This window comes from Aegilops tauschii, chromosome 1 (assembly GCF_002575655.3).
Source record: "Aegilops tauschii subsp. strangulata cultivar AL8/78 chromosome 1, Aet v6.0, whole genome shotgun sequence".
Lineage (NCBI taxonomy): Eukaryota > Viridiplantae > Streptophyta > Magnoliopsida > Poales > Poaceae > Aegilops > Aegilops tauschii.
The window spans coordinates 388,459,569-388,530,546 of record NC_053035.3 but is presented as its reverse complement, the minus strand read 5'-3'; the positions used below and the strand labels follow the sequence as shown (position 1 = coordinate 388,530,546).

Here is a 70,978-nt window from a genome sequence, read left to right as displayed (position 1 = left end):
TTGATTTTGTTGTGCATGATCTTTTTGGGCAGTTGGGTTTGCTAAGCTTATGCATGGTAGTGTTAAGGAAATAGCTATTGTGCTCACTCACGAAGCAATGATCATATAACATCTATGTTGCTCTGCATATTTGCTACCCACCAGTTTGTCTCGTTAATGCTAGCTAAGATATTTCTGTGCCATGCCTGTTTTAGAAAACAAAAAGTTGACCATATAGCTTCGTATGGAAATAGACCATGCTCTTGATACCGCAGGTAATATCCTACATATGCATCAGCGCAAAAAAAATCCTACATATGCATGGCTGATATATTCTATAAGTCGGTTCCCATCGAGGATATTTTTTTCATGGTCGAATTAATTACGTTTTAGACAGATGCATATAAATTGTTCCCTTTTCTATTGTGTTTTTTTATAACTCGTTCCCTTTTCTATTGTATATAATATAGAGAACCATGGATATACTTTGTGTGTCTTGAGTAGTTGTTTCTACATTTAATGCTCTCAGAAAAGATAATGCACTATTATGACACTTCCGTGTCTTTTTATGTGGGTGAAAACGTATCCAAGCACCCTCTTACTCTTTAAGAGAAGCATCTTATTTCCTTCCTAAATCAAGAAAGGCTTTTGCATCAATACGAGCTAAATTACTATGTTCTTGACAGGCAGAACACCTTTGTTTTTTGCAATAGTTTGTTATCATGCGGGTACTGCCAAATATCTTCTTCATCATGGTGCCAATCCAAACATATTCAACATCAATGGGCTCTCCCCTTTACACAAAGCCGCAGTATCAGGTCTATTTCTATGAATACATATGCCTCTGTTTTGCATTTGTGCGCTGCAATTTTTCTTCATGGCTTTTCAATTTCTAAGGTGTACTATGGTGTGGCTTAGTGTTGTACTATGCTATGATCTATTTTTGTTTATTTCATATGGTAATAAATATAAACATCTAGCCACAGAATGTATTGCATTTGATTGTCCACTGAACAAATCGTTACTTTTCAGAAGAAAGATCTCGTCCCAAGAAATACCTATTCTCTGCTGTAATAAATTCATGAGTTCATTTTCTTTCAGAATGCGAATATGGCAGAAATACCTATTCTCTTATCCAGCAAGTTTGTGCATCTTTTTTCAGGAACTTGTGAATCTGTTAAACAACTGATTGCTAAAGGAGCCTATATCGACCCGGTAGCTTACATCGACCAGGTAGATTTTTGTGGGACACCACTTCATTGCGCTGCTACTAAAGGGCATGATGACATTATGAAGATTTTATTGGACCATAATGCAGATGTAAGTTTATAAGTGCATACGTTTCTGCCTTAAGTTTCACATTGGACAGGTGAATGTACATGGTAAACTTTAATTTTTCTTGTGTTCTGCTAAAGAAAAGTCATTAGCTGTTTTTCTCATCCTCTATTAACATACTCCCTCCATCCCATAATATAAGATCATTTTTCAACCTTCTATCAATGAAATGATACGCAAGCCTTTTACGGTGGGACGGAGGGAGTATGTTTCTACTTGTTAAGCTCAAATGTGTGGCATTTTGTACTCTTTTTTGTGAATACGCAAAAGGCTTGCGTATCATTTCATTGATAGAAGGAGTTTAGGAGAAGTACATGGGGAGTGAGCATCGCGGACCGCGTACACACAAGGGCACGTCCACCGATGCTCGAGCAGAAGATGCTGGGGTGTTCAGCCCAGAAGCTCAAAATGCTAACTCTCTGGAATAACTATGTTGATCCCTTTGGCGCCGGCCTTGGCCCATAGGCGTGTTTCGTCCTTAATGTCATGCACTAAGCGGGACATGGAGGGTTGCAACGAGTCTAAGACGCAACCATTCTGGTGTTTCCAAATCCACCAGGTCGTACAGTGTCGAGGGGAGGCCGCTCACCAATCCGTGAAAGGTGACGCAGGGTCGAGCACGGTGGTAGTTGAGCGGCACTAGGAGAGGTCTCATACCAGATTGTGCGCGGGAAGGAGCAGCCAACCATGAGGTGTCATTTTGTATTAGAGAGAACATCAAGATGACGCAAAGAACAAGCAAAGGCTGAAGGGCCAAATCTAGCAAAATGAAAATCTAGCAAAAAAGCTATGGCCTAGCTAACAAAAACACACCAAAGAAGTAAACAACCGTGCCTACCTTGGATCAAAAACCCACCAAAGAAGTAAACAACCGTGCCTACCGTGGATCAAAACTGCGGCAACATTAGGAGAACTTGCGTGCCGCAAGAGGTGTCACACCTTGGCCTTGCCCCTTTCCAAAGGCTAGCCTCATGGAGAATGCAATCCACCAGTTCTTGGCAATTCGGCCTCTATTCTCAAACCCGCTGGCATTGGGAAGCAACCAAATCTTCCACATTGTTAAAATCATGCCATCATAACTCTTGAACAGCTAACTCTTGACATCTTGGTTATATTTTTCTTCTTCTCCTGGTTCAGATCATGCCATCAGCTTCTTTTTAAATAAACACCTTGCCTAACTCTTAAGATCGTGTTGTTGCAGCGGTCAGGAAAACAAATTTACCTTACTATACTGTTAAATATGTTAACTTGCATTAGTAATAGTTCTGTTGTCGATGCATGCAACGTTCTACTAACGTTGTTGTCACCATCGGTCCCTTCAGTGTCGATACATTAAAAATAAACTTTGTTGATCCAATTGCCTTTTTACATATTTGGTACAATATAATTTTGTCTATCTTGTGATGTCCCTCACTTTTAAAGTGCCACCTAAAATATCAAGGTTTAATCAGATGCTAGTAAGCCATGAAATTTCTTGGACCAGTAAGTTGTGCTCATGTATTTTATAGTGCTTGGAAATATGTTTGATTCTAGTGATCTCTATGTATACATTTTGCCATTATCACTTTATTATCATTTCAACTATAGAAGCTGATATCTTTTTTCTTACCAGTGCAACAAATTGGTAAATGGCAAGACACCTCTAATTGCAGCTATAGATGCCACCTCAAGGAACTGTATGGTTCTCCTGATTGAGGTATTGTACCCTCGTCTTAGCCTTGTCAAGTTCTTCAATTTTGATGAGTCCAGTTTCTATGTAATGACAAAAAAATCTCACTAAAGATGAGAACTTTCAACATCCTATGCTGGCCTTTGTTTTGTGCACAATGACAATTTGTTCCACTTGAAGTAGACACCTTATTAACCATTTATTTTTTGAATTTGTGGTCAATGTGGTTACCACAAGTATGATGACAGTGAACTCAACCAGATGAACTAGTTGAAAATTAGTGCTGAACTAGTAACACTATGGTTCCTATTTATACCTGAAAGTGGAGAAATTTGAAATGCTACCCCGTAAATCTTTATTACTGACTTACCCAGGTTATCTTGAGGACATACAATTAACATCTGTTTCTGTGACAGGCTGGTGCTGATCGCATGGGAGCTTTAACCTATGCTATGGAAAATCTCCATTCTGAAAAACTTGTTTCAACTGACTTCGTCAATTACATTATGGAGGATGTTGCTGCCAACCGTTTTGTTCCTGATGATGTAAGATTAACCTCTTTGACACTAAATGTTGGTTGAGTTCTGTTTTTCTAGAGTTCTAGTAAGCCCTGCGACATGGTGTACACACTCAATGCTTTTTAGAACCCTAGCAAGTTGCAATCCTCACATAAACTTTAGGAATTCTAGGGAGAACAGAAACGCTATTCTCTCAACTTTTTTTAGTATAATGGGAGCTTTTATTACCCCTTGCCTCTGCATCATAGATGCATATGCGTATATCTTAACTTATTACAATTTTTATTATAAAGTAGGTAGATATTGGCCTCATCTGAAAGTGGGCGAGACCAACATCATGAAAACCAAAAAGCGGAAAGAGCAAACAATACGTGTTTTTTAAGGGATGTAGTGTTTGTTTAAGGAATTGGTTAGCCCTCCATGTTAGGAATTTGTGGACTATACGGTCTACCCTCTAATTCCCCTGCCTTATCCGTGGTGCCGCTCACAATGCGTATTGAGGCTAGAGGGTAGGGACCTATTTATAGACTCCAATTCCAGGTGTTTTAATATTCCACCAGTTTTCGGAAATATCCGTATGACTCCTGTACCATGTTACCAACCATGATAAAACATGTCAGTTTTCCGAGTCTAAATATACTAGTCCCTAGCACACATGTGTGAGTCATGTGCCATGATTAGATTGTATATGTGAGATCAACTTCCAACCTTAATCATGTGGGTCAACAGCCTGCAGAGCTGATCCTGCCAAACAAATCTAGCTTCTTGGTGCCAACCTCCATTCGCTCCTTGTGTTGTGACCATTGTAGGACAACCAGCCCACCACAAAGCAGGGTTCTAAAACTTGCTGGGGGTGGTCAACCTTGCCACAACAATTTGGCAACAAACTGCATGTGACTAAGCCATCTAGCCTGGCAAATGTGGTGTTAGGCAGAGATGTTGAGCTACTTAGGCACAGCCACACCGCTGTTCCAAGCAACAATTATAGGTCAAAATTCTGAACGAGCAAGTTGTTGGCTAATGATTTGGTATAAACGATTATACGTCAAAATACCTATTCCAGTATTTCTAGAGACAATGGCTTGGGAATGGGTCAATATTAATTACATGGGCTCACGTTAATATTTTGTTCATGCTACCAGACAAGACAGAAAAGAGAAGTTGCCATTTATTATCAAAGTCGCCTTTCCAAGTATTTTCAGAACAATATGTCTCAAATGCAAGACAATTTCATGCTAATTGAATTAAATAACTATTAAGTAATACCAATTCAAGATTTAATCCCTTTTGCGCAAGAATATACAAGGAAATTTTATCTATGTTATGTATAAGTTAGCATATGGTACATAGTATCCTACAATGTGCGCTTGAAGTTTAAATGGTGGAAATCAATACCATCTTGCCAGTTATTACCGATGAAAATGTGACTTTCCTGGTGGGTAAGGGTGGAAACTGGTATGGTTATCTGTATATGTTAGCAAAAAGATTTTTGTATAGTGAGATCCATATTTCCATACCTTTACGTCGCAATTTTAAATATGTTTGTTAAAATCTATCTATTCTTGTGCATCTGAACTCTTCATAAATTTCAATTTCTTGATGATTCAGGATGAGCCTGAGTCTAGAAGTAAAACTAAAGCGGAAGGCTTTAAGAAACTTGCGGACTGTAGTTTCAAGCAGGAGGATTATCTTAGTGCAGCAAAATCCTACACTGTGGTATATTAAAGCAACATATACTTTCCCATATTTCATCTTATATTTGTCCTTTCCCATATTTCATATTGTCCAATATCATAATTGATTGTGTACCTCTTTTTTCAAGCTCTATGGCTTAAAGCAGACATGGTTCCTGGATTTACTTTTGATCATAAATATTCTTTTGGGAAAACTTATCTAACTACCCAAATTTTCACACTGAAGACTGAACTAGGTAGTTGTTTTCAATGATTTTGAATCTAGTGTGGCAAGGTCCAAATCCGCAAGGTCGGCAGCTATTAGACAGTGCTGATTTTGTTACAAATCATAGGGAGAATGAGACAATGTGCTTCCCAAGTCATAAACATGACAAGGGAAGATTATCATAGTGTGCTAATCTAATGATGCTGAATTTGTTTGAGCATATATTCAGTGTTTTGTTTACAACTCAACTGCCATATACTCGTATAAAACTGTTGTTTATGAGTAGAGATAAAAAGCATCATGATAGTCATTTGTAGGAAGACACATGGAATTATAATATAAGTACTTTTTTTATTCATGTTGGGCATGGTGGTAACTGTATGTTGAGTGCCTTGTTTTTCATTGTTGCTCATTCTTGCTTTAGTCAAGTAATCATCTATACTATTTCAGATCTCTTTCCAGCCATGTGCATGCTGATTTGCTACCTCGTTGTTCACAAATTCTAAACAGTTTATTTATTTTATGGTCGCTATTGATTTGAGTTGTTGGCTGTAGGCAATAAGGTTTAATCCCAAAATTGCAACATTGTACTCAAACAGGAGCCTTTGTTGGCTTCGCATGGGCGAGAGCGACAAGGCTCCGTTGGATGCTTACAAATGCAGAAAATTGCGGTCTGACTGGCCAAAAGCCTATTACCGGCAGGGTGCAGCTCTGATGTTGCTCAAGGTTACATAGAAGATACTGTCGGATGTTTTTCCTTCTTTGTCAATTTGTCTGCTAAATATTTTTGACCATTAACTAGTGGTTTACCATCAGGATTACAAGGGTGCACGCGAACATTTCTCGGATGGACTCAAGTTGGACCCGGCCAACACTGAGATGGAGCACGCATTACGGTATCCCATCTTCCTAACTGTTTTTTTCATTTGGGCAGAACCTTCATTGTTTACATTATGCATTTTTAAGATTTCCTTTCGTTATTGGTGGTTAACTTGACGTGTACTGAACTCCATGTTTCAGCCCATCTTATTGTTAGTTACATAGTGTTATTCATTTTTTTACTATGCCATAGATAAAAACCTGTCTTTACCTTCAGAAATTGGGGATGTGTTAATTAAGCTCTGTTCTATTTTCAGTTCCTGTATATGACCTTAGATTATTGCTTTTTTGCTGTTTTTATCAAAAGAAATATGCCTGGCCTTTTCTTGTCCACATTTTTTATTGTGCATTTGCTCCAAAAGTGTTACTAGTTACAGATGCCATTGGGCGTCCATGTCTGATGATTCTCATTGCAATACGCAGGAAAGCTTATGATGCCATGAAAGATGTCTCGGAGCCCCAAGGTTGAGCAACTGTCTGAGTGTTACAGGGAAGATTTCTGGATCTGGTCTCTAGTCGGGTTGTCATTGAGATTTTCACCTTTTGAGCTGCCTGTCATTGAGCGTCTCGCCTTTTGCTTAAAGACTTTCAATTCTTGAACTAAGTAATCTGTTGAATTCCTGAACCAAGTAGTCTGTTGGGATATCAAGTAATCTGATGGGAATCAAGTAATTCTGTCATGCTTGCATGCATAAATATCTAGTTGATGTTTTTTGATTTCTATTGGCTTTCATCTCTCTTATCTGACGGTCTGGGTGTAGTAAGAGCATCTCTTAACCATCCGAAAAAACACTTGACTGCGAAAAAAACGGCATTTAGAGGAATGGAGCTCTCAGCAATCATCCTTTCTCCCCACTAGATGACCTGGTTGCGCCAATGGCGCAAGGAGCGAGTTAGAAGGAATGTTATTAGTACTGAGTAAATAGGAGATGTAGATGGCAAGATGATGCAATGTGGATTGTATTACAAATAGTGGATATTCAGATATAGAGCAATATAAGTGGATTTCTTATCTCACAGAAGCAGAAAGCTTGAGTAGACTCAGTCGGCATAGATATATCACATGGATACAATATAGCATCATGCATTCAAAATTTATATATGACCAGAGAGTAGTGCCAAAGCAAACGGGTTCTTAGGGTGAAGCTATACACACAAAGCTTCATAGGCTATTTAGGTAGCTTAGTAGAGTAAACATGATGACCAGAGAGTAGTGCCAAAAGTAAACATGTTCTTTGGGTGAACCTATACACAAAACTTCACAGACTAATTAGTTAGCACGGTGAGATGCAGGCGGTATCGCTGGTCATTTAAATAAAGTTGTTATAGCCGGTAAGCATCTTCCAAAGGTACATAGGCTATGGAAGTAGACTCTATTTAAAAGGGATAAACCAATGTGTTTCGAATCAGCTGCATAGAGTCATCAGTCAGTCAACTGCATACTGCAGATGAGCAAGTTCATTCTGCACATCAACAGCAGCCTTGTGGGGTCATTGCCGTTTGTAGAACTGGTTGAGTATACACCGTCTTTAGCTATGTGATGAATCCCAGCAAAAGTGTTTTTAACTTGATACATATTGTCTGCAAAGCCTTTGCTAAGCTCTCTGATCTTCCAATTCTGCTCTTTGATCTACTTTTCTTTGTCTATTAACAAACCAATTAGATGCAATTCTCTTTCCTTTGTTTGTTTCAATTTGTTGTAACTATAGTCCTTGAGCACCTTGGCACACACAGCCTCCATGTATCTGATAACTCGAGCCGCTGCAACATCCGTTGCAACTTCTATGGAATTAGATGAATTTCCGGATAGTGCCATTGCTTCAGCATCATGTCGCTGATGCCGCGTGCTGGTACGGAACTTGATTGTTATGCAAAACTCTGTCCAACTTTGCAGTAGTAAAAATAGTGGTTGTGCGAGCTGCGGCTTAATGAAAATGACCTCAAGCATGAACTTGTCTGTGATGTCAACCTCCTCCATGATAGGTTCTGTTCACACATAAAAACAAAATCAAACCAGATACTGGAACCATTATATGTGCAAGCAATAATGACCTAAAGGTAGATACTTACATGGCATATTTATACATAATAAAGCATATGTAGTAGATCTACGAACATGCAAATACGTACTCAGATAGAATCTTCATATACAATGGTTCATATTTCGAGTTCATGCTAGGTTCATGGCTTTATATGAAATAACCTGGAAACAGAGGCAAAAAACGTAGAGAGATAAAAGCCCGCAACTAATCAATATAATCATCTTCAAGGAAAGGCAAGAAAATAGTGTGCAGCAGCAAAGCTTCTTTTTCGAAGAAAGCAAAGCTTTAGTTATTTCTTTAGTAAGAAACCAAATTCAGAAACCACAGTTCAAACAGAGAATAAAAGCTCCCCTATAGAGCATATAGGCAAAGAGGTAAGAACAAGCAGATCTAAAAACCAATGCCAATGTAATACTGGTATCCATAAGCAATAACTTCAGATTGTAAAATTCATCAGCAATGCAGCCACATAATTTTCACTCTTCTGTCTGTTTTTCCTATCATTCAACTCTCTATTTCTAAACCGCACCAAAAGAGGGAAAGCCACGGGCATCTAGGGCGGAGATGAACCCAGACGTATGTACATTGGAAGCACGCATATGAAAGCTAGAAGGGGAAAACACAAATGTAAAGAGTGTGTATAACAACCACACCACACAGACGATAGGTCAACTATGCTTGTAATCACTATAATAGAATTAGCAACTACTATTCATTCATTACTTGAATGGAATCATTAGCCACTTCCATGCATTGCATATACGACGGCTGGCCCTCTCTGCTCTCCTTTGCCTCATCTCATAACCACTTCTACTAATTGTTGACTGGGCGCTGCTGCTGTTTAAACCAAGAGAATTGCATGCAAGCACAGCGTAGTACTCCTAATGCAAGAGCTCTAATTAACAGAAGCAAGCATCTGCTAATTTATTCAAGAAAGAACACCACGTCTGAAACACAGTAGGAGTATCAACTAAATCCAGACACATATATCCGTAGACGAGTTGCAGACAGAGCGAGCGAGAGACGAAGCGAGGGAGTGAAAGGAGGGTGAGGCGGGAAGGACTGATGAGCTTGGCTGGTAAGAGAAGGGGCAGGGAGGAAGAAACAGTAACACATGCGATTGTTTTAGACATAGAGCAAGCGATGAGCCTCCATAGCAACATAGACACGTAGGCACCTAGACCCACAGGCAGCGGCACAAGCCTTTACATTTATCCCTATCTAATATTGCTTTCTATAATGTATTGGGCAAGTTGAAGCCTTGGCAGGGAAAAATAGATTGGAAAATTGATTTGGTAAACATATAGACTGATATCACCTGAAAAGAATCTCATGACTCACACCAAGATAAATGTAATAAGAGTGAAAGAGGGGCATTTACATGAACAAAACATAAATGAGAGGTAGGCCTAGCTCCTGGCTGATGCTGATGCTCTTATGGTTAAAACCAAAAGCGAAGTACCATGGAAGTGCAACTTCGAAGATGTGTAAATCTTATCTTCAGAAACAAATAGTAGTGAATTTTCAAAGACCTAAACACTACAACAAGGACAAAAAAGTAAAAATAATCAAATTTATTGTGAAGTAACAATGATTGTTTAAAAGGCTGGACTAAATTAGAATTGAAAAAAAATGAATTCAGACCTCCTCAAGCTCAACGATCGATCTCATCACCCAGAGTTCAACATCACTTTAAATGCAGAGTAAATTCAAATCTAAAATGGTTTCATTATTCCACTGACTCTAGCTACAAACAATGACCAGCTCAAACGCAAGGAATAAGCCAATGAAGTAAACTGCTCCCTAAGTGAAAGATGTCATAAAGCAAGGGCACACACTCGGGAAAGATAGTGGTAATAGGAGAGCAGAAGGGCAAATGAAAGATAAAATAGGTATCCCTGAATCAAACAACCAACATAGGAAAAAAAATCCTAAGGATTCAAATCCTCCTCCATTCCTATGAAAATCCTTCCAATCAAAGGAGCCCTAAGGAGTACATGTAGGTAGTGGAAGAAAACAACTACTACCTAGGAGATAGCGCACTGGCTATAGCACAAAGGAACACCACTGGCCTAGAAGAAATCGTTTCTCACCAACGACTAGATGGGAACACACCCATCTACAACGGAGACGAAAGGAAAAGCAAGAGCACGATTACTAAGTTGGACAAAAAGGAAGAACAAAACACAAGTCAAGAAAAGAAAGTAGGAGATCATCACCACATATAGGACGCATCCGGTGACGAATTCCCTGCCACCGACAGTGACTTTCATCAGGACCCAAAGGACCTATACAAAATAAGAACAATAAAAATAAAAATAGAAGACCGTAGAGAACTAAAATTAGGAAAATAAGGAAAACTAAAACACGCATACCGTTGTGCTGATGGCCTATCCCTCATTGCACATGGCATGGACATCCTTCACTGAAACTGTGGCTGCCATTGCCTAAATGCCTAACCTCGCACCTCCCCGACACAAGAGATCAAGCCAACCTATAGCTGAACATGTAAAATCTAAAAATAAAACAGGAAGGAGATGCAGTGGCAGCATGCAACTGAGAGGCGGATGCCACCAACAACAACAGGAAGGAGATGCAGTGGTGTTGTGCAACCGGGAGGCAGATGACGCCAGATCCTTGCTCCTGTTGCTCCGGCTGGCGTACGACCTCTACCTTCCACTTCTCGCAAGGCCCCTGCAGCCGACAGCTTCATCCATGAGCCAAAGGGAGGAAACTTGAGGGACAAGCAGGTACAACTTTACTAATCAAAAATCAAAAGAGGGGAGGCAGGAATGAAGGAGGAACCTGCGAGCATGAGGGCTGTACAGAGGCATATTTGCTCCACCTCGGTGTGAAAGGCGACGAGCCGGCGGCGCTCCTTCCGGTGACCCTCACCCATCCGTCGCCGCACCTCCCTTTTCTCTTTCCTCTTCCTTTCTCCCTCCTCTCCTTCCTTCTCTCTCTCCTGCAGATCAAATTGAGCGACATCGCCGTCGCCTTTTGCCTGTAGGTTGTCGCCGCCCCAGGAGAGAAAAGTGAAGGGGAGGAGGAGGCGGTGCAGTGGAGAGCAGGGGAGGAGGAGGCGGTGGAAAGCAGGGGAGAAGGGGAGGAGGAGGCGGCGCAGAGGAGGGAAGGGGAGGAGGCGGCGGCGTAGAGGAGGGCAGGGGAAGAGGGGAGCGGGCGGATTGGCTGTTCAGGGATGCGAGGGATTGGTGACTAGGTTTTCACCGTGCACCCCCACTTCTCTCCTTCTCTTACCCAGGACGCACACGGGACACACACGAGACGCTGGGCCCGGGGACATTTGAGGCCCACCTGTCATGCACGAAAAAGCAAAATAAAGGAGTCAACAAGGACCAACGGCCAGGACTTTGGCAGCACCGTAAAAAATCCTGTCTATGTGAAATCGTTCGATAGAAAACGATCTTGCGACGCAAAGGCCTCCGGTGGGCGGCTAGCCTAGCAGGCTTTATATGTTCAATTACTAGGGGGGTTTTGCATGCTGAAAAAAAAGTCAAAAAAATAGGCTGGGGGATCTTTCCATCTCCAACCGCTACCTAGCGTAGCCGATGCACATCTAGCCTTGTCACGTGAGATTTGCCGCCTAGATGCTCATCCCCATCTCGCACCATTGTTGCAGATGTCCGCTGCCACTACTGGAAAATGATTATATGTGGACCGTTACAAGTCACTGGTAATCTGGCCACTTACTTGACAAGCGCCAGTTTGCGCGGCCACTGGTAACATCGACCCATATTAGCTGTGGGCCAAAATTATCAGTGTGCTCCAGATTACAAAATGATACACGGCGCACAACCCATGTTGCACTAACGGTTTTCTGGGCCGGGTTTTCTGCAGGTTTTTTTTTTGCACAAGTTTTTCTATTTGGTAATGCGTTTTTTCCCTTCCTCTTTCTCTTTTTGTTTTTACTTTTCCGTCTCTTTTTTTTTTGCGTTCATGTTTTAGTTCTATTTTCATTTTAAAATAATGAACTATTTTCATTTTCGCTTTTTTTTAAGTTTGCAAACTTTTCTTCAAATTTGCAAAGATTTTTAAAATCCATGAACTTTTTTTAATCCAAAAAATTTGTGAAATTTTTTTCAAATCCTTGAGTTTTTTCAAATCTATGAAATTTATACGCAAAATTTATGAACTTTTTGAAAATTCATGAATGTTTTTGAAATCTATGAACTCTTTTCAAATTTGTGAACATTTTTTGTGTTCATTCTTTATTTCTATTTTTATTTTATTATTTTAAAATAATGAATGGTTTTCATTTTCGTGAAATTTGTGAACTTTACTTCAAATTTGCATTTTTTTAAATCCATGAACTTTTTTTTGAATCCACAAAATTTGTAAACTATTTTCAAAACAATGAACTTTTTTTGAATCCACGAAATCTGTGAACTGTTTAAAAATTCATGAATATTTTCGAAAGCTACGAACTCTTTTCAAATTTGTGGACATTTTTTAAATCCATGAAACTTTTTCAAATTTACGAACATTTCCCAAATCCATGAACTTTATTTCAAGTCCATAAACATTTTTCAAATTCATGATTTTTTTATTTCATGAACTTATTTTAAATCCTTGTACAGTTTTTCAAATTCATGAACATTTCATAAACCCATGAACTATTTATGATTTTTCTAAGACAGTAGACCACCAGACAGCAAACTTTTTTCTAACCACGAACACTTTAGATGAATGGGCAGCAAGCAAGAGAGCATTCTTTTTTAGGCAAGCGAACGTGCAAGCGATTTATCGGGCTGGCCCACGCGGGCAACGACCTACGCACCGTTGTGTAATCTGGCCTGTTAAGCGCTGACAACGCTCTTCAAACCCGCGCCCGTCACTGATACTTGAGTTACGAGGGGCGTGCTGAAATTTGTGCCTTGGTGTTTTCTGGCCCGTGGTTATTCTAACCTAAAATACCAGTGCCTGGTATGTATAGTTGCCCGCCACTAGTAACTCAAGTACCAATGGGGAGTGTGTGTTTGTGCCCGCCATTGGTAATTTGAGGAGTGAATAAAGTTTGATCACATGCCAAATTTTGATCACATGTAATCGTGTGTGTGTGTGTGTGTGTGTGCGCGTGTGTGTGTGCGTGCGCGTGTGTGCCTGCGTGCGTGCGTGCTTGCGTGCGTGTGTGAATAAAGTTTTAAAGTCAACCGAGGAAGGGGAGGTGGCTTTGCATGCAACAACTTGTTTGAAAAATTCTCAGAATATTACCACACCATACCAAATTTTCTGATTTTTGGCTTCATTTGAATTATTAAGAATTAAAATGATAATAACTACCATGTTGGTGCCTGAGTCTTGGCCTCCTAGTGTCTGATACTCCACTTATTTTCTTGCATAAGGCATATAAACATACACTATAGACAACCAATAGGATTGTCAGCCCATTTCTGGCGATTATGTACATGCAATTCAAATTGGAGTTATATCAATTAAATGGCTAGAATGTATTTAAAGGATTAAATATAGCAAATGGACCACGAAAAATGTCAACATTTGACATGATAAAAAAATGTAGGACCACCAACAAAGCATCGATCGTTCCACATGCAAACCTAGCTCGTTCCTTCTCCGAAAGTTTCTTCGTGGGAGATAGTCCGGTTTGTAAGCAGGCTATGTGACAACTTTTCTAAAATATTCTCCAACTTTTAGCACACATATAGCAGTCATATCATGACACCATATCAAGTTTCCTGATTTTTGGATTTTATTTGAAATTTTCAAAATTAAAATGTCAATAACCACCACGTTTGTCGTGGTTTTGTCACGGCGGATGTCCTCGTGAGAGAACTAAGTCGCCCATCGCTCCTAGGCGATCGCTTGAACGGGGTTGACCGGGAACGAGAGACGCAAGTCCACCTAGGTTCGGTCCTTCACAGTGGAGGTAAAAGCCTACATCATACTTCATTGCTATTGATGATGATGATCTCGATTACAAGGGTGCTCTTTTGCTACCTCTATCTCGAGAGCTATTAATTTGTATGTCTCAAACTTGTCTGTCTTGGGGTGCCTTGCCCCTCCTTATATAAGTTGAAGGGGCCGGCTTATATGTAGAGTCTTAGTAGGACTACAACTAGTCTCTTTTCTATTACAAGCTGGATATTAGTCCGGGTCTTATTCGAACGGTCCAAAGCGGGCCTATTGGGCCACCTCCATGTTAGGCCACGTTCAGGCACCCGTATTCTCTTTCGCACTAATCAACCCAGGCTGGGTCTTTCATCGGCCGGGTCTCATTTCCCTCGCCGGGTCCTTCCAGGCTCCCGGCCTATGGAGAGCCGGCCCGTATGGCGCCTTGGACAACCCGGGCAAGGGCCTTCTAGTATAGTCGGGTCATGTCTTGGACTGCCGCGGGTAATACCCCGGGCAACGTTGGCATCGGTGTCTCAACCACCCGATTCCTCGAACTGCTCTCATTTCCTTACATAAGGCCTAACCATAGAGTAAGGGCCACCAATTAGGTTTTCAATCCATTTTTGGCAATTATTTTATGTACCTGCCGTTCAAATTTGAATTATATTCATTAAATGCCTATATGCATTAATATTTTAAGTACATCAAGCAAACTCGTGAAATTTCAAATTTTGACATGATACATATAACTGCGTGAAAAAATATTAAAGGCCAACCGAAGAAGTAGCAGTCATTTCACATCCAAACCTGACCTTGTTTCGTCTCGAAACCTAATTTCTTCCTCGAAGTTGGTCCGGTTTGTAAGCAGTCCATGTGACAACATTTGTGAAACATTCTCAAAATTTTACCGAAGCCTTTAGTAGACATATCATGATATGTCACGATGCCAAACTCTTAGGATTTTTGTGCTTCATTTGATTTTATGAGAATAAAAGGGCAACTGGTGTATGGGACAAAGCCCTTTTCTTGCCGGCATTTTGCGCAGGGGGTGCGAGGTGAAGAGTCCCAGTAATTTAGTAAATAATAGTGAAAATAATAAAAGAAATAACGGTAGCCGATACTCGCGCCACTTGTACTTGGGTCAATCATGCGTGGTCGAAATATTGTGTTCTGATTGGTTGATCCCAGCATCCCAGATCGCCTTGGTCTACTCCTCTTTATTCTCCCTTCTCGTCTCTTCTCTTCTCCTCCTATTATCTTATCCTCCTTCTCCACCAACAGATGCGTCCCCCACCTCTCCCTATAGCTAATTAGTCTATGTCTGATGTCTACTACACAACTTATTCTAGACTCGTGTTGGGCCTATAAGTGCAGAGTTTTGTAGGACAATAGCAATTTTCCCTCAAGTGGATGACCTAAGATTTATCAATTCGTGGGAGGCGTAGGATGAAGATGGTCTCTTTCAAACAAACCTGCAATAAAATACAAGAAATCTCTTGTGTCCCCAACACACCCAATACAATGGTAAATTGTATAGGTGCACTAGTTCAGCGAAGAGATGGTGATACAAGTGTAGTATTGATAGTAGATATAGGTTTTTGTAATCTGAAAATATAAAATAATAAGGTAGCAAGTGATAAAACGGAGCACAAACGGTATTGCAATGCTTAGAAACAAGGCCTAGGGTTCATACTTTCACTAGTGCAATCTTCCAACAGTGCTAACATAATTGAACCATATAACCATCCCTCAACGTGCGATAAAGAATCACTCCAAAGTTCTTATCTAGTGGAGAACATAAGAATAAATTGTTTGTAGGGTACGAAATCACCTCGAAGTTATCCTTTCCGATCAATCTATCGAGCTATTCCTATACGTATCACAAACAGCCCAAGAGTTCGTACTAAAATAACACCATATGATACGCATCAACCAACTCTAATGTCACCTAGATACTCCAATGTCACCACAAGTATCCGTGAGTCAATTATACAATACACATCAAACAGCTTTAGATTCATAATATTCAATCCAACACAAAGAACTTCAAAGAGTACCCCAAGATTTCTACCGGGGAAAGTGGGATGAAAACATGCATCAACCCCTATGCATAGATTACGCCATTGTCGCCTAGGGAATCCGCGAGTTGAATGCCAAAACATACATCAAGTGAATCAATATAGTACCCCATTGTCACCACGAGTATCCATATGCAAGACATACATCAAGTGTTCTCAAATCCACAAAAGTATTCAATCCGATAATAGTGAAACCTCAAAGGTAAAAACTCAATTCATCACAACAAGATAGAGAGGGGGAAAACACCATATGATCCAACTATATTAACAAAGCTCGCGGTACATCAAGATCGTGCCAAATCAAGAACACGAGAGAGAGAGATTAAACACATAGCTACTAGTACATACCCTAAGCCCTGAGGGTGAACTACTCTCTCCTCATCATGGTGGCCACCGGGATGATGAAGATGGCCTCCGGTGATGATTTCCCCCTCTGGCGGGGTGCCGGAACAGGGCTCCAGATGGTATTTCGAAGGTACAGAGGCGTGCGGCGACAGAGTCCAAGTTCTAGGGTTATTTCTGGTGGTTTCTCTATTTATAGGATTTTTTTGGCGTCGGTCTCATGCTAAGATGGCCCAGAGGGAGCCCACCACCCACCAGCGCACCATTACCCCCCCTAGGAGCGCCCTAATGGGCGGTGGCCACCTCGTGACTCTTCTGGCATTCCCACGAAGCTTCTAGTGTCTTTTTTTCTCCCAAAAAATCGTCAAAATTTTTGCTGCATTTGGAGAACTTTGATTTCTGCACAAAAAGCAACACCATTGTAGTTCTGCTGAAAACAGCGTCAATCCAGGTTAGTCTCATTTAAATCATATAAAATTGCACCCAACCCATATAAAATTGTTGTAAACATGGCATGAATACTTCATAAATTATAGATGCATTGGAGACGTATAAGCATCCCCAAGCTTAATTCCTGCTCGTCCTCGAGTTGGTAAATGGTAAAAGAAATAATTTATGAAGTCTGAATGCTAGTATAGTGCATAAGTTTGATCAATGATAATTTCGATCACTTTTTCTAGCATAATAAAACAGTAGCTCATCTCATAAAACTTCTCATGATCAAGTAGCAAGCTATTCACATGTTAAAGTATAGACCATAGACTTTCTTGAAAACTAACAAACTATGTTCTCAGTCATCAAACAATTGCAATTCATCTTATTTTCAGAAAGGGTCTATGTAAGAGCTTTGATTTAGCAAATTCCACATACTCAAGTATCATATAGTCTTCCATGATTGCTAACACTCAGAGCATATTTTTAGAACAAATAGCATCCATCGAACACAGAGTAAGATAGGGCATAATATTTTGCCTCCCAACTTATTTATCATAGAGATAATTGTCAACAATAATAACTCATGATCACCTATATTCAACTGGATATATGTGTCTGGATCTTTCGCCACCACATGATGCTTGCAAAGAGAAAAAGATAGAAATGGAATAGAGAAGAACACTATTGACTCTTGCATGAAAAGTAAATACATAAAAGTAAAAGATAGGCCCTTCACAGAGGGAAGCAGAGGTTGTCATGCGCTTTTTATTTTTGGATGCGCGAGCTCTTAATGCAAAGGAACGTCACGTTATATTGGCCCTTGTGATGGCAACCTTTATTATGCAGTCTGTCGCTTTTATTTCTTTACCATCACAAGTTCGTACAACACTTATTTTCCCTTACAATAAAAGATCGTAGATATTTAGAAGCAATTTTTATTGCCTTGTGCATCGATGACAACTTACTTGAAGGATCTTATTCGATCCATAGGTAGGTATACTAGACTCTTGTGACATGAAACTGGGTTTAAGGGTTTTTGATGCACAAGTAGAGATAGTGCGGATTTTTGGCTAGCAAAGATATTGGGCAAGCACCACATGTTAGAGGATCCATGACAATATAACTTCTATGTGAATATAAACAAACATAACTCATTATGTTGTCTTCCTTGTCCAACATCAACTACTTGATCAAGTTTGAAAATAATTAATGGGGGCTCACAATCATAGAAGATGTCCAAGATAGTATATTCATTCATGAATTGTTCAAGTGACCAATGTTGTGTTTGTTAGCTTTCAATAAATTTTACCACCTATACTTCTTATATGTGAAGTCATTACTCCCCATGGGACGAGCATATGAAGCACATATAGTTTCAACTTTATGATATTCAATTCATTCAACAATTTACTCTTAGGATATAAGTGAAGCACAAGAGTAAATGACAAACTGCTCGAAAAAGATATAAGTGAAGATCAAGTGAGTAGTTAATAATTAAGTAGCTATGTGAGGACTCTCTCTCATTTAAGAATTTCATATCTCAATATTTTAATCAAACAGCAAGCAAAATAAAATAAAATGACATTCCAAGAATAGCACACATCATGTGAAGAAGGAAAAAACTAAGGCTCAACCGAGACTAACCGATAGTTGTTGATGAAGAAAGGTGGGATGCCTACCAGGGCATCCTCGAGCACCATCTTGCGTTGATTCTTCTTCCAAAAATTCACATATATTCCAAAATAAATCTTCGTAAAGTTTTATCGCGTTTGGACTTCGTTTGATATGGATATTATGCGAAACAAAAAACATGCAACAAATAGAAACTGGCACTGGGCACTGGATCAATATGTTAGTCCAATAAATCATATAAATTGTTGCCAAAAGTATGTGAAAGTTGTATAATATTGGTATGGAACAATAAAAAATTATAGATACAATGGAGACGTATCAGGCACAAGGGTGTGGCCACCGTCAATGGCTGCTGGATCCAGCCGTGGACACCGACAACGACGGTGGGGCTCGTCGGAAGTGAATGGCTACAACGATATTGGGATCGTCAGCGGTGTTTGATAGAACATCAATTAGGATACGACAACTATGACATGGACGTCTTCATTCCCATAAACCTTAGCAGTGGGGAGCACAAAACTACGCTCGTGATTGGCAACCTAAGTACCAGTGGCGTGCCCAAAGTAGTACCGGTGGAGGGTGCTACTTCAGGCCCACGACCGTAAGCTCATCGCCATCATTGCATCCCATAGATCTTTTTCGTCACCTATGTCGCACCACGATCACCCAAGGAACCACCATCGTCGTGCTCATGAGCTCTGCATTGCCTTGTTGGCCCATGATGATTAGTCAAACCGCCTCTCGAGTTGTATGAAGGGATGAAGGGAAAGGATGACATGCCTCAACTACCTGCGCTGCCTTTGTCCTTCACTGTCGTCGGCTACCAATGGAGCCTTTTTCGCCACCACGCTGTTCATCCTCGTGCTCCTTCTCATCGATTCCCGCCTTCCTGCGTCATCTCTCTGCCTTCTGAGCTACACCAAACCCCAATGGTTGCCACCGCAAGCCCTCCGCACCATTGCCCCAAGGGCTACTTTCTTCCTCTGCTAGGCCAACAACAAGCTAGGCGTGTGCAGAATGAATGTGGTGCCCGTGTTCTCCGTCGTAGCCCGTGGAAGCATATAGATGTGCGAGGATTGTTAGCCTTGTGCTCATCCAATTTTTTCAAGTATTACTCGAAATTAACTTTTGTTCATGCTAGAAAAAGAAACGAGGTTGCATCCTAACATGCTAAAAATTCTTACCGCTAAATGGTATTATTTGAAAATATGTTGTTGTGTTATTACTCCATATTTTGTGCAAAATTAATATTAAAATGGGTCAGACCGTGTTATCCAATGGGACATGAGGCCAGTCATCATAGATCATTGGGTCGGCTCCATGTCCCTGGACAAAGCGGAGGGGCCAAACGAGTGTTAGGTCTAGAGAGGGCCGACCCATTCTCATCCTTACTCATGTAAACACCTCCATGTAAAAGTGGTTTTATGGGATGTTTATATAATAGGGGCAGTTGTCTAGTTTCAGGTCCAGAGAGGGCTGACCCATTATCATCCTTACTCATGTAAACACCTCCATGTAGAAGTGGTTTTATGGGTGTTTATATAATAGAGGAAGTTGTCTAGTGACATCTTTTTCCAGTTCCGTAAGCATCTTCTCCAAACATATACTTTTTCTATTTTTCATTAAACAAGTCTAGCTAATGGCCTAGGGTCTTCAAGTCATTGACACGTGCAATGTTGGCCGTCACCATCCCACAAGTGGCACGATGCCACGGGAAGGTGCGGCATGAAACTTCAAACGGTTGTCGCCCGCCTAAATTTTAGGTGAAGAGCCATCTCTTAGTACATGTGCGGGAAGTTCGGGGAAATTGGAGGGCATTTTTTTAGTGCACTCTCTCTAAACAGTAGTTTTTTATGGATAGCAGAGTTGCTGGAGAGCATAAGGCTATGTCTAACCAGCTGTGTGCACAACTTCTATCACATCCATATATGAGCCATGCCATGCACATCCCCATTCTCTCTCTTCTCTCTCCCAAACAAATCCACCCTTTTATTCCACTTTTGCCTATTTAAATCATTTATATCTTTAAAACCAACATTTTGATTTTTCAAATTTTATATATTTGAACCACTGGCGCAAAGGCCTTTAGAATAGTACCAATCTTAGATATTTGAGTAGTTTGACTTTTTTTTGTTTCAATCACTTTTTTTGAAACGAGTGAAATCTATTCTTTAAACAAGTGAAATTGCTTGTTTTATTTGATAGAAATCAACTTTTGGAATGAGTGAAATTTATTTTTTTAAGTCAAATTAATCAGTTTTTGAAAATAATGAAACCAGTGTTTCAAAATGGTGAAATATGTGTTTTAAACAAGCAATATAAGCTTCTAAAATAAATGAAATTGTTTTTTATTTGAGTGAAATTAGTGTGTTTTAAAAAAACAGATTTCACACATTTTAAAAAACTTATTTCGCTCGTTTCAAAATACAGACCGAAACAAAAATCAAACTAGGCAAAATATAATCAAGATTGGTCTTGTTCCTCCTTTTTGCGGGAAGATTGGTCTTGTTTCAAAGGTCTTTCCGCCTGGAGTTCAAATATAAAAAAATAAAGTTGAAATATTGGCTTAAAAGATATAAAATGTTTTAAGTTAACAAAGGATAATAAACGGTAATGTTACCCAGCTGGCGTTCGCTGGGAGGGGGGTGGCAAACTAATGTCATTTGATGGCAGTTTTAATTGTGAAGAAAAATCAAATGACGACAGTTTTCAAGTGAAAAAGTAATTTTTCTGAAGAAATTGCCACTCTAAAGAAACTGTCACCCCCTAAAAACTAAAAATGACACCTAAAATGTTCACATGCGCCATCCTACCTGACAAACGTTCGCTAGTTACGAGAGTCCATAAGGATGGATATGTTTTGGAGAGAGAACAGAGGTCCAGGCATGTATGGGCGGGATATGCGTTGTGCTCGCAATCAGTTAGACCCAAAATCTACTTGGAGATGCTCTCGCAGTACAATTCAATGCTGGGTAGTCGAACAGCCGGTGGCGTCGTGGTTGACAGCCGGCAGACGGTTGCCCATTTTTTATCTCCGCATAGATTCTCCGTTCACGCGGATCGTCTTCATCTCGCTGCCTTCTCTCTCTCTTCTCCCCACCCAAAACCCTACCAACTCCTACTCTCCATCCACGCCATGGCGCCGCCGGGCTCGCCCGCTCCCTTCACCGGTGAGCCCCTCCTTCACGTCTTATCCCCGACCCCGACCCCGACCCCAACGCTAACCCCCAGCCCCAGACGCTAACGCTGCTTCTCGTGCCGCAGTCGGCGGGCCGGTGCTGAACATGATATTCCAAGCGGCGTCCGACGGAGATCTCCCCCTCTTCAAGAGTACGTGGCTGTGGCCCTCGATCTCCTCGTCTCGGATCTTGGTTGGGAGATTTGAGTGCTGATTTTTCGCGTCCAATCCGCTGCAGGGCTGGTGACGATGCTGGACATGGGCAGGGGCCGCCTCAAGGAGACGGTGGAGGCGCTGAGGGTGGAGGATGCCGGGTTGCTACAGGGTCTCGGGGCACTGCACGTCGCCGCTAACCGAGGGAGGCTGGAGGTGTGCAGGTACTTGGTCGAGGAACTGCAGGTTGATGTGAACGCCGTCGACAAGGGAGGTCAGGGTCCCTCCAAAATCCTATGTCGATTTAGGATTTTGTTGTCATTTTATTTTTGTTTGCTCCGTGTTTTTATTGAAGTATATATGAGCTTGCCAGATTTCACAAAGTGCTATCATTTGCAGTGGGGTCAAGCGGGAATGGAACCTCTGTTTCCATTTTCATGTCCTCCAAATAATTATTATTGTTTGTATGAGTTGCTTGATCTGTAGATCGAAATTATGATTTCGCCGTGCTTGATGTTTTGAGCTTGCTAAATTATGATTATCTCACTCATAATTGATCATATAACATCTCTGCTGCCCTGCATATTTGCCACTCTGACTTTATCTCTTTAACGTTAAGATATGTCTGTGACGTGCCTGTTTTTTTCAATAAGTGGTCATATAGCTTCTTATGGAAATAGACCATGCACAGTTAATGATATCTCAGGCCATATCCTACATAAGCATGGCAATGTAAGTAGGCCCCATCGAGGGTAAATTATTATTTCTTCAGGATTGTTTTATTTACTTCTCGGACATATGCATATGCTGCAGGTGTATATATGCAATCATCTGTTGTGGAGACGTCTAAATTATAAAGTTAAATTCGTTCCCATTTGGGCCATATTGTCTTTTAAAATCTTTCATTCTACTTCATACTTTTCTGTGGGGGGTTAAAAGTTATGCGTTTATTTCTTTGCTAAACCCTGAAAGGTTTTGCATCAATAAGCTACATTACTGTGTGCTTGACAGGTAGAACACCTCTGTTTTTTGCGATATCTTGTAAGGGTGTGGGTATTGCCAAATATCTTCTTGATCATGGTGCCAATCCAAACAAAAGCTGCCACGATGGGCTTTCCCCTTTACATGAAGCCACTGCATCAGGTCTATCTCTAGAAACGCAAGCCTCTGTTTTGCATTTGTATGCTGCCTAAGTTTTCTTAAGTTGTCCTTTGAATTTTAAAGTTGTACTATGGTGTGGTTTAGTATTGTTTTATTAATAGGATATGTTTTCCTTTGTTTAATATGGTAATAAATTATCTAGCCACAGAATGTATTGGCTTTAATGAATGCCTTCCTGACCAGACTAAGTCGTTATTTATGGCACATGGTCAAGGCAGAGTGAGGTGCATGAGACTTTTGAAAAGAAAGATGTCCCAAGAAATACATATGCTCTGCTGTAATAAATTCATTGATTCATTTTGTTTCTAAGTCTTTGCAGCTTGTTATTTTATTAATGGAAATCAGGGGGATGGATTGAGAATGTGACAGAAATACATATCCTCTTATCCATTAAGTTTGTGCATTATCTTCAGGAGATTGTGAAACTGTTAAACTATTGCTTGCTAAAGGAGCCTATATTGACCCGGTAGCCTTTTGTGGGACACCACTTCATTGCGCTGCTACTCAAGGGCATGACGGCATTTTGAAGATTTTGCTGGACCACAATGCAGACGTAAGTTTATAAGCTCATGGAGAATGGAATCTTCCGGTTCTTGGCAATTCGAGTCTCATTCTCAAACGTGCAGCCATTGCAAAGCCCCCAAATCTTCCACATTGTTGAGATCGTGCCACTGTAACTCTTGAAATCTTGATTACAGTTTTCTTTCTTCTTTCCCTGGTTCAAATCACACCATCGTAACATGTGTCAACGATTCGACGTACTTCATGCACTTGTATTTAAATTCATAGTAATATACTATCAAATCTAAGATCTATTTCCTTGCTGTAGTAATAGCTCTTCTCCTGCTTACTTTTTTGTATGGAATACAAGATATGTACCACTGCACATGTCGTCACTTCCAGTCCCTTGAATGTTAACAACGATAATTAGAAATAACTTCTTGTATTTTTTGCGTATTTGCCACAATATAGTCTTCTCTATCTTGTGCTGATGCTCACTTTTATGTGCCATCTAAAATTCCAAGGTCTGACCAAATTCTAGTAAGCTATAAAATATGTTGGATCAATAAGTTCAGTATGCTTGTGTATTTTGTAATGCCCTGAAAGCTATTTGACCTTAGTGATATTTATGTATCCATTTTTATCTTTATCCCTTGATTATCATTTTGACCATAGGAGCTGATATCTTAATTGTCTCTCAACAGCGCAATAAAGAGGTAAATGGCAAGACGCCTCTCATTGCAGCTGTAGATGCTGACTCAAGGAACTGTATGCTTCTCCTGATTAGGGTATTGCACCTTCATCTTAGCCTTTTCAAGTCTTTTAATTTTGATGATTCCGTTTGCTATGTAATGACATTTTTTTTTTCTCGGTGAAGTTGAGAGCGCTTGACTTCTATGCTGGCCTTTGTTTTGTGAACTTGGCCGCAGTTTTAGTACTCTGCAATTTGCCCCACTTGCAGTAGATACTTTCTTAACCATTTTATCGGTTACCAATTATGATGACAGTGAAGAGTGAACTCAACCAAATGATCTAGTTGAAATGGTGGCTATTCATTCCTTCAAGTTCAGAAATTTGAAATGCTACCCAGTTTCATCTTGAGGACTGACTGACTTATCCCCATATTTTCTTGATACAGACACTGAACATCTTTTTTTGTGATATAGGCTGGTGCTGACACCAAGGGAGCTTTAACCTATGCTGCGGAGAATCTCCATTCTCAAAAACTTGTTTCAACTGACTTCGTCAATTGCATTAAGGAGGACGCTGCTGCCAACCGTGTTCTTCCAGATGATGTAAGATTTACCTCTTTGACACTATGTCTTTTTGGCGAATCATTCATGTAGAGTTCTAATCAGCATTGCAAACATGGTGGCTAGGCACTGGGTTTTAAAACTCTACATGCATACACTTTGACCCTATCAAGTTGCAACCCCTGCACGCATATTAGGAATTCTAGGGGGAACAAAAGACACTATTCTTTCAGACCTTTAGTTGCCGACAATCCTCCAAGATCTAGGGGGCTGTTTGGATTGGAGCCTAGAGCTGCCAAGCCAAAAAATTGGAGTAAATTGCAAAAAACCACCATAATTGGGGACCCTAATTCAGAAAACCGTCACCATTTGAATTTTTTTCAAAAAACCACCAACATTGTGGTGACAGTTTTCAAAAAACACTGATTGTTCAGATAAACACTTATTGACTCTAAAACTGACAGATAGGTCCCATTGTAAGGGATGACATGGCAACCAAAACTAACGGCATGTGACTGGAGTTTGATTGACCGTTAAAATAGTATGGGCCCGCATGTCAGTGTGAATTTCTCCTCTGATAAAAAACTACCAGTACATGGAAATATCCCGGTCAACCAACGAGTAGATCTTAGTCGCACTCGCAGTCGTCGTCGTTCTCCTGATCCACACGACAGCCCCCGCCGCCCTGATCCGGAAGCAGGGGATCCCGCGCCGGAACGCCAGTAGCCGCCGGCGAGGCAAGCTGTTGCCGCCCCGCCGTTCTTTCTCCGCCGCCGCCGCCGCCCCGCCGTTCTTTGTTGCGCCTCCGCCAATTCCTGGCTCCATGATTCTGGAAGGAGCAGCAGCAACAGCAGGGTTGATAAGGGCGGGAGGGAGCAGCGGGCAGCAGCTGGAGGGAGCTGCATCGCCGGGGTCCAGAGCGCCTCGCCGATGTGCAGCTGCACCGCCGGGTCCACGCCGGCCTAGCCGCGGACAGGAGTGGCCCGGGTCAAAGGAGCCGTCCCATCGCCTGCCTCCTAGCTGCCGGTCCACCTCGCCGTGCTGGAGCGCTCCACCGGATGGGCGGCGGCGATTTAGGGAGGTCTGGGCGTGCAAAAATCCGGCGCGACGGTGGTGCGGATCCTGGGCCGCGGGGAGCTGCGCCTCCCCGTCTCCTCCGACTCTGACGAGACGTCGGAGAGAGCCGAGAGAAATTGAGGGGAGGGCTGGAGGCGGCGGTGCTGGGATGCTCGTCCGCCGGCGGTCGGGCTGCTGGAGCCGGCGGGGCCATGCGTGTAATGGAGGCGTGATGTGCTCCTCTTCTCTGGCGACTGCGTGTAGAGAAAAGGTCAGGGGAGACGGGGTTGACCGGTAGCGCCGTCTCGGCCCCGGGACACTTGGCACCTGACAACGGGCCCGAGGCGCAGGTTTATGAGTTAAACCGCTATAATCCTGCTATCAGCGTTTTCTGAAAACTGTCACCACAATGTTGGTGGTTTTTTGAAAAAAAAATCGAATAATGGCGGTTTTATGAGTTAGGGTCCCAATTATGATGGTTTTTTGCAATTTACTCCAAAAAATTGGTAGTTGACCAAGTGCTGACGCTCCTTTGAATGGCCACCAAATAATTGGCTCGTCCTGGCTATGGGGGGCTTCTCCAGTTCATTTTTTCGCCAAAGTTGGCAGGGTCATGGGCGGCTGAAAGCTACGCCAAAATTTTGGCTTGCCCATGGATTGGCAGGGCGTGGTGGGGCGTCATCCAAACAGTCTCTAGGTATGTATCGGGTACTGCGTAAGGCTCCGGTACTTGCATGGCATATTCGAATAATTCCTGCCAAAAATAGGAAACCAAAATTCCAAGTCGCTTTGATACTGGGATGGCACAGTTGAAATTAAAGCCTGGGCTTGTCGGATTAACCATAGCACACAACTTCCTCCCACGTGAACAGAAGAAGCAAGGCATGCCATGCATTGGCAAAAAGAGGAAGATAATGCAATTTTCTTTTTGGAGAAAAGGGAAGTGTTCATTACCCCCGGGCTTTGCATCAATGATGATGCAGCCTAAATCTTACTACACAGTTTCTTACAAGCCAAAAACAGCGCAGACAAATAAGAAATATAGTGACAGGCGACAATTAAAAAGTTTAAGTACTAAGTAGACAATTTCCTATTGCAATCTTTCTAGAGACAAGGGCTCAGGACTGGATGAATATTATTCACGTGATTATGGCTCACGTTAATATTTCGTTCATGCTACCAGATAACTGACATAGACAGAAGTTACCATGCTTTATGGTTGTAATGGGATTTTGCCAAACATGGGTGTAAGGGCCACTACCTAATCATCACAGTTGTGAAACTTACAGTGTAAAAATCGTGCCATTTGAAATTTATTTGCACGGTTGCCTTCATAAATATTTCAGGGACATTCTGGCTTAACTACAAGGCAAGTTCGGTTAGTTGAAATAAATAAATATTAAATAATACCACTGCAATCGGCAATCCCCGATTCTGTGGAAGTAGTTACAAGGAATTCTAACAAGATTATGTATAAGATAGCAGATGGTACATGGTATCATACAATGTGCGTGGGAAGTTTAAATGGAGGAAATCAGTCCAGTTATTAACAATGAAAATGTGACTTTCACATTGGCAGGTAAGGCCGGTGGAGACTGGCGATGTTGTATGTATGTAGATTTATGTAGCATGCATGTTCATATTTGTAGTTACCATAGCATGATATCACAAATTTGTGTGAATTTAGTTGACAATTTAGGCGATAAATTCTTTGGTACCAACACAGCAGGGATGCTTGGAGGTACTCACAAATATGCAGTCACTAGATATATGAGCAAAAGGATTTTTATGTAATGAGATGCGATTCCAAATATTTACATCATAATTCGAAGTATTTTAGAACTTGTACAGTTTTGTGCATCTGAAGTCTTTCATTAACTTCGATATCGTGATGATCCAGGATGAGCCTGTGTCTAAAAGCAAAACTAGAGCGGCAGGGTTTAAGAAACTTGCGAACAACTCTTTCAAGAAGAAGGATTATTTTTCTGCAGCAGGATCCTACAGTGTGGTAATATTAAAGCATCATATACTTCTTACATTGTCCCTTTCTAACATTTCATTTAGTCCATATGTTATAAATGGATTGTGTATCACCTTTTTTCTTGTCGAACTTTCAACCTGAAGCGGGCAAGGCTTCTTTCTAGAATACGTACAAGCATGTGTATCATTGCATTAGAGAAGAAGTGGCAAAGAAGCCGGGTACAATGACTTTCGGCCATTACAACCAGGATTAGCAGCCACACACCCCACGCGAACTATGAAATATGCATCACCTAGATCAAGCCCAAGACAATGGCAATGAGGCAAATCACAGAGCTACCAAGCCGCGTCACAACCAACGCCAAAGACCTCTACAACACGACCAAGACCCGAGGATGACACAAACCAACATACCCCCACCCATTTGCGCCAAGAAGAAGTCGGTAGGTGGATGGCAGGGCCCGGGTAGACATGGAGAAGGCGTCGTCGAGAGAGTGGCGGCGATGATGTACATTGCGCCTCGGTGACTCACACCAGAGCAATTGCCGATACCGACTCGAGCCACACAGACGGGTCCCCTCGAGCAACAAGCGATGCCTCCAAGAAGGGAAACGACGCCATGGCGCAGCCATCGCTTGGTCCGGAGGCCGGACCAAGGGTTTCCCCCGAGCACGGGGGAGAGATTCGGATCAGGGCCAAGACAACGCCTCCATGGAGGGAACGGCGCCCGCGGGTGTTGCCGTTGTCAGCCTTGGACATCGCGAAGCAAGGATTTCTCCCAACCCTAGACCACGAATCCCCAAGTCCACCGGGGATTTCTCGAAACGAGCTGACTACCGCAGTGGGAGGAGAGCATATCTCGTAGCACCGCATACACACGCAAGAACAGGGCACATCCCTTCCTGGATCAGACCCGCCACAACAGCACCACCTCCACCGCGCGCCCACGGGACGCCACCACCTCCACCGCGATCTCTGACCTTCCCCAACCATGCAGGTGGAGCAAACTACCGTCGTCCGGGCCGCCGGCGGAGTCCGAGCCACCACCACCCGCAGCCAACGGATCTGTGCAGGGAGAACCCCAGATCCGCCGCCACCGGTGTCCACGACCGACCCCCACGCTGCCCTTGCAGCCGTGATGGCGCAACCCCATTGAGATCCCTTGGGGTCGCCACCCCAGCATCCAGACACCACGCACGTGTCGTCCAACCTTCTGCGTGCAAGGGCGCGCCGCCTCTGGCGGAGCAGCGGTAGACTTGGCCCTGAGGACAAGATCCGGCCACCGGCGCACCGTAGGGGCCGCAAGCGCGCATCCCCCACCCAGTATGCAGCAGTTCCGAGTCGAGAATGACGCATGAGCACCACGCGCACACGCCGCCCTGGGTCGGGCTGCGGCAATACGTTGACGCGCCCTTAACCTGCAGCGCCCACCAACACACACACAGCGCCACAACCGGCCGCGCACGCCACGCCAACCGACGCCAGCTCGCCGCGCCGCCCCACACCTCTCCTTGGCCTAGCGGCCCCGCGCCACCCCAGCCTCGTGAGAGGGAAGTAACGAAGCGTCCCGCCGCCGCGCAGACTCTGCCCGGCGGCGCCTGCCAGCCAGTGGCGGCGAGGGGAGAGAGGGTTGGAGAGGGGGTGGTTGGCTCGGCAGCTAGGGTTTCGCCCGGGTCACGGGGGGTGGGGTGGACGTCACGGGCGCAGGGAGATTCAGCGGGCAAGGCTTCTGATTTCATTATGATTTGGTTTTACATTATTCTTTAATACGAATACATTGATCTAAAATATTCTTTTGGTCAAAACTTATTCAAATACCAAAAATTTCACATCGAGCTGGGGGGCTTCTATCAAAGAACGGGGCAGCAAAGGTTCCTACCCACGGTGCCACAGGTCTGCAGCCTATTATTGCCGGAGCTGGTTTTGTTACAAATCATGGGAGAATTAAGACATCTTGAGCTTCCAGCTTGTCATAAACATGAAGAGGGTAGATTAGTAGTGTGTTAATCTGATGATGATGCATTTGTTTGAGAATAAATTAAGTATAACTGTAATATTTTAGCAGTTACTGGCTTCTGGATCTGGTTAGGGCATAGTGGATAATGAATGAAGTGATAAAAAGCGTCATGAAAGCCACTTGTAGGAGGACATAGTGGAAACATAATTTATGCATTGCCACTTTAATTCACGTGTGGTATATCGTCAACATTGTGCTATATTTGTTAACTGTGAGTCGGATTAATTGGCTTTGTTTTCCAGCCTTACTCATTCAGTATTAATCTACTATGTCGAGTCTCTTTTGAGTCATGTGGTAGTTTTTCTATCTCATTGTCAGTGCCCACAAATTCCAAATATTTTCCTCGTTGCTTGTAGGCAATGATGCTTGATCCAGATGATGCGACCATGTACTCAAACAGGAGCCTTTGCTCGCTCCGCATGGGTGACGGAGACAAGGCTTTGATAGATGCTAACGAATGCAGGAAAATGCGGCCTGATTGGCCAACAGCCTGTTACCGGCAAGGCGCGGCTCTGATGTTACTGAAGGTTACATAGAAGATACCGTCTAAAAAAAAGATACCGTCAGATGTTTTTTCCTCTATATGAGTTTGTGTGTGAATTGTTTTTGGCTATTAACTTGTGTTTTATCATCAGGATTACAAGGGTGCTTGCGAACATTTCCTGGATGGACTCAAGTTGGACCCAGCTAACACTGAGATTGAGGATGCATTACGGTATCCCATCTGCCTCTTTTTTGTTGTTTGTGGCAAACCCATCATTGGTTGCATTATGCATTGTGAGGAACCAAACATACTTATATTAGTATTTATTAAGTTCTTGTTGTGCTTTTGCTCCTAAGTGTTACTACAAGTGACTGAAGCAGGTCTCTGATGGTCCTCTTTTGAATATGCAGGAAAGCTTATGATGCCATGCAAGATGTCTCTCAACACCAAGGCTGAGTAACTGTTTGCAGGGGGAAGGAGTTCTTTGTTTTCTTTTAAAAAAGTGGGAAGAAGTTCTGGATCTGCTCTCTAGTCGAGCTGTAGCTGAGCGTTTCACCTTTTGCTTATAGGCTTTGAATTCCTGAACTTGTCTAATGGGAAATCAAGTAAACTACTGGCATAAACATCTGGGGGGTTTTATTTGGTTTCCTATCTTTTTGTATCATTCATTCGGGCTGTAAGATAGATTATTATCTGTCCCCTCATATGCCCTTCAAATCCATATAATCTCATGCAATGTAGAGCAAACAATTTACTTTATAATTCGTATAGAGCATAGCGTGGTCATACAGGAAATAGCATAGGGTAGTTCATCATACATGTCACTTGACTATCAAAATTAGGCATGCTCTACGAGCTATGGAGAAACTTCATCCATTGCCGCCCTTGCACTTGTCCGGTTTATAGAGATTGTAGCGCTTGAAGATGACATAGTGACCAAGGCGGGTCTGTTTTGCGCCTGGAGGTGTCGAATGCAACACCGTTCTTCTCTTCCTCTTTGGGGGGCAGGGCCAGCGAGGGCATGGACAATACGGGTTTGCTCCACCGTGAACGAACGTGCCGCCTGAGCTTATCGCTCGCTAGGTTACAAGCATGGATATCCTTCGTGGCCTTGTCTGAAGTGGCACGGTGCGACTCACGTTCTGCAACACGACGCGCCTTGCCCTCTCACCATGGGCACGTTTGGCCCCAAACTCGAAGCCTAACACCATGGGGAAAGGACCCAACACACGGGTTCCTCGGACACTGCTGGCTCTGGGTCCGAAGCAGACACACACCTCAAGCCATCGACGGGCGCATCACCGCCATTGAATGTAAGCCCCACTGGCGCTAACACGCGAGCGAAGCCATGTGGTTGAGTATCCTCTTGGAACCGACGGAAAGCCAGTCAGATCCAAGTTGACGTACTTAAATTCGCTGCCTGCAATGTCGAAAATGACCGAAGATCACCAAAGAGGAGCTGGGCAAAGTGGATTGGAAGCGGGGTGGAGTGGCAAAAATGGCAAGGGTTCGATCCATGATGCAATGCATATAGAGACAAGATAGGTGGGGTTGGGTTGGATGGCGATTTTGCGACCAATGGCAATAATGAGTTTGTGGGGTCCAGTTCTTTTGTCCGAACCTGGTCCATGCTGGCCCCTCTTCTGTTTAGGGACATGGAGCCGACCCAATGGTCCAATAATGAGTTCATGCCTCATTGGACAACATGGTAATAGTGCACAAAAACGAAGAGTATTTACAACAACATTATTTCAATTTATTTGTTCAAAAAATAGGCAGCTCCATTTCTATTTCTACCATGAATTGTTTGTATCATAAGGTAACATATTTGTAACTTTAAAACAAAAGCAGTCTTGGCTCTTGGGTTGATCTGAGCATCCACCTTAAATTACGGCCGGACCAATTTCCCAATGGGTAACGACGGCCATTTCCATTATGAGGTCCGGTTGTAGATGATTTCTCTTTCTAGCAAACTGACTTATGGTCCGCATAATGTATATGGTACTCCCTCTGGTGCTGGTCCTTTGTCTATGAAGTCAAACCTCATAAAATTGATCAACTTTATTGGAAAAAATATCAACATTAGATGCACCATGAATTTAGTTTTCATATTGCATATATTTAATATTGTAAATGTTAATATTTTTAATATAAAAATATGGTCAAACTTTATGAAGTTTGACCGCCTATATATGCGAAAAGTAAAAAAGGCACGTACGATGAAAACTACTTCTGAACATGAATTAATTTGGTGACACATAAGATTAAAATACTAGTATTCGTATCAAACTTGAATCTCAGAAAAAGTTATGCAGATCGATTCATTTATGAATCTCAAAAAAGTATGCACTTCATTTATGAATTATAAAGTGTATGTGGACCATTTACATAGGATGGGAGGGAGATGTCAGCAACTAGCAGGTTTCTGGAGGAGCGAACTAAACTTAGCTCAAATGGTTAGGTTCGCTATGGTGGAACTAAACCACGAGTTTGGATTTATTTCAGCCCTTTCAGTGATGTGCGTTCAATGAGAGGAGGCGACTCTTGTTCATAAGATAGGATGTGTGCATGCTTTCAAATGTCCAGACGAACTAAGCAGAAAATATAGAAACACCATGTTAAGCCATTCCAATACAGTTCACATACATTCTACGCTGTGCTCTTCAATATATAAGAGGCAAGCATAGTACGCCATGGTTCCAATATATAAGTGATACAACACCAAATTTGTTATTTCTCATGAGAGATCAAATAGATCTCAGTTGTCCAAGTACTATTGCTTGCATGCTTATTTTCTCTCGCATGAGTTTCCCATTTTTTAGCAAAAGATTACATGGATTGTTTCATGTCCCTAAGAACAACTATTCATTGCTTGTTCCTTTACATGTGTCCCTTGTACATTAAATGTCCCTTGCACAAGTACATATCATAGTAGATGACAGTGTTTCTAGGGACAAAGGGAAGTCGTGTGAAGATTACATCGCCAATCTTAGCTGTTCATGGTAATATTCCTCACTCATAGTTTCTTTAGAAATCAGGATATGCTAATGTGAAAAAATCTTACTTTTTTACTTAATTTACAGGGACCAATCACAGATGATGTTTTTACTAGGTTATGGTGATGTACTTCTGTACTTGGAAGTCAAATGCTCTAACTTGAGTGATCCTAAAGAAGCAAACATCTGGATCATTTCCATTATGTAATGTTAAGTGTTTATTTTGGGCCATAGTTCACTTCAGTCAACTTTAGTTGATCTCCTTTGTCTGACTACAATGATTTTTAATTTAGTGTTATGGACCAGTTCGCTTCAGTTAATTTATTTAATCTCTTTTGCCTCCTTTGCCACCTGCACTGTATTACAATGATTTCCAATTGACAGATATGCTCACAAATGGACAGCATCAGTCTCAAATTTTGTTAACAATTTGTTTCCGAAATATTGACAGGAGCTCTGTTGGTAGAAAGGAATACTTAAATACAAGTTCAGAACAGGGGCAAGCTCAGTACACAACTTGACAAGAGTACTGTGCTCAACATTTAATTTACAGGGACCAATCAAAGATGATGTTTTTACTGGGTTATGGTGATGTACTTCTGTACTTGGAAATCAAATGCTCTAACTTGAGTGATCCTAAAGAAGCAATCATCTGGAACATTTCCATGATGTAATGTTAAGTGTTTATTTTGTGCCATAGTTTACTTCAGTCGAGTATAGTTGATCTCTTTTGTCTCCTGCAGTACATCTCTCAAAATTCAGTTTGATAGTTCAATTGATCTCCTTTGCCACCTGCACTATATTACAATGATTTCCAATTGACAACATCAATGATAAGCTCACAAATTTTGTTAACAATTTGTTTCCGAAATATTGACAGGAGCTCTGTTGGTAGAAAGGATAACTTAAATACAAGTTCAGAACAGGGGCAAGCTCAGTACACAACTTGACAAGAGTACTGTACTCACAATTTGACAAGCATAAATGATCAGCTCTTGAATTGAGAATATTCATATACAATCTCAGTTATGGTGAACGGTGATGTACATTCTATATTTGTCTGCATAAAAATCTGAGATAGTACTTCGAAGTCAATACCAGCTCTTACATTGATTGTGAAATAAGAACTTAAGTACTGAAATTTATTATCATCATAGATAACGAATCACTAAACCAGAAATTGCAACAATATCATTACATCATCTCTATTTCACAATGAATGCTTCAAAACAGAGCAATGTCACTCACGGATAAGTACTCTAGCAGTGAGTTTGTAATGATCCTCCAGTTGTACTGTCTCAGGTCGTGATACAGTCCACAAAACTGAACGGTGCTACAGAGTTTCTACCTGAAATGTGGTAGGCATCTAAGCTGAGTTTTAACTGTAAATGAAAAAGCAAGTTTCCATCAAAAATGAAACCAGAAATATAGTTCAATCTCCAAACGCAGATTCTATGGGTGTATTGTCGTTCTCAGGGATTTCCCGTCAGTGAATGTTTTATAATCACTGCACCGAAAAAGGCTCAATTCACCAATCAGCAGTCCCACAAAAGCTATAATTACAGAACATAATGCAACAAAAACAGAAACAGAGATTAAACTTGAATTTGGGGGCGAGCGTAACCCAAGATCCATCTGGACGGATTTGTGCTCCAAGCGCCACCTGAATACATCTCAAGAGCGATGTAAACTCGGATGAAAGAACAGCAGCCAAACATTGAAACAGTGCTCCCCCTATAACAAGATGAGAACATCAAATTAAAGATAACAAAGTATGAGGATATTAATAAGGCTCAGACATCCAAGGAAGGAATTAGCAGCATTAGCTCTCAAGCCTGGCTGGGCGAAAGCTCTTAGGCGGCATCTGCGAATGTTTTGAGAAACAAGCCTTAAATTTATCATCATCACCATATCCCCAAAACTGATCAAATCATATTGACTAGAACTTGTTACAAAACTATATCAACCACAATAACCAGCTCTGGTGAGTGTATACCAACCAGCCACTACAAAAATATATCAACCACAATAACCAGCTCTGGAGAGTGTATACCAACCAAAATACAGACTCAGGTTGCTATCAACACACAAAAAACAGAGCAAACAATATGAAACAATATGAGACCGATTTAAAATCAAGCACACAGATGAACCAAACCAGGTACAAATGGACATCCAGCCCTGACCAAACCACAAAGGTTATAGCCAAAGGAAGACATGTGCAGTGGTGAGTAACAGCTGTTGTTTACAGTGTCATACGGCATTCCTGGTCTAAGAATTTTCACTGGGATAATTTAAGTTGAACAAAATTAACAATATTATTAAATAAATAATATCTTAAGCTCTTGGTTTATGCCTCAGAAAGCCGCAAAAATATCATCATTCGGATCAGACGGTAATTCCAACATAAAGCTAATCATCATGGGCTTTAATTAAATTATACGTCACTAGTGTAAAAGAAAACACAGCTCACCAGCCAATACCACCAAACTAAGATGGTAAGAAAACATAGCGTATCATCAAAATAGGCACTGTGTCAGAAGGTGCCCTAAGATTGATTAGGGTTTCGACACTGAAAAATCAAGAAGACAATAAATAATAAAAAACTGATCTCCGGATTCACTTGCAAAGTTGACATCACACAGGCAGCTCATGTCACCCCTTGGATCAAGTGTTGGATTATGCATCAATACCTCCTCACAATGCAAAAAGAATGTCTTAATTGAAAGGCAAAATTAATGGCCAGTGAAGATGTAGTTGCTCAGTGGTGGCAATGTTTAATTGGTTCGATTCTGCCAGCAATGTCGTCAATGCTTTCAGAAGAGGGAGCTTTTTATCCTCATGGCAACTACACTCTCCAAAGGAAACAAACAATGAACAGCACATTGAACATAAAGGATACAGATGGCTCGGTTCAGCGGGTTAATCGGCATACAAATCAACTCCTGAGAGAAAACCTGTGATTTGGTCTGTTGAGCTTGAATATTTGCATATCGTCACTGCCATCATGAGGAAATTAAGTAAAAGAAAAAACTAACTGTTCAAACTTAGATTTGCCGAGTCAGATTTAGTAATATGTCCATCAGCACAGATCCACCTAAGTGGACCCTAAGACTGGGGCGACAAATTTGAAATCATCATCCTCATAACTACAACAAAGATCTGTTAACTATGTTCCTCTTGTACTCTACAAGATTATTTCAGTCTAAACGAATTTCAACTGATAATATATAAAAAGAGAACTCGGAATATGGTGGCGTCCTGGTGATATAGGAGGATGGTTGGCAAGGCAAATAAATGCCAGTGAAGACAAACGAGAACAAAGATGTGGCACTTCCTACAAATAGAAGCCAGGGGAGAACCCAAATCACACACAAACTGAAGAAATAGACAAGGCATCAGAGAACATATGAATGCACCATTACACACAAAGTGTCTCAGACGACCGTCGTGAGTTGCATATGGTTTCTCATCACATGCATACCACAATATTAGTCAAACTAGTATGACACTGAACTTTCCAACTGAAATGTACCAATGAATATACTAGACAAAGGACCCTAACGAAAACATGCGATATTTTTCAAGTGGATGGATCAGATTTCTGGCTTGGAATCCTCTGATAAAGGATTACATTTGAGCACAGTATAATCATAGTCGATCAGCTGGGGAAAGGATCCTCGCTTCCATCTTAATAACTCAAATCAGAAACTAAAAAAAAAACATGAAACCTAAGAGCAGCAGTCAATAGCAAAGTTCTTGTTTACTCAGGCAATTTGATAGTCAAATTGCTAAAAAAACATTATCACAAAGAGCAAGAACTGAATATCAACGATTTTGTATGCCAACAGGTTGGGTCACAAAGATTGAACTAGATGCTTGCTTGCTTTGATGGGTCTAGGGCCATAATTAATGATTCAATCAATTAAACAGAGTGGAGTGCCAGAATAATTATAATTAGGATATGTATGTAAGAGCCACGGTGCCCTTTGGAGAGGAACATCCCAGGGCACAACAGTATGTAGCTCAGGATACAACAGGTTAATGTTGCTTCAAGGGAACGAGTCCAGTGGAAACCGATCAGAGACTGATCCTCCCAATGACCAGATGACGAAGCACAGAAAATTAAAAGAAACATAAAAAATATAACAAAATAAACAAAAGTAAACAACTACTAGTATATTGCCCAAAGAGAAATAAAAAACGGATTAACTGTCGAATTAATCCTACAAAACAGATCTTTAAGCGTGATTGGATCTCAGTAGGCAATGCTTTCCTCATTACTTGAGAAGTTCGAGAAAGATAACGCAGTAAACAATAACATCATCGACCCACGACTAGAAGCAACGCAGATCCACGGGGGAAAAAGGCAAACAGATCTAAGCAAAAGGAAGAACATGAGAGCATCTCAGACTACATATTCCCCAATGTTTTTCTTCACTGTCGCAACTCAAAGTGCAAGGATGAGTTAAGTGGATGTAACATCACGGATGCTCTCGAGAACAGATCAAATACGGGAGATGCAATCTGAATCTCGCAGCAAGTAAACAAAAGTAGGCAAATAAACGGGCGCATAGCGTGGAGAAGAAGCAGCGGAAGCGTAACTCGCCGGGTTCGGATGCCGCCGACGCCGACGGCGGATCCGGTCCTTACCTGATGCCAACGGATCGGCGGTTCGGCCATGTCGGCGGCAGGGTGGCTCTGAGGTTATATAAAGGAGGCGTCCTAACCCTAAACGTTGGGGAGCCGGGACCATACCTGGCTAAACGGGCCGGCCCGGCACGGCACGGCCCAGCCTGTGCTAATCGTGCCTGGCCCGGCACGGCCCCCCGTGGCACGTTTAATAGCCGGGCCGTGCCGTGCCGGCCCACGGGCGCTGCTCCTTGGCCCAGGCACGACCTGATTAGTAAACGGGCCGGCCCGATGGCCCGTTTAGCACGCTGGGCTGCATATTTTCAGCCTGTTGGGCTGGTTTTAGGCCTATTGGGCTATATTTTACGTATACATTTATAAAAAATTCTGAAATATATAAAAAAAATAAACGGGCCGTGCTGTGCCGGCCCGTGTGCCCAGGCTCCAGGCCTAGGCACGGCCCAAGGCGTGCCGCGTGCCGGGCACGGCCCGTTTAGCCCGTGCCGTGCCTGGCCCATGGCGGGCCATGCCGGCGTGCTCGCGGGTTGGCCTGTTTGGCCCGGCCCATTTGGCCAGCTATAGCCGGGACTATAGGCGGTCACGCGGTGGCGGGACGTGATGGGCCTGGGAGTCTTAGCGGGCTATATACATGCTGGAACTAGAATGGGTTGTTCTTCTCTTGGGCTAACCGGCCAGATTTAGGACTGGAAGATTATAAAATAATTACAAATTTTCCTCTTCTCAGAAACATATAGAGTATTTGTTCCCATAAAAAAGGAAATATATATTTGTGATAAATATATAAATTTCATTTTTTTCTATAGGAGGATTTTGAAATTTTTATATATAATTATTGTAGTACAATAAATTGGTGACTAGCAGCAACTGCATACCATAGTTTATCATCATTTTTTTCTAAGTTTTCAAAAAATTTAAAATCATACTGTTGTTGTATACTCTGTCACGAGCACATCCAAGAATTTATCCAACTTTTGCTTCCGTCTAAAGAGATGATGACGGACAGTTTATAGTTCAAGGAAAAAAGAGGATGTTCAAATTTCAAGGGGTCATATATTTTTTAAAATAAATATAACTAAAATTCCTCTTCTAAAAGTACTGGTAAGTTACATGTGCCACGCGAGAGTGAAGTGCGACCACGTAAATGTACCACATTATAGCAGACAAACATATACATTTCAAGTCATACACAAATGAATTTAATATGTAGGTTTAAATATCATTGCCCATCTCATTCAAAATCAAATTATAACTACCTAATATTTGATGACTGTGCAGAATATACTACACAAAATTAGCTCCAATGAATGAAATGAAATATATAAGAACAATTGATTACTCCATTTGCAAAGAAAATTGGGTTTGGGAAAGATGCTACATTGGCTTTGAACCAAAACAAAACAAGTTCAAGTAAAAAATAGACGTCAATTCTTTCAGAAGAGCAAATCTTGTGAGAGCTAAAGTATAGAAGAGTCTAGAAGAAATGAGAAGTGTATGTGTTATGTGCATATTATACAACGTAAATGATAGAATAAACGTGAATGGTGATTCTTTTAACATAGAAAACCCTTGAAGAATTGAAGTATGGAAGAGTTAGAACAAAGGAGAACTGTCTTTGTTTTCATGTTTGTGCATATAAGCACAGGTGTGGAATATTTTAGATTAGTACACATGGCAAAATCCAATGTGGCGGAGAGAATATCCAATGGCCAATAGCACTCGGATTTGCCACCTCTCAACCGTTGGATCAACTTCATCCAACAGCCAGTACTCAAAGTTATTCATACACTATATAGTGGTATAGATATTCCATCAATGCCTTCTAAGCTCGTGTATCTTGACACAAGTTTGACACTGCACACATGATAAAAATAACAATAATTGTGAAGTTATACATCTATAAATTAACTAGTGAAATACTCCATCATGGAGGTGGTCGCACCCAACCATAATACAACAGTGGCTGGTTTTTAAGAGGCACTCTACATGATATTCCTCAGTCTCATGATATAAGATGTTAGTACATCCAATATACTCATATGATGTAATAAAGTTTTGTATTACCTAAAAAAAAACATCTTATATTGTGGAACGGATGGTCCGGCAATGACGGTCGGTGGCTTTGTCTGAGGTTATAAAGGAAAGGAGGCGTCCTAACCCTAATGCTGCACGTGATGGGCCTTGGAGTCTAGCAGGCTTACGTCGGAACTGAATGGCTTGTTGTTCTTTTGGGCTAACTGATCAGATTTAAGGCTGGAAGTTTAAAATAATTACAAATCGTCCTCTTCTTAGGAAAAATAGATTCATACTAAAAATAGAAGATTTTCATTTTTTGCATGGAGATTTTGGAAAATTTTATGTATATTTATGGTACAGTAAATATGACGACTAGTAGCAATTGTGTATCATAATTTATCATTTTATTTGTATTTTTAGTTTAAAAAAATTACAAAATCATGGTTCTATACTCCGTCATGAGCACATGCAAGAATTTATCCAAATGTTGCTTCCGTCTTTGATGATGACATTCAAGTTTATAGTTTGAGAAAAAAACATTCAAATTTCAAGGGATTATATTTTTTAATTAAATATAACTAAATTTCCTCTTCTAAATGTATATTCCATCAATGGCTTCTAAGCTCGTGTATCTTCAGAAATTCTACACAATAGGAATGGCCATAACCTTTATTCAGAGCAATCACTCCAACGTCCAATAAATGAAACCCACGTTTGACATTGAACACATATGATAAAAAACCCAATAATAACTAATGAAATATACTCTATCATAGAAGTGGTGACACCCAACCATATAATACTATACAGTGTCTGGTTTATGAGAGGCACTCTAAATCATACACATAAGAACTTCTCTGATACTTCTATGAAAATGGAAACATGAGTGTTCCATTTGCTTGATAATAAAAATCCCATCATGCAAAAATTTATCAGGAATAACAAGAAAAAATTACAATGGACAAATGCAAATACATCATGTACATACAAAAGAACAATGAAAGATCACAGTTAGGCACCTACCGTCTAGTGTGTTGCGGACAACCAATAAATTACTAGCTGAGCACAACTGCACATGTCAACAGTGTGCATATAAAAGGCACAGCTATACAACCATCAACAAAAGAGTATTGGAAGAAGGGGTGAAGCACGAGAAAATTTGCATAAAGCCAAATATCTCAATCTTCAAGGAAGCAAATGGAAGAACTGTATAGCATACCACTTCCCACTGTCAGAATGTAACGAACTTCACAAGTATAGTGATTCCATCAAGAAGGATCAATGGAAATCTCATGTATTGAGCCGCGTATATGAGGCCAATCATCTGTCCTTTGAAAGTGTTTGCTCCATGCATGCCTCTAGCGTCAGCGAAGCTCCATCCTCTGGGATTAAGAAAACGGTCTTCATTCAATATTGCCAAAGCATTAGCAATAAGCAGGACACCCTCAAGAAATGACCACAGCCCCATGCCTGCATAATAAGAAGGGATCACAGTCGGACATCAGTCACAAGGAAAGGAGCCCATAACACAGTCCTTTTTAACCCTCTGAATTTTGTTTCCAAATCTTCATTATAGATTGCAATTGTAATGTAGTTCTCGGTCCTTTTTCTAAAGGTGCTTTTGTAGCTTCTTCACTCCAGCACCTTATTCTGTCTGAAACATTTCCTAACCCATAACCTCTTCCACAGAATGAATCCTAGTATGGTGTATCGCGCACGAGAGTTCATCCGGCATAAGCTTATTTTTTAATGACCAGGAGGATTGTCTGAGAGCATTATGATCTTGGCGTGATACATCCTACTGTCGCAGTCCCTCCGTTAAGGCAACCCATCTTTATTGCCTGGGCTTGCAGCAAATTAATCGGACACAAACAGCCCCATTCAAAATAAGTTTAATCACAGCAGTTCTGATTTTCCAATTAAATTTTCCTATAACGGTATAAATCCTGCACTGATTATGAATTATGCTGTTTTATCCCGACATATGTATACATGAACCAAGAAAGAGAAAAGAACTGCACGAGGGAGAACTATGGTGATTCAGTCGGGTACCGAACGGGCGACCCCCCCTACGGGTGGGAGGAGATCGATCGCGCGCTCTGAAGAAAATATATACAAACCTAATAGAACCATGGATTTGATGGTGTATCCTCTCACGGATCAAAAACAGGCAAGCGAGCTAGGGTTCCTTACCGACCAGAGAAGAAATTAAGCCGAGTCCGGACGGGTCTGCGGTCCCAGTTCGCCCGGACGGCGAGTTGACGAGTTCTGATTCCGCCACTGGGAAAACGGCTCCGGTCCCTGTCCTTTTCTGGAGCGGAGAACGGCTCCGGCCGGTTGCCGGAGGGGAGGAGGAGATAGAGACGGACGGTTTTTTTTTTTGACGGGAGAGAGACGGACGGTTAGAACAAGAAGCAGGCTGGCTCCGATTCCTTTTTCTTTCGAAAGCCCATGGTATGAGTTGGGCTGGCATGGAGCGACACGGCCCAGACCTTTTATGGACCGGAGCACACACGGTGGCGGGATATGTCTACCAGTCAAAAAAAAGGTGGGATATGTCTCGCTTGTGAGCCCCTATTTGACGCGTAGGGCGGCGAATAGCCACCAATCGTGAACCCCCTGCGCCACCCCGCGCATTTTGGACCGGCCCATGTGGGGGCTGGGCGCTCCTTTTTTTGCAGATCTTGAAAACAAAATTTGCACAATTCCATTGACAGATTTCCGGGCATGGCAAATTCAAAAGAAAAAAGAGATTTTTCCGTTAGATCAGCATACCGCATGTTGGTTAGTATGAGAAATTGCAGGGACAATTTGTTGGGTCAGAGAGGAGCTATTTCTAATGGCACGGCAAAAGAGTACAGTTGGAAATCTTTATGGAACACCCAGGTTCTCGGTAAGATCATAACCTTCCTTCAGAGGTTGGCAAAACACTTCCGTCGGATGTGTGTCACCATAGAAAGATGTGCGACACGGTTATTTGCCAAATTTTTGGCGGTGCTGGTTCTTGTAGTCATTCTTTGATAGACTGCACTCCTGTGAGGTTTGTTTGGGCGTTGGGCAACGAATAGTTGACTGATCACATTGTTGAGTCACACGAACCAAATGCGAATGCGGACTTAGTGAAGATGAATGTGACCCTTTGGGTAGTGTGGACATCATGAAGAAAAGCAATACACGAGGTCATTTACCAAAGTCCAACGTGTTGGGGAATGCACTATTTCAAACAAATTCCTACGATCACGCAAGATCTATCTAGGAGATGCATAGCAACGAGAGGGGAGAGTGTATCTACGTACCCTCATAGACCCAAAGCGGAAGCGTTTATCAACGCGGTTGATGTAGTCGTACACCTTCACGATCCGTCCCGATCAAGTACCGAACGTACGGCACCTCCGCGTTCAGCACACGTTTAGCTCGATGGCGTCCTCGCCTTCTTGATCCAGCAAGAGGGGCGCAGTAGTAGATGAGTTCCGGCAGCACGACGGCGTGGTGACGGTGTTGGTGAAGAACAATCTCCGCAGGGCTTCGCCTAAGCACCACGAAAACTATGACGGAGGATAAACTAGAGGGGACAGGGTTGCCGGCACACTGCTTGGTGTTTCTTGATGTATCTTGGGTGCTAGCCTTGTCCCTCTATTTATATGTTGAGCCTTGGGGTCGAAACTTCGAGTAAAAGCCTCCACAAAGTCGGTTTCACCCGAAAGGCAAGAGTCCTTCTCGGACTCCGGGGCCAGAAGTCAGGGTTCCCGGCGTCTGGACCCATACGCCAGGGACCCTGGCGTCTGGCCCCTGGACTCCGCAAAACTTCCTTTTGCGCTTTCCAAAAACCTTGTGGGCTTTCCCCTTTGGCCCAGATAAAGTGTTCTCGTGCCCAAACATTTCGGGAAACATCCGGAACCCCTTCCGGTGAATTCCGGAACCCTTCCGGAGATCAAACACTACTATCCACATATCAATCTTTACTTCCGGACCATTCCGGAGTACGTCGTCATGTCTGTGATCCCATCCGGGAATCCGAACAACATTCGGTCACCAACATACATAACTCATATAATACTATATCGTCAACGAACGTTAAGCGTGCGGACCCTATAGGTTCGAGAACTATGTAGACATGACCTAGGCACCTCTCTGGTCAATAACCAATAGCGGAACCTGGATGCCCATATTGGTTCCTACATATTCTACAAAGATCTTTATCGGTCGAACCTTATGACAACATACGTTATTCCCTTTATCATCGGTATGTTACTTGCCCGAGATTCGATCATCGGTATCCTCATACCTAGTTCAATCTCGTTACCAGCAAGTCTCTTTACTCGTTCTGTAATACATCATCATGTAACTAACTCATTACTCACATTGCTTGCAAGGCTTATTATGATGTGCATTACCGAGAGGGCCCAGAGATACCTCTCCGATACTCGGAGTGACAAATCGTAATCTTGATCGATGCCAACCCAACAAACACCTTCGGAGACACCTGTAGAGCATCTTTATAATCACCCAGTTACGTTGTGACGTTTGGTAGCACACAAGGTGTTCCTCCGGTATTCGGGAGTTGCATAATCTCATAGTCAAAGGAATATGTATAAGTCATGAAGAAAGCAATAGCAATAAAACTTAACGATCATTATGCTAAGCTAACGGATGGGTCTTGTCCATCACATCATTCTCTATTGATGTGATCCCGTTCATCAAATGACAACACATGTCTATGGTTAGGAAACATAACCATCTTTGATTAACGAGCTAGTCAAGTAGAGGCATACTAGGGACACTCTGTTTAAATGAACGTAACTGGGTGATTATAAAGATGCTCTACAGGTGTCTCCGAAGGTGTTTGTTGGGTTGGCATAGATCAAGATTAGGATTTGTCACTCCGTGAATCGGAGAGGTATCTCTGGGCCCTTTGGGTAATGCACATCACTATAAGCCTTGCAAGCAATGTGACTAATGAGTTAGTTGCGGGATGATGCACTACGGAACCTATGAGGGCCGGCCGGCCTCCCCCTTGGGCGCGCCCTATGAGGGCCGGCCGGCCTCCCCCTTGCTCCTTTATATAAGGGGGAGGGGCACCCCATAGACACACAAATTGATTGTTTAGCCGTGTGCGGTGCCCCCCTCCACAGATTTCCACCTCGGTCATATCGTTGTAGTGATTAGGAGAAGCCCTGTGTCGGTAACTTCATCATCACTGTCATCACGCCGTCATGCTGATGAAACTCTCCCTCGACCTCAGCTGGATCAAGAGTTCGAGGGACGTCACCGAGCTGAACGTGTGCAGATCGCGGAGGTGCCGTGCGTTTGGTATTTGATCGGTTGGATCGCGAAGACGTTCGACTACATCAACCGCGTTACTTAACGCTTCCGCTTTCGGTCTACGAGGGTACGTGGACACACTCTCCCCGCTCGTTGCTATCACTACAAAAAAGACACATCCGTGACATTTTGGGCCAAACGAAAAAAAATGTCATACTTATGACACTTCTATGACGATAATTGTGACAAAACCCGGTATCATCATAGATGTGGTGGGGTCCTACTTCTATGACAAAAAATCATGACAGAAAATGGGCTTTTCATCCTGGGCGGGCTGGAGACGCAGCTGCATGACATTCTTTGGGCCGTCCATGACGGAAAAAACCATGGTAGAAGCGAGGGCGAGGAAAATATCGGGGAGTTCCCGGTTACGGTGGGTGGTCGGGGGCCGAGCAATGCACGTTTCTCTCGTACGTACGCGCTTGTGTGCGAGGTGTTGGGCTCTAGCTGAACCCGAGCGAGGCGTTGGGCTCTAACTGAACCCGAGCGATTGCACTACAGGCTACGCGTTACTGAACCCGAGCGACCGATCGATCCCTTGCTGTTAACTGAACCCGAGTGATTCCTTCGCTACTGCTGCTAACTGAAGCCGATATATGCTGCCTCTGGATGAACAGTGAGCGTTGTTGGGGGGTTTGGATGAACAGTTCCCGGTGGGGGTTGGATGAACAGGAACCCGTGGTAGTAGAGGCCGTTGCCGCTGGATGAACAGTACCCCGATCGATCGAGCCGGTGGATGAACAGGACCCCGTGGAGGGCTGGATGAACAAGACCCCGTGGAGGGCTGGATGAATAGGACGACCCCGTGGAGGGCTGGTTGAACAGTAGCCGGTGGAGGGCTGGATGAATAGTAGCCCGTGGAGGGGTGGTTGAACAGGACCCCCGTGGAGAGGGCTGGTTGAACAGTAGCTGGTGGAGGAGCGCGCGGTGGAGGCTGGATGAACAGGAGCCCGTGGATGAATAGGAGCCCGTGGATGAACAGTCGCAGGTGGAGGCTGGAGGAGGTCGACGGTGGATGAACAGTAGCCCGTGGAGGCTGGAGGAGGTCGACGGTGGAGATGAACAGTATCCCGTGGAGTCCCGTTTTGCGGTACGCCACACCCCTCCCGATGAACAGGACCCCCGTTTCTACCGTAGTGCTCCAACACAAGTCCGTTTCCTCTGTTTTGCGGTACGCCACACCCCTCCCGATCAATAGGACCCCGTTTCGACCGTAGGAGGTCCGTTTCCTCCGTTTTGCGGTACGCCAGACCCCTCCCGATGAACAGGATCCCGTTTCCACCGTGGCCGGTCGAACACAAGGCCGTTTCCTCCGTTCTGCAGTACGCCAGGCCTCATTTCCATCGCCTGTTCCGTCCAAGCCAGTTGGCTCCCGATGAACAGCACGCGTTCCGTTGCCTCCCGATGAACACGACGCATTCCGTTGCCTTCCCATGAACACGACGACGACGCAGTTTCTCCGTTCCGACCCAGCCACAGCCATGTACACGAGCCCTGGCCGTACGTATGCGCGAGTAGGCATTCGAGACCCCGCCCGTATGTACGTATGTGGCCGTATTTACTTTCTTGCACCCTGGCCACTGTATGTACGTGTACATGCTACGTGCGCGCCTCTACTACGACACATGCCCGCCTCTACTATGACACGTGTGCGCCTCTACTACGACACGTGCGCGCCTCTACATCGACCAATATGTACATACACGTTCGCGACCAGAATGACAACGCTACGTACGCTTCGACCGGGTGGGTCCCGACTGTCAGGCACTTCCTTGCGTGCGAAGATGTAGCTGCTGGGTCCCAGAAGTTAGGGGAAACATTTGTTTCGCGAAATACGATGGCCCGTCTGGTGGGTCCCTGCTGTCAGATGGAGGAATAATTATTTTGCGCGTAATAAGGAGGCACTTCCTTGCTGCGGCCGTGGACCGAGCTGTCAGCGTCTCCACATACAGTACTCTTCCGATGGAAGTCGTTCCTTGACCACGTTGACCACGCCGCGCCGAGAGCACCACGGCGGTGGATGACGGCGAGGCCTAGGAAGGGGATGACGCGGAGCCGGGGAAGACGCGGCAGTGGAAGCCCACGCAGAGAGGAGTACGAGGGTTCACTGGTTCGGTTGCGGTGTGAGGCTGCCGTCGCCGCAGGGCCTGGCCAGCGGTGGGAGTAGTAGGGGGCGGTGAGGCTTCCGCGGCAGCACAGCCAGCCACGGGAGGCAGGAGCAGGCGGTCTCGCCGGCGCTGGTTGGGCGGCTGGTGCAAGAAGAGCAGCGATTGAAGAAGCAGCAGGACCGTTCGATTCAAATCCAACGGTCACTACTGCTAGAATCGTTTGTTGACTAAGTTGACAAGTCCTGCGTACGCGTCAACTTAGTAGGCCCACAGGTTAGCCTCCCAACCGGTGCACCCCAGATGTCAGTGAGAGGAATCATTTTTTTCACGTAATAAGGAGGCAGTTGATTGCGTGCGGCCAGGCCAACGGAGGGAGTAGGGTGGGCCGGTGAAGCCTGCGCGGCATCACAGTGTGCCACAAGAGGTGGGAGCAGGCAGTCCCGCTGGCGCTAGTTTAGGCGGCTGGAGCAGGAAGATAAGAGATTGAAGAAGCACGTCGGCCGTTGGATGGACATCCAACAGTCACTGCTGCTAGAATCGTGTGTTGACTGACAAAGCCTTGCGTAAACAAGTCAGCCTCGAAATCTGTGGCGTGTACAGCCCATTTGCTATTATTTTTATAACTTTTACTCATTTTCTAATTCATATGGAATTTATTGCAACCCATTTTCCATTTTTAGAATTGCTGCCCATTTTCTGGTCAGTACCAGGGTTAAAAAATTGAACTAAATATGCGCGAAATTTTGTAAATTCACAAAAAATTTCTGGGGAACAAAATATTCTTAATCCAAAAATTAGTAGCCATACTAAAACAAATTTAAAAATAAATTAGTACTATGTCATGTTAAATCCAATGAAATATAAAATATCAGTGAAGAACAAAAACAAAAAAGAAACTAATTTCCCATTTGCTATAAATTTTTTTGGAATTTTCAACCCCTTTGATATTACTTTTAACAAACACTGACCATACTCTTTGGCCAGGCCGGAATGCATCCCTCCTCGTCTTGAAAGATTTGCAGCCCAGTAAGTCGGAGAAAACAAATAGGCCTAGCTTGGGTATTCTTCAAAAAGAAATATTGAGCTACCTATTTTCCCAAAGAAAAAACAGCTGGACTGGTCATGTTGTTAGACGGGCCGCAGAGACCGCACAACCCAGTTTATAGCCTGCTCCCCCGAATTACTACTCAAAAAAAAGTTGTGCAATTTTGTCGTTAATTGACTATACGTTGAAAATGATGTGGGTCCCAGATATCAGCAGGGTGGATTAGAGTAAAAAAATGAGGGGTGCATCTGAGTAGTAAAAGAGGTGCTTGCTTGTGTTCGGGAGTGCACCTGGTGGGTCCGTACTGTCATACTCACAACTACAGTCCTCTCCCGATTCACTATGTTGACAGGGCCCGACGGCGGCGCCGCGGCGAGCGCACCAAGGCGGAGGATAAAGTGTTGTCGCCAATGTGCTAGGCTGGGTTGGACATTCTTATTGAAAAATAAAAATGGACCGGAACTATTTACGACATTGACTACGATTTGCATGGGTCCGCTAGTTGCAGGAAGAAAATGGTGGGAGAAAGAAGACTGGTCGCTATCTTTGCCTAAGAATAATATCGACTGAATGTAACGACACTATCATAGGAAATAATATCCTCCTGTTAAATCATGAATTTAAAGAACTGGTGCATGAGCATTTATCTTAATTAATTAATTAATTTATTTACTTATTTATGTTTAGGGGAACATGAGCATGTACCTGGGCCAAATTCATGTGAGAGTCTCCCTTCCAGTTAATTATGGGCTCCTCTATTGGGCCTTCATCAGTGGGTTGCATGTTATCAACAAGTGGAAAATGTGTTCTGTACCAAAAATAGTATGCGCTACGTACGGTACGGGGGCGCTAAAGGATCGGACCATGCAACGACTTCCAAAACATTGTGTTTGTCATTCTAACAACACATTTATTCAACCAACAGACGAAATATACTACTGACTGTACATTGAAAACAGCAGCAGCAGCAACCAGGGCTGGGGGTGCAACAGAAGCAGTAAGCAGGCCAGAAGAGTAAAGACGCAGCTCTCTCTTCCAAACCAAACATCAGCCATCATTACAAAAGGGCTACCAAAAAAGAACAAGTGTATGCATCAAACTAAATAAAGATCCTACTACACCAAGTGTACGCATCTAACTAACTGGCTTAGTTAGACGTTACTATTTATTAAGCTATGGAGATTGGCTCACGGTTTGAACCAGATGGGTGCTTGACGGGGGAAACTCCAGCCAGCAGGTCAAAGTCTGATACTGGCGACCCTCTCTCCTACTTTGGGCTGCAGAGCGTGGCGGCACATATCAGGGTATGGTGCATGCAGAGACGCATGGTACGTTGTGTACACACAGTTTTGCCTGATGAACGAAACCTCGCTGCCATCATGATCCTTGCCGTCGGTTATCTCCTAGTTAATCGGATAATTTAGTTCAAGAAACAGAGAGCGTGTACCAAGGCTACTTATCAACCTCCAGTCAAAAATTCCTGAAGGCCCAGAGAAGCTGGGATCCTGCTCAAAGACCTTGCAGTGACTGTGATTGTATTCCGCGAAACAACACGTCCGGTACGTGCGAACGATTGATCTGATCGAGCCAGGAACCACCTGCAACTACCATGCTGCTTTTCTTTGAAAGGTTCTGGGATTAGGAAGGGTAGGGACACCAGGTGGCCTACAACATCATATCAAGTTGGAGTCAAATAAAAAAGGGCTCTTAATGTAGTCAATCTTAAGAACAGCATGTTATGAGCATGAATATTTTCAGTAAATGTTGACAGTAATATAAGCAAGCCATCATGATATCATAGGAAAGTAACATCCTGCTGTAACAGCCGTTTGTAGCGATGACTGGAGTAGGCCAGCAATACGTCCAGCCATAGAAGGAGTCGACAGCGTAAATGAAGCCCTTGTGTTCAATGGCATCAGAGAACCATGGAGGATGTATGATCCTGCGATGGACGTGCAGATTTATCCACTTACCGCAGTGACCTGTCAGATAGGCGAGACCGTGGTTGAAGAACACAATTAGCCTGAAGTCTTTATAATTTGCAGATCTTGTGGGCACTTGGCAGATTACAACCTTGAGCAAATCAAACTTGGTATCATGGTGGCTACTGTAAGATTCCGAGTATTCTGGGCCGTGGTGCCAAAGCAGTGCAGTGTTAATCGAAGGAAGGGGGATCAATCGTCGGGTGTAGACCTCCACGAGCATCCAGCTGCCGCGACCGTCGACGAGCACCATCCAGGCGTGTTCATGCTGACCCAGTACATACCGTTAATGTAGTTGAGCGTGACGGGGATCGGATCGCAGTCAAGGGGGTTGATGCTCGCCATCCTACGATCGTTATGCTGTGTGACACGCTGTTTTTGAAGATCATGCGGCATCAGCAAGCAAGGAGCTGGCTTAAAAAGCTCCGGCCTGAGGGCTTTGAGTAAACGGTACAGCCTCGACGAGCACGCGGCGAGCGGCATGGTACTGAGATTGTCCACACGTGAAACAATGAGCTTGATTACCTTTGTGGGGAGCGAATTCCAGCCACTCTTTCAGCGGACGCTGCTCGTTTCTGCCATTGTTAGTGCTTGGGTTTCGGACAAGGGGGGGAGGTGCCTTAGCGGGGATGGAAGATTGGACGAGATTATGTGCGGACAAAGATGGAGAAGCGAATATGTGCTGCGGGAAGTGGACAGGTGATGATGACTATAGCACGCCGCTTGACTTACGAGACACATACCAGCAGCGTAGGGTCATATCGATGCCAGACAACTTGCTTGAGTGATCACAGTACTGGTACTCCCTACAGTACCTACTACTATGCCCTAACTTGCTTGAGTAGAGTAGTAGTGGAGTAGGACTAGAGGAGTAGTATATTCTAATCTAAAATAGTTACAAAGTTCAATGCCCGAGCGTGGAACGACTACGAACCGCCATCGCTGCTAACTCCAATCCCCAGCAAACGTTCGCTAGGAGACATGGCAGTTGCAAACGCCCGCGACGCAGTTACAGTACGTGTGTAAGGGTGGCGGTTTTGTCAAATACTATGGCTTAAAAACAGGCCACTGTCGGATGGAAATCTGACGGTTACGTGGGATTTTCCAGGATTGAGCTCGTGGTGAACAATCGCCAGATATCATTACTAAAAAAAGGTTAAAACACCCGGGGCTATAACTTGCACCGGCTGACCACTAACAATGATACCAACATAGTTGTAAAATGGTTAAAGACCGTGTCTACGTGGTGTTTGGAATTATATGCAGAAAAATTAGCAAGATGCCCGTGCATTGCACGGAACATCAAGATGCATTTTTTTACAAAACACCTGTTGTGATTGACCCATGCAGGAGTAATATCATGTGTAAAAACTAATGATATCTTGAGAATTTTATCGGAAAATGGTATGTCGACCATTTCATCGAAATAATGATATCTCAAGAAAGATGATAGATAAGGTGAGGAGGAGTGGGGCATGGTGGTGACTGGTGGTCGGACTGGGCGGAGGCATGGGGATGGACGGCGCTGGCAGCGGCCACCATGCCAGATTATTCTAGAGACTTCCTTTTTTAATTGCTCAGCAATGAGGTTGTGGGAGATAAGGATGAACGAGGCAAGGCCTTATCTGTAAATGTGGAGAGAGGTGTGGGTATCTTTTGTAAAATTGTCATTGTTTGCTTTCTATCCGTCAGATTTAGATCGGACAGTCTATATTATAAGATGGCAGGCACACCATCATCACCAACTCGGTTTTTTCTCTACTCCTACTCCTATAAAAGACTCAGTTGGTGATGATGTTGTGTCTGCCATCCGCCATTTCTGACCATTAGATCTGCATCTAATGGCTGTGATGTAAGTTGTGGCCTTTTGCAAAAATTCCCACTTCTCTGCTCCAGTTTACACAAAACCCCTTAGTATCTTGAAACCAACCACATTCCTCCCTCACTTCATCAAAACAGCCCAAAGAATATATTTGGAGTGAAACATAAGATATTTTTAGTGATATGTATATCAAAACTAAACTGTTTTCTTTCAAATTTGTGATTATGTTTTATTCTACTTTGGATCCGTTGCAATGGACAGGCTCATTGTTATAAAGGTTTATCTCTTGCATTGTCCGCAGCGAACACCTAGTGTACTGGTCCGCGCTGGATGCTCGCAGCGTGGTGACCCGAGTTCGAATTCTGTCCTAAACTTTAGCTTTTTATATATTTTTTAATATATACTTCTTTCACTACTATACTGGCAGTGGAACCCACAGAGTACTTAGAATACAAGATTAAGGATGGATTTGTTTCATTTTAACTTTCGGTACGAATCTGTAGCCAGCCTGCAAGTCATGTACACTGTACTGACAGTGGAACCCACAGAGTACTAATCATACACGCAATTAACTCAAATGGATTGGACGTGACTCTATTATTCTCCAACGGCAACCGGCAAATTTCCTCCCGCGGGCCGGAGTAGGTTTCTCGGTTTGCATGCGGGTTTAACGGAGGGGTTTGATGGAGGTGAGGAGGCGTGTTCAGCCGGGCGTGCAGCGGACGGTGCAGTACTATTCGATTTGACAGCTACAACTAGTATATTATATAAAAACAAAGAAGAGTAGTAAAGATAGAGATAAGACTAGAGACTAGGGAGGAGCACCATCTACTGCTTCGTGGGCTACTCCTGCGCTCCATTCGGCGGCCGCAACATCCCCTATAGCCACTCCCTCCTGCGCTCCATTCGGCGGGCGCTGTTGAAATTTGGGGAGCACACTCTCGTGACTGCTAGCAGCGACGACTTCTTCCCCGACCTCGGCAACCTCTTCCTCAACGACATGGGCGACAAACCTCAACGCCAACGGTGCTGCTCCCGTTGCACCGTATGTGTTTCTATCCTTCCTGTTCGAAATCGTGGTAGAATTCATGTTTCTAGTCTGTGTCCTAGATTCGATCTGTTCATCTACTATGCTAGTCCACATGATTAGTTTAATCTCTGTTATAGCGGCATGATTTATTTTGTGCTTATTCAGACTAAATCTCGTAGTAACTTGCTCATATATTCAACTGGCGGAACGTCCCCTACAGCCACTCCCGTTTCATGGACGGCCTGGTCGATGCCTCCAAGGAGCCCTTCGTCTACTGCTATGAGTGCCCGATGCCGTTTTGGGGCTCGCCGGCAGACATCCTGCATCACCTCACGCAGGCGTGCGGCGATCACTACTGGCCCTTGGCGGAGAACATCAAGTACGAGACGTGCTACCTGTTCACCGTGCCGAAGTCGCTGCAGGATCACTGCCGCCTGCTAGTCTCAGAGGAGGACGACAACATCTTCCTCTTGATCGTGGGCACCGGCGAGGCCCGCACAGACCGCCGCCCCATCTCTGTAGTGTGCGTCAGGGGCGATGCCGCTGACACTGACACTGACATGAGGCCGATGTACGGGTGCATGCTCACTATTACTACCTCTCGGAGGTATGTGGGTGGCGACACTGGCTACGTTAAGCTGACTAGGACTGTGCCGAGCTGGGACCTTCCCGCCGATGTGGACATGGAAGACGCATGGCATGATTTGACCCCCAACAATGTGCACGGGGACTCCAAGGAGGTTCACCTAGACATATGCATTACCAAGTTAAATGTTGATCATTAGTCTTCGCTCAATGTAAGCCGCTGTCTAAGCATGTGGAGACTTCCATGCATGATCTTGCTCTATTGGAGTATCGCGCATGAATAAAAGTGTATCCATTTATGGTTTAGTCTAGAATCTTCCATGTATGAAACTTTTACTACAGTACTGGTGAAAGACTTATGATGAACCATTTCTTACATCTCCTCTGCCCCCTTCCAAGTCATCTTGATTTAATGCCTCCGTCTAGGTGTATAAGGGCATGGTTAATACTTAATAGTATAGCCAACTATTGACTATAATAAAGTGCCATGTCATCTGTAGCCAACATGTATAACAATCGATACTCAAAAACTAATTCTTAAAGATCATTTCTTGCAAAGCACAATAAGTGTTATTTCTTCACAAGTTTTGGATGCAGGTTGAACAGTTGAACGCTTTTGTTTGCAAAAGATACTTTTTTATCTATTTCATCCGGATGTTTGTGAGCTCTAGAGATGAAATAATATCCAAAGAAACTTATCGATACCCGTTACACATGAGATGACCCCCACATCCTTTGTCAAAATAAACAACTCCCCGATCAATTCATTTCACTGTTCCATGCAACGCACGAGCACCTTACTATAGATTGGTATGACCAAAAATTGAACTAATTATATATAGTACGACAAATGCTGATGCATGTCACCTAAAATTATATCATTGAAAACTATGTTCAAATACGAATCCAATGATATAGTTTTTGTTGACATGCACTAACATTTTGTCAGTTAAATCTTCAGTCAAATTCAATGGGGGACTAATAAACCACGACTGATGTAGTACTAGTGTAGAGGGCGGCGCTGCACGCGAGTCTCACCCCGCTCGTGGCACGGCAGTAAAGCCGTCATTTCACAAAACCCAACCACTCCCAGTAATAAGTGGCCTTGTAAAATAAACGGACAAGCAACCATCACATCCCTCCGTCTTTTTTGCATTTCATCTCCGGTTCATCTCGCACACTCGATCCCTAGCTACTACTCCTAGTATCCCTAGCTACTACTCCTAGGGCCAGTTCTTTTGGCGGCTTAAAAAATAAGTCGTCTCTTCCCCGGCTTTTCCCATAAGACTAGTCACAGTGGAGAGTAACATTAAGGCCCTATTTGGTTCATAAGTCCTAGGACTTTTTCTAGTCCCAACTAAAAAGTCCCTAGTCCCTAAAAAGTCCCTCCCTGTTTGTTTCCAGGGACTAAAAAGTCCCTAGTCCCTCCCTGAAGGTTATTAAATGACCATGTTACCCCTAGTATACAGATAAATAACAACCAAACAACACCATGGGCCGGTGGAGCAATGGGTGCAGGGAGGGGCATTGTTGGAAAAGTCTCAAAAAGTCCCAAAAAAGACTCTCCTTGAGAGTCTTCTTCATTTATTCCCCAAAAGCAACTTTTAGTCCCTAGTAGTCCCTCCTGTTTGGTTAAAAGGTCTGTAAGAGGGACTTTTTCTAGTCCCTACACCAAAAAGTCCCTGGAAACAAACACCCCCTAAGGCACCTCACTCATTTATTTGGGTCTCTAAACTACTACTAGTACCTCCGTCCTGGTTTATTCATCACCATTGTGTGCTAAATTTTAACCAAAGATTTAATTGATAAAATGTTAGTGCATGTGACATGCACTAACATTTCATTAGTTAAATTTATGATCAAAATTTGACACAGATTACAATGGGTACCAATAAACCAGGACGGATGTAGTAGTTATGGGATTACTAATCTAGAAGCCTAAAAGAACTGGCCCCTGGTACTCCTACTAGTAGTAGTACTCAAGTTGGAATTCCAATTGCACGGCACAACTTGTTAGGCTAGCCATAGTGGGGGTAACTTAGATAGTAACTTAACACATCCCAAGACAATTTTGCTTATGTGGCAAGTATTTAATGAGGAAAGAGGTGCTTGTGGTAACATAATATGTTACTGTAACATAGCGTTTTCCGAGGCAAAATGAGTCTATGAGCTAATAAATGAAGCAACCTATGACACTACTACTATGTTACTTTGCACTATGGAGATAGTAACTTAGACTAGTGTCATATGTATGACACTAGTATAAGTTACTCCCCACTATGACCAGCCTTAGGCAAAAAATTTGATACAGGGTGTAGGAAGCGGTTTGGGAATTCGCATGTGTTTCCGACCAGTGAGATACTCCGTACAAAGTACGATAGAGAAATAACCACAGAGAAGGAAGCTAAAAGTAAACAATCAAACGAGCATTTTTGCATTTGTTTTGCATTGAATCGTTTCACAAGCTTGACTAGTGTTGTTTTTCTACTTTTACAAAAACCGCATCGTAATGTTAAAACTTGCATTTGCACGTACATAAGTAATAGTAGTACTCCCTCCGCCTAGGTGTATAAGTCTTCCCTCCTTCTTGGTCACGGTGCACAACCAAAGATGACTTATTCACCTGGACGGAGGGAGTAGCACAGTCTGCAAGCATATATATAGAGAGAAGTGTAGTGCGATAGTATATAGGAGTAGTAAAGTTTGTGCTATATGCACGTACTTACAAAATGCATACGGATACACAGGGTTTCCAAACTTTCCCTTTTACATACTTAATTAAGGACGCTAATAATTCCTGAACGTTCGGGATTTATCATTTGCGTCCCAAAACTAATGAGATCGCCTTACGAAACTAAATTATACTCCTACTAAAAGCCACGACGCTCGCAGGAGCGCTTGCGGCGCGCCACGAGTGCCCTGGTGCGCGGCCGTTTCCCAGCGCGCCGACACAACGCCTCTTCCTCAGCCTCGCAACTCGCGAGGTGCTGATTGGCGGCTTGCCGGCGGGCGAGCGCGATCTCACCGGTGTGGTGATCCGGCGCCAACAGGTACTCCTCCTTGCTGGAAGCGTGCACCCGGTCCACGTACGGCCAAGCGTAGATGAGGCACTTGGGCCCGACTGCACTCAGGGATTTGGCACGGGCGTCCTCCCCCACCCTCACGACCCTCGCACGAGCCTTCTGCCAAAGAGCCAATTGCCTGACTCTCTCGGACGTGACATAGGCCTGCCAGGCAGCTTGTCCCGCGGCGCGCTTCTCTTCCTCGGCCTTCTTCTCTGCCTCTATTTTGGCGCGCTCTGCCGGAGGCAAAGCCTCCCACAAGGCGACATCCATTTCTTTCCAAAGCTCCTGAAGGCTGGGGGGGCTCGGCGGGCGGTGCGGCGTTCTCCTCGTAGCGGGGAGCCGACGCGTTCTCCAGCGCGCGTGCTGGCGAGATTGGGAACGCCGACGCGTCCACCTCGACGCGTGGCAGCGAGGAGCGGAATGCCGAAGCATCTTCCTCGACTAGTGGCGGCGAGGAACGGAACGGCGACGCGTGACCGTCCGCGCGGTGCAGCGTGGGGCGCCTAGGGCTTGGGAGGGGCGATGCCATGGTGGTCGACGTGAGAGGGAGGGGGAGGAGATAGTGATGAACTTGAGTGTTCTTCCGAATGCCGTGGGAGGCGCAGTATTTATAGCGAGCAATGGCACACCTACGTAAGATATGGACTGAGCTGCACTGACTTAACTGCAGGTCCAGTTGCGTCACTGACATGTGGGCCAGACCCCTGTTGGGCCCATATGTCAGTGACCCAATGCACCTGCAGTTAAGTAACTGAAGTAGCGTCCCGTAAGATATGTTGCATGATTAACATAACAGCTAGGTGGGCATATTTGTTGGAGTAAATTACGGGGGAGGGAAGGGGTGGAAATATTGCTGGTCACAACGGATTGGACGAGCGCGGGGGGAGGAGAGTCATGCATGCAGATTTTTTCCACACGGGGTGGAGTGGTTGGACCGCTGGAGGGAGAAGGAGAGTCAAGCAGGCATATTGTTTTCACACATGGAGATGAAAAGATTTGGAGACGAACGGGCTTCCTGCAGGTATGGGGAACGGTGCATAATAAGTCATCTTGCATGCCGGGCTAGGTATAGTCTCAAGTCATTAAAAACATACACGCCCCACACATGTTCATATTTCAAGGTGCACTAAATTATTGCATGCGATGATTAAGGCTGGCCATAATGGTGGTATCTTAGCTGGTATCATGCACACGGGAATAGCAAACATGCTGATGTGGCAAAGAATTAAAGAAGAGGGGGGGTTAGAGTAACTAGTGTTCATGCATGCATGCAATGCGATAATGCATTGGTAAACACATTTTTGTGTGAAGAACGACAACATTAGTTGAGTACTTTTGCATACTACAAAAACTATTCCACCGCCTCTATCTTGGTAAGAGTAGGTGAAATTTTTGAATCGAGCCCTTTAAAGTAGAAGGGGGGTAGTACTCTAATAGCTAACCTTGTTGTGATGACTAGATAGGACATGGCACGCACCTAGACGGAGGAACTAGTCTGCAATGTGCATTTAAGTTTTGTCTGAAGTCAATGTACCTCTACTTTGACCGAACTTATAGAAAAATGTATCAACATTCACAATGTCAAATCAATATTTTTATACTCATTATGAAGCGTAGTTCTTATACTCATTATAATCAGTATGGTAGATCTTGATATTTTTAGTATAAATTTGGTCAAACACTTTGCAAACGGTTGACGGAAGTAAAAAGGACCAGAGGGAGTATGATGCATGCGGACTAGGCAAATTTTTTTTGCTCATTTATAGCCGGTCGAAGTCTCAAAGGGTGCGACCGCGCGAGGGAGGCGAAGGTCGTGGGAGGCGCGATGGTTGACGGAATTAAGTGAAGTTACATCCACGCGCCGGCATGGCATGCGAACAGGCAGAAGCTATACCATCAGGCCTATGATATGGGTCTAGTAGACATGACATCTAGTGGGTCCCACATAGTACTCGAGAACTCTTTGGGGGCTTGCAGCCGTTTATCCACCGGGCAAGCCAACAACCCCACGCCGTTCGCACGCCCTACTCGTCCCCGTCTTCTACTACTACCTTACAACAGTTCGCTCCCAGTCATCCCGTCCTTTCACATTACACCAGTTCAACTTCTCCTAACCCTCCTCCAAAATCCATGGCCTCCCAAATCTCCATGGTCGCTGCTGAGTACCAGATTAGAGCCATCACCGACGATGAGTTCATCGTCATCTACACATGTGGATCCGCGACGGTGAAAGCATGCCTTGCTCGCTTCCTACGCATGTTCAACAGTTCAAAGGATGAGTGGGTCGCTGGGCTAGATGTTGAGTACACCACAGTCCTGGAAAGAGAGAAGATTCTAAAGGAGGCAGAGAAGAAGAAGCTCGCCATGATCCAGGTTTGCGTACATAACGTGTGCTTGGTCTACCACATATGCCATGCTGACGTTGAGTGCCAGGATTTTAAGAACTTCATCAAGGACAAAAGAGTGAAATTCGTTACTGTAGACTTTAGGAACGACAGGGATGTCCTGGGTCGGATAGGCCTCGTTGTCGGCCAGCCCTTCAATCTCTAGAAGGCAAGCCTGGTGTCCTGCTCTCAGCCTTCAATGCTGACCCTGGCAGCAGCCATGATTGATCCTTCATACGCTAAACTAAAGAAACCTCACCACGAGTTTCATCATGCATGGGAGTCGAAGACATTAGATGAAGATCACATCCTGTACGCAGCAATGGATGCCTACCTTTGTTTAAATATCTACAAGGGTTGGATGAAGAAGCAGAGCCCAGTGTCCGGTTCAAGCAAAGAAGCGTCGGCGAAGAGGAAGAGGAAGAGGGACGAGGACGAAGTCGAGGATGTGGACTCGGACTCGGACTCCGAGTAAGGTGGCAGTGCCGCCGCTCATGCTGGTTCTACTACAGTGTCAAGCAGACTAGTTGCTTAGTTTTATTTCAGGGGTGTGTTGTGCTGAGCCCCCAGCAGAACTATGTTTATGTTCTTTCTCATTATTTAACTTTATGTTCTTTCTCATTATTTGAACTCTTTAGTATGTACAGTAGTACTAGTACTAGTATGTCTAACTACTGTTCTTCTTGCAGTTGGTACTACTGCTCGTATCTTCGTGTTCCTACTGTACTTAATATGTTCGTACTAGTAGTATAATTTGGGTCAGTCGATTTGTGAAAGAAGTTCGACGGAGCGAAGGAACAAGACGGTAGAGAAGCTACCCCAGTATCTATATTAGGGTGGCAGGGTGCCCATGATCTATCTTATGAGTGTTGGGTGTGGAATGCAGTTCACCGGAAAAAATGGATCGTGCTCGGGGTTAAACGGATGGCGGGGGTGGGGGGAGCTGAAGGAAATATGCCCTAGAGGCAATAATAAAGTTATTATTTATTTCCTCATATCATGATAAATGTTTATTATTCATGCTAGAATTGTATTAACCGGAAACATAATATATGTGTGAATACATAGACAAACATAGTGTCACTAGTATGCCTCTACTTGACTAGCTCGTTGATCAAAGATGGTTGAGTTTCCTAACCATAGACATGAGTTGTCATTTGATTAACGGGATCACATCATTAGGAGAATGATGTGATTGACTTGACCCATTCCGTTAGCTTAGCACTTGATCGTTTAGTTTACTGCTATTGCTTTCTTCATGACTTATACATGTTCCTATGACTATGAGATTATGCAACTCCCGAATACCGGAGGAACACTTTGTGTGCTACCAAACGTCACAACATAACTGGGTGATTATAAAGGTGCTCTACAGGTGTCTCCGATGGTGTTCGTGGAGTTGGCATAGATCAAGAATAGGATTTGTCACTCCGATTATCGGAGAGGTATCTCTAGGCCCTCTCGGTAATGCACATCACTATAAGCCTTGCAAGCAATGTGACTAATGAGTTAGTTGCAGGATGATGCATTACGGAACGAGTAAAGAGACTAGTCGGTAACAAGATTGAGCTAGGTATGGAGATACCGACGATCGAATCTCGAGCAAGTAACATACCGATGACAAAGGGAACAACGTATGTTGTTATGCAGTTTGACCAATAAAGATCTTCGTAGAATATGTAGGAACCAATATGAGCATCCAGGTTCCGCTATTGGTTATTGACCGGAGACGTGTCTCGGTCATGTCTACATAGTTCTCGAACCCGTAGGGTCCGCACGCTTAAAGTTCTGTGACGATTGGTATTATGAGTTTATATGTTTTGATGTACCGAAGGTAGTTCGGAGTCCCGGATATGATCACGGACATGACGAGGAGTCTCGAAATGGTCGATACATAAAGATTGATATATTGGAAGCCTACATTTGGACATCGGAAGAGTTCCAGGTGAAATTGGGATTTTACCGGAGTGCTGGAGGGCTTACCGGAACCGCCCCGGGGTTAATGGGCCTTGTTGGGCCCTAGTGGAGAGAGAGAGGGGCCGGCCAAGGCAGGCCGCGCGCCCCCTCCCCCTCTGGTCCGAATTGGACTAGGAAGGGGCGGGGCGGCGCCCCCTTTCCTTCTCCTTCTCCCCCTTCCTTTCCCCCTCCTAGTAGGAGTAGGAAAGAGGGGAGTCCTACTCCTCCTGGCGCGCCCTACAGGGCCGTCCGGCCTCCCCCCTTGCTCCTTTATATACGGGGGCAAGGGAGCACCCTAGAACACACTAGTTGATCATTGATCTCTCCCAGCCGTGTGCGGTGCCCCCTCCACCATAATCCACCTCGGTCATATCGTAGCGGTGCTTAGGCGAAGCCCTGCGTTGGTAGCTTCATCAACATCGTCACCACGCCGTCGTGCTGACGAAACTCTCCCTCGAGCTCTACTGGATCGTGAGTTCGGGGGACGTCACCGAGCTGAACGTGTGCTGAACGCGGAGGTGCCGTATGTTCGGTATTGAGGATCGGTCGATCGTGAAGACGTACGACTACATCAACCGCGTTGTCATAATGCTTCCGCTTAACGGTCTACGAGGGTACGTGGACGACACTCTCCCCTCTCGTTGCTATGCATCACCATGATTTTGCGTGTGCGTAGGAAAATTTTGAAATTACTACGTTCCCCAACAGTGGTATCAGAGCCAGGTTATTGCGTAGATGTTATATGCATGAGTAGAACACAAGTGAGTTGTGGGCGATACAAGTCATACTGCTTACCAGCATGTCATACTTTGGTTCGGCGGTATTGTTGGATGAAGCGGCCCGGACCGACATTACGCGTACGCTTACGCGAGACTGGTTCTACCGACGTGCTTTGCACAGAGGTGGCTGGCGGGTGTCAGTTTCTCCAACTTTAGTCGAACCGAGTGTGACTACGCCCGGTCCTTGAGAAGGTTAAAACAACACTAACTTGACGAACTATCGTTGTGGTTTTGATGCGTAGGTAAGAACGGTTCTTGCTCAGCCCGTAGCAGCCACGTAAAACTTGCAACAACAAAGTAGAGGACGTCTAACTTGTTTTTGTAGGGCATGTTGTGATGTGATATGGTCAAGACATGATGCTATATTTATTGTATGAGATGATCATGTTTTGTAACGGAGTTATCGGCAACTGGCAGGAGCCATTTGGTTGTCGCTTTATTGTATGCAATGCAATCGCCCTGTAATTGCTTTACTTTATCACTAAGCGGCAGCGATAGTCATAGAAGCAATAGTTGGCAAGACGACAACGATGCTACGATGGAGATCAAGGTGTCGCGCCGGTAACGATGGTGATCATGACGGTGCTTTGGAGATGGAGATCAAAGGCACAAGATGATGATGGCCATATCATATCACTTATATTGATTGCATGTGATGTTTATCCTTTATGCATCTTATTCTGCTTTGTTTGACGGTAGCATTATAAGATGATCTCTCACTAAATTTCAAGGTAAAAGTGTTCTCCCTGAGTATGCACCGTTGCCAAAGTTCGTCGTGCCGAGACACCACGTGATGATCGGGTGTGATAAGCTCAACGTTCATCTACAACGGGTGTAAGACAGTTTTGCACACGTAGAATACTCGGGTTAAACTTGACGAGCCTAGCATATGCAGATATGGCCTCGGAACACTGAGACCGAAAGGTTGAGCGTGAATCATATAGTAGATATGATCAACATAGTGATGTTCACCATTGAAAACTACTCCATCTCACGTGATGATCGGTTATGGTTTAGTTGATATGGATCACGTGATCACTTAGATGATTAGAGGGATATCTATCTAAGTGGGAGTTCTTAAGTAATATGATTAATTGAACTTAAATTTATCATGAACTTAGTATCTGATAGTATTTTGCTTGTCTATGTTGTTGTAGATAGATGGCCCGTGTTGTTGTTCCGTTGAATTTTAATGCGTTCCTTGAGAAAGCAAAGTTGAAAGATGATGGTAGCAATTACACGGACTGGGTCCGTAACTTGAGGATTATCCTCATTGCTGCACAGAAGAATTGCGTCCTGGAAGCACCGCTAGGTGTACCACCTGCGCCGGCAACTGCAGACATTGTGAATGCCTGGCAGTCGCGTGTTGATGACTACTCGATAGTTCAGTGTGCCATGCTTTACGGCTTAGAACCAGGACTTCAACGACGTTTTGAACGTCATGGAGCAGATGAGATGTTCCAGGAGTTGAAGTTAATATTTCAAGCGAATGCCCGGATTGAGAGATATGAAGTCTCCAATAAGTTCTACAGCTGCAAGATGGAGGAGAATAGTTCTGTCAGTGAACATATACTCAAAATGTCTGGGTATAACAATCACTTGATTCAACTGGGAGTTAATCTTCCGGATGATAGTGTCATTGACAGAATTCTTCAATCACTGCCACCAAGCTACAAGAGCTTCGTGATGAACTATAATATGCAAGGGATGGATAAGACAATTCCCGAGCTCTTCGCAATGCTAAAGGCTGCGGAGGTAGAAATCAAAAAGGAGCATCAAGTGTTGATGGTCAACAAGACCACCAGTTTCAAGAAAAAGGGTAAAGGGAAGAAGAAGGGGAACTTCAAGAAGAATGGCAAACAAGTTGTTGCTCAAGAGAAGAAACCTAAGTCTGGACCTAAGCCTGAGACTGAGTGCTTCTACTGCAAACAGACTGCTCACTGGAAGTGGAACTGCCCCAAGTATTTGGCGGATAAGAAGGATGGCAAGGTGAACAAAGGTATATGTGATATACATGTTATTGATGTGTACCTTACTAGAGCTCGCAGTAGCACTTGGGTATTTGATACTGGTTTTGTTGCTAATATTTGCAACTTGAAACAGGGACTACGAATTAAGCGAAGACTGGCTAAGGACGAGGTGACGATGCGCGTGGGAAATGGTTCCAAAGTCGATGTGATCGCCGTCGGCACGCTACCTCTACATCTACCTTCGGGATTAGTTTTAGACCTGAATAATTGTTATTTGGTGCCAGCGTTAAGCATGAACATTATATCTGGATCTTGTTTGATGCGAGACGGTTATTCATTTAAATCTGAGAATAATGGTTGTTCTATTTATATGAGTAATATCTTTTATGGTCATGCACCCTTGAAGAGTGGTCTATTTGTGATGAATATCGATAGTAGTGATACACATATTCATAATGTCGAAGCCAAAAGATGTAGAGTTGATAATGATAGTGCAACTTATTTGTGGCACTGCCATTTGGGTCATATTGGTGTAAAGCGCATGAAGAAACTCCATACTGATGGACTTCTGGAATCACTTGATTATGAATCACTTGGTACTTGCGAACCATGCCTCATGGGCAAGATGACTAAAACGCCGTTCTCCGGAACAATGGAGCGAGCAACGGATTTGTTGGAAAATCATACATACTGATGTATGTGGTCCAATGAATATTGAGGCTCGCGGCGGGTATCGTTATTTTCTCACCTTCACAGATGATTTGAGCAGATATGGGTATATCTACTTAATGAAACATAAGTCTGAAACATTTGAAAAGTTCAAAGAATTTCAGAGTGAAGTGGAAAATCATCATAACAAGAAAATAAAGTTTCTACGATCTGATCGTGGAGGAGAATATTTGAGTTACGAGTTTGGTCTACATTTGAAACAATGTGGAATAGTTTCGCAACTCACGCCACCCGGAACACCATAGTGTAATGGTGAGTCCGAACGTCGTAATCGTACTTTACTAGATATGGTGCGATCTATGATGTCTGTTACTGATTTACCGCTATCGTTTTGGGGTTATGCTTTAGAGATGGCTGGATTCACGTTAAATAGGGCACCATCTAAATCCGTTGAGACGACGCCTTATGAACTATGGTTTGGCAAGAAACCAAAGTTGTCGTTTCTTAAAGTTTGGGGTTGCGATGCTTATGTGAAAAGGCTTCAGCCTGACAAGCTTGAACCCAAATTGGAGAAATGTGTCTTCATAGGATACCCAAAGGAGACTGTTGGGTACACCTTCTATCACAGATCCGAAGGCAAGACATTCGTTGCTAAGAATGGATCCTTTCTAGAGAAGGAGTTTCTTTCGAAAGAAGTGAGTGGGAGGAAAGTAGAACTTGATGAGGTAACTGTACCTGCTCCCTTATTGGAAAGTAGTTCATCACAGAAACCGGTTTCTATGACACCTACACCAATTAGTGAGGAAGTTAATGATGTTGATCATGAATCTTCAGATCAAGTTACTACCGACCCTCATAGGTTAACCAGTGTAAGATCCACACCAAAGTGGTACGGTAATCCTATTCTGGAGGTCATGTTACTTGACCAAGGCGAACCTACGAACTATGAAGAAGCGATGGTGAGCCTCAGATCCGCAAAATGGCTTGAGGCCATGAAATCTGAGATGGGATCCATGTATGAGAACAAAGTATGGACTTTGGTTGACTTGCCTCATGATCGGCAAGCCATAGAGAATAAATGGATCTTCAAGAAGAAGACTAACGCTGACGGTAATGTTACTGTCTGCAAAGCTCGACTTGTTGCGAAAGGTTTTCGACAAGTTCAAGGAGTTGACTACGATGAGACTTTCTCACCTGTAGCGATGCTTAAGTCTGTCCGAATCATGCTAGCAATTGCCGCATTTTATGATTATGAAATTTGGCAAATGGATGTCAAAACTGCATTCCTGAATGAATTTCTGGAAGAAGAGTTGTATATGATGCAACCAGAAGGTTTTGTCGATCCGAAGGGAGCTAACAAAGTGTGCAAGCTCCAGCGATCCATTTATGGACTGGTGGAAGCCTCTCGGAGTTGGAATAAACGTTTTGATAGTGTGATCAAAGCATATGGTTTTATACAGACTTTTGGAGAAGCCTGTATTTACAAGAAAGTGAGTGGGAGCTCTGTAGCATTTCTAATATTATATGTGGATGACATATTGCTGATTGGAAATGATATAGAATTTCTGGATAGCATAAAAGGATACTTAAATAAGAGTTTTTCAATGAAAGACCTCGGTAAAGCTGCTTATATATTGGGCATCAAGATCTATAGAGATAGATCAAGACGCTTAATTGGACTTTCACAAAGCACATACCTTGATAAAATTTTGAAGAAGTTCAAAATGGATCAAGCAAAGAAAGGATTCTTGCCTGTGTTACAAGGTGTGAAGTTGAGTCAGACTCAATGCCCGACCACTGCAGAAGATAGAGAGACAATGAAAAATGTTCCCTATGCTTCAGCCAAAGGCTCTATCATGTATGCAATGTTGTGTACCAGACCTGATGTGTGCCTTGCTATTAGTTTAGCAGGGAGGTACCAAAGTAATCCAGGAGCGGATCACTGGACAGCGGTCAAGAACATCCTGAAATACCTGAAAAGGACTAAGGATATGTTTCTCGTTTATGGAGGTGACAAAGAGCTCGTCGTAAATGGTTACATCGATGCAAGCTTTGACACTGATCCGGACGATTCTAAATCGCAAACCGGATATGTGTTTACATTGAACGGTGGAGCTGTCAGTTGGTGCAGTTCTAAACAAAGCGTCGTGGCAGGATCTACGTGTGAAGCGGAGTACATAGCTGCTTCGGAAGCAGCAAATGAAGGAGTCTGGATGAAGGAGTTCATATCCGATCTAGGTGTCATACCTAGTGCATCGGGACAAATGAAAATCTTTTGTGACAATACTAGTGCAATTGCCTTGGCAAAGGAATCCAGATTTCACAAGAGAACCCAGCACATCAAGAGACGCTTCAATTCCATCCGGGATCAAGTCCAGGTGGGAGACATAGAGATTTGCAAGATACATACGGATCTGAATGTTGCAGACCCGTTGACTAAGCCTCTTCCACGAGCAAAACATGATCAGCACCAAGACTCCATGGGTGTTAGAATCATTACTGTGTAATCTAGATTATTGACTCTAGTGCAAGTGGGAGACTGAAGGAAATATGCCCTAGAGGCAATAACAAAGTTATTATTTATTTCCTCATATCATGATAAATGTTTATTATTCATGCTAGAATTGTATTATCCGGAAACATAATACATGTGTGAATACATAGACAAACACAGTGTCACTAGTATGCCTCTACTTGACTAGCTCGTTGATCAAAGATGATTGAGTTTCCTAACCATAGACATGAGTTGTCATTTGATTAACGGGATCACATCATTAGGAGAATGATGTGATTGACTTGACCCATTCCGTTAGCTTAGCACTTGATCGTTTAGTTTACTGCTATTGCTTTCTTCATGACTTATACATGTTCCTATGACCATGAGATTATGCAACTCCCGAATACCGGAGGAACACTTTGTGTGCTACCAAACGTCACAATGTAACTGGGTGATTATAAAGGCGCTCTAGAGGTGTCTCCGATGGTGTTCGTGGAGTTGGCATAGATCAAGAATAGGATTTGCAACTCCGATTATCGGAGAGGTATCTCTGGGCCCTCTCGGTAATGCACATCACTATAAGCCTTGCAAGCAATGTGACTAATGAGTTAGTTGCGGGATGATGCATTACGGAACGAGTAAAGAGACTTGTCAGTAACGAGATTGAGCTACGTATTGAGATACCGACGATCGAATCTCGAGCAAGTAACATACCGATGACAAAGGGAACAACGTAAGTTGTTATGCGGTTTGACCGATAAAGATCTTCGTAGAATATGTAGGAACCAATATGAGCATCCAGGTTCTGCTATTGGATATTGACCGGAGACGTGTCTCGGTCATGTCTACATAGTTCTCAAACCCGTAGGGTCCGCACGCTTAAAGTTCTGTGATGATCGGTATTATGAGTTTATATGTTTTGATGTACCGAAGGTAGTTCGGAGTCCCGGATATGATCACAGACATGACGAGGAGTCTCGAAATGGTCGAGACATAAATATTGATATATTGGAAGGCTACATTTGGACATGGGAAGAGTTCCGGGTGAAATCGGGATTTTACCGGAGTGCCGGAGTGGTTACCGGAACCCCCCGGGGGTTAATGGGCCTTGTTGGGCCCTAGTGGAGAGAGAGAGGGGCCGGCCAGGGCAGACTGCACGCCCCCTCCCCCTCTGGTCCGAATTGGACTAGGAAGGGGGGCGGCGCCCCCCTTTCCTTCTCCTTCTCCCCCTTCCTTTCCCCCTCCTAGTAGGAGTAGGAAAGAGGGGAGTCCTACTCCTACTAGGAGGAGGACTCCTCCTCCTGGCGCGCCCTACAGGGCCGGCCGGCCTCCCCCCTTGCTCCTTTATATATGGGGGTAGGGGGCACCCTAGAACACACAAGTTGATCATTGATCTCTCCCAGCCGTGTGCGGTGCCCCCCTCCACCATAATCCACCTCGGTCATATCGTAGCGGTGCTTAGGCGAAGCCCTGCGTTGGTAGCTTCATCAACATCGTCACCACGCCGTCATGCTGACGAAACTCTCCCTCGAGCTCTACTGGATCGTGAGTTCGCGGGACGTCACCGAGCTGAACATGTGCTGAACGCGGAGGTGCCGTACGTTCGGTACTGAGGATCGGTCGATCGTGAAGACGTACGACTACATCAACCGCGTTGTCATAACGCTTCCGCTTAATGGTCTACGAGGGTACGTGGACGACACTCTCCCCTCTCATTGCTATGCATCACCATGATCTTGCGTGTGCGTAGGAAAATTTTGAAATTACTACGTTCCCCAACAGGAGCATGGCGGTGGCAGGCGGTTCAGGGGAGGGCGGGGCGGCGGCGGCAGGCGGTTAGGCGTGTGGCGGGCTGAGAGGATGAACAGTGCATCAGTTTTGGAGGTTGAAGAAGCCCTTCTAGCCATCCATGTTGCATCCAACGGCTCACAAGAGTCGACTGACCCAAATTGTTCCTTCAGATTACAGGATCCACGTGGCATTCAAGGTCTCGAAGGTAGATTCCGCGTCCGCACCCGGTTTGCGGGCTCGGCACGGGCGCGACCGGCTTCCGCTGTGACAGCCACCATGCCCGCCTCCTCCGCGCAGGCGGAGACGACAATGGCACGCTAGTTCCTCCTCGCCGGCGTGCTGGAGCACGCGCTCGTCCTCCTCTTCGTACGCTGCGTGCATAGACGCGGCTCCACCAGCTGCTCGCGTGCTTGGCAGCGCGGCGGCATCGCGAGGAGGGACTGCAGACGATGTGAGCGGGCAAGCCTTCGGCTTCATGGCACAGGGATGGCGGCGACACGGCGGTGATGGGCGAGAAATTGTTGGCCGGAGCAGGCGGGCGCCGGCATGCGCAACGGCGGTGGCGGCATATTGATGAGTGCGCGTATGGGAGCTTAGTTTAGTTTTATATAGGGTTGGTCAGACTTAAAAGAAAACTGTACTAGTACACGTAAACATTAGGCTGAGGCAGCGCTTATATTAGTTACCACAGCCACGATACGGAATCCTGTGCAAGCGCGTGAACCATGGCCGCGCGGTCGATCGAACGGTGCGTCAGCGTGTCGCGCTCGAAGGACATCCACCGAACCTTTTTGTGTGTGTGAAAACAATCCCCGAATATTACTCAACTTTTTTCCTGGAAAAGTTCTTGACGCTACAATATTTCCATATATTTGAATTTAGCTCCAGTTCGTATTTATTTGGATTTGGATGTTTTAGGTGCGCCCTAGTTTTTTTTAATACTGATTTTTTGTGTGTGACTGAGAGAGAACGTGTGTATGTGTCCATATGTGTGTTGTGGCGAAAGGGCAATGTGGAGACGGTGTGCGTGTGATAGAGACATAAAGAGGTGTGAATGTGCAAATGATCATGCATGAGTGAGACATAGACAGATGTCGATACGTTGTGTATACATGAGAGAACGGTCTTCTATTTTACTTGTGTGTGTGTGTGTGAGAGAGAGAGAGAGGGAGCATCCGTAACACAACAACCATCTCTCTCAATTCGTCCGTCCCTCGCACGATCGCATGTAACACATGCATCAACGCACACATTTTGACACCCTCACCCATCCCCTGCCCACCTCAAGGCCCGCACATCGCTCTCTATCTCGCACGCACGATCTCTTTGTGAAAACCCAATATCTCTCTCTCTCTCTCTCTCTCTCTCTCACACACACACACGCGCGCGCGCGCGCACACACACACACACACCCTCCCCCGAGCACACAATTCATCCCCATCCAAGGTTATATGGCGACCACTCTCGCTTGTGCTTCTCTGCACCCCACCACGCACAACACCTCAATCTTCAAAGAGGGCATCGAGGAGATCGAAGACGGAGACCACACTGCACTAGATAATGCAGGGCCATTTGGAAGCAGGATGATGTGACGACGGCTGACTGACTCCTCCCCCCTTCTCTCTCCCGCACAAAATTACCAACCCCTCTCTCCCCCGCACAAAATGATCAATCCCTCAACCCACGAGATCCTTCCCCTCTCGTGCATGTTTTCCAGCTCTCTCATCAAACCTGTTGTCTCTTCTCCTTCCACGTGTACAGAATCCCGATGCACACACATCTCATGTATATTACATGTCTCCATCTTTCTCAATGACCTAACTTGTTCCTCTCTCCTTCTCTCTCTATC

The 70,978-nt window shown here is 43.9% G+C and overlaps 3 protein-coding genes, 1 long non-coding RNA gene and 9 other non-coding genes across 14 annotated transcripts; 2 read left to right on the top strand and 11 right to left on the bottom strand.

The window, feature by feature from the left end:
* The first annotated feature begins 2,778 nt into the window (after positions 1–2,778).
* LOC109745907 (hsp70-Hsp90 organizing protein 1-like) lies at positions 2,779–6,748 on the top strand. The gene is made up of 7 exons (XM_073506294.1): positions 2,779–2,796; positions 2,927–3,010; positions 3,400–3,528; positions 5,110–5,217; positions 5,956–6,126; positions 6,217–6,296; positions 6,703–6,748. Exons 1-7 carry the CDS (start codon positions 2,779–2,781, stop codon positions 6,746–6,748), a joined length of 636 nt encoding a protein of 211 aa, XP_073362395.1.
* Positions 6,749–7,567: 819 nt separating this feature from the next.
* On the bottom strand, positions 7,568–11,403 carry LOC109745903 (uncharacterized). 2 transcript variants are annotated; one of them, XR_006662851.2, is made up of 4 exons: positions 11,127–11,403; positions 10,697–11,015; positions 10,349–10,609; positions 7,568–8,265 (listed from the first exon to the last, which is right to left on the bottom strand). It is a non-coding gene; the product is annotated as an uncharacterized lncRNA (long non-coding RNA). The 2 variants fall into 2 exon arrangements; XR_012183758.1 differs by having other exon boundaries at positions 7,568–10,609.
* Positions 11,404–21,772: 10,369 nt separating this feature from the next.
* Positions 21,773–31,221, top strand: LOC109745906 (hsp70-Hsp90 organizing protein 3-like). The gene is made up of 11 exons (XM_040387589.3): positions 21,773–21,849; positions 21,944–22,009; positions 22,096–22,284; positions 23,022–23,153; positions 23,585–23,724; positions 24,377–24,460; positions 24,839–24,967; positions 27,882–27,989; positions 30,335–30,505; positions 30,614–30,693; positions 30,873–31,221. Exons 1-11 carry the CDS (start codon positions 21,816–21,818, stop codon positions 30,916–30,918), a joined length of 1,179 nt encoding a protein of 392 aa, XP_040243523.1. The 5' UTR covers positions 21,773–21,815; the 3' UTR covers positions 30,919–31,221.
* Positions 31,222–35,247: 4,026 nt separating this feature from the next.
* LOC120972916 (small nucleolar RNA SNORD14) lies at positions 35,248–35,368 on the bottom strand. Its single transcript, XR_005767053.1, has one exon. It is a non-coding gene; the product is annotated as a small nucleolar RNA SNORD14 (small nucleolar RNA).
* A 202-nt stretch (positions 35,369–35,570) lies between these two features.
* On the bottom strand, positions 35,571–35,749 carry LOC120973032 (small nucleolar RNA Z112). Its single transcript, XR_005767159.1, has one exon. It is a non-coding gene; the product is annotated as a small nucleolar RNA Z112 (small nucleolar RNA).
* A 58-nt stretch (positions 35,750–35,807) lies between these two features.
* LOC120973065 (small nucleolar RNA snoR77Y) lies at positions 35,808–35,887 on the bottom strand. The gene has a single exon (XR_005767188.1). It is a non-coding gene; the product is annotated as a small nucleolar RNA snoR77Y (small nucleolar RNA).
* A 328-nt stretch (positions 35,888–36,215) lies between these two features.
* Positions 36,216–36,311, bottom strand: LOC120972932 (small nucleolar RNA R30/Z108). Its single transcript, XR_005767065.1, has one exon. It is a non-coding gene; the product is annotated as a small nucleolar RNA R30/Z108 (small nucleolar RNA).
* A 50-nt stretch (positions 36,312–36,361) lies between these two features.
* On the bottom strand, positions 36,362–36,465 carry LOC120973055 (small nucleolar RNA Z107/R87). The gene has a single exon (XR_005767178.1). It is a non-coding gene; the product is annotated as a small nucleolar RNA Z107/R87 (small nucleolar RNA).
* A 51-nt stretch (positions 36,466–36,516) lies between these two features.
* Positions 36,517–36,603, bottom strand: LOC120973093 (small nucleolar RNA U31b). Its single transcript, XR_005767213.1, has one exon. It is a non-coding gene; the product is annotated as a small nucleolar RNA U31b (small nucleolar RNA).
* Positions 36,604–36,851: 248 nt separating this feature from the next.
* Positions 36,852–36,940, bottom strand: LOC120973021 (small nucleolar RNA Z161/Z228). Its single transcript, XR_005767148.1, has one exon. It is a non-coding gene; the product is annotated as a small nucleolar RNA Z161/Z228 (small nucleolar RNA).
* A 109-nt stretch (positions 36,941–37,049) lies between these two features.
* Positions 37,050–37,148, bottom strand: LOC120972967 (small nucleolar RNA Z103). Its single transcript, XR_005767099.1, has one exon. It is a non-coding gene; the product is annotated as a small nucleolar RNA Z103 (small nucleolar RNA).
* Positions 37,149–37,859: 711 nt separating this feature from the next.
* LOC120973099 (small nucleolar RNA snoR26) lies at positions 37,860–37,955 on the bottom strand. The gene has a single exon (XR_005767219.1). It is a non-coding gene; the product is annotated as a small nucleolar RNA snoR26 (small nucleolar RNA).
* A 3,097-nt stretch (positions 37,956–41,052) lies between these two features.
* On the bottom strand, positions 41,053–42,539 carry LOC109745905 (uncharacterized). Its single transcript, XM_020305017.3, has 2 exons — positions 42,318–42,539; positions 41,053–41,594 (listed from the first exon to the last, which is right to left on the bottom strand). Exon 2 carries the CDS (start codon positions 41,590–41,592, stop codon positions 41,356–41,358), a length of 237 nt encoding a protein of 78 aa, XP_020160606.1. The 5' UTR covers positions 41,593–41,594; positions 42,318–42,539; the 3' UTR covers positions 41,053–41,355.
* Between the last annotated feature and the right edge of the window lie 28,439 nt (positions 42,540–70,978).

Coding starts and splice junctions, on each gene's coding strand:
- LOC109745907 (XM_073506294.1), top strand. Junction 3,011..3,399: donor GTATGGTTCTCCTGATTGAG/GTATTGTACCCT, acceptor TTTCTGTGACAG/GCTGGTGCTGATCGCATGGG. Junction 6,127..6,216: donor CAGCTCTGATGTTGCTCAAG/GTTACATAGAAG, acceptor GTTTACCATCAG/GATTACAAGGGTGCACGCGA.
- LOC109745906 (XM_040387589.3), top strand. CDS start 21,816: ATGGCGCCGCCGGGCTCGCCCGCTCCCTTCACCG. Junction 24,968..27,881: donor ACCGTGTTCTTCCAGATGAT/GTAAGATTTACC, acceptor GTGATGATCCAG/GATGAGCCTGTGTCTAAAAG. Junction 27,990..30,334: donor CAGCAGGATCCTACAGTGTG/GTAATATTAAAG, acceptor CGTTGCTTGTAG/GCAATGATGCTTGATCCAGA.
- LOC109745905 (XM_020305017.3), bottom strand. CDS start 41,592: ATGGGGCTGTGGTCATTTCTTGAGGGTGTCCTGCTTATTGCTAATGCT.